We start from the raw sequence: 63,081 nt of genomic DNA on the forward strand, positions 1-63,081 counted from the left end.
AGGAGTCCTTTTTATTTGAATAAAGGGAGAGGCCATGGGAATCTCTCAGTTTTTTGGAGGACACGGCCTCCTTTTTATCTCAATTTCCCAGCCACATTTCCCTTCTCTCTTTCCCCGTTTCTGAGATACCCGAGAGGTTCAGACTTCCCAGAATATCTGATACCAGAGATTCCCCTCTAATGTACAACCCTCCCTTTTCATTTTTAGTTCTTATGGAATTTAGGGGTTTTTCTTCCCCATTGTTTTATCTCCCAGCACTGGTTTTATCTACCAGCAGACCCACAGCTTGTTGCAAAGACAAATCCACGATTCATCTCACCATTGACCCCACACCCTCAACTTCCCTCCTGGCTTTAGGATTTCATAAAGAACCAAGCAATTTGTCCAAGCAGTTGATGGGAAGAGTTGAAACTTCAGTGCCCCCAAGCCCCAGGCCATCCTCTCCTCCCCTAAATCCTCTGATTTCTGCCCTCCCTCCATTGCTGGGGAGGTGCCCAGCAGGCACAGGGTGATGCTGCCAGTGCAAACACCAATAATTACAGCATATTTACACCCCACGGCTTGCACTGAGCTGGATGAACTCATTTAAGTCAGCAAGCACGGGTCAAGCCAACAGCAACTTGTCTCCATCAGACCCTCGGCAGGGCCAGGGGAGCTGCGGGAGGGAGAAACCCTTTTATCCTAATTAAAGCACAACCTGGCAGAGCTCAGCTCCCACCTTTCCAACACCTTCCACCAAACTGCTTAATCACAGGCAAATGAGTTGCTGTAATTACAGCAGGAAGGGATTTATCTCGGGATGCAGAGGTGGAGAAGCACGACCTGCAGAGAAAGGCGGTGTCAGCAAAGAGGCTGCTGGACCTGCAGGGGGATCTCCGAGCTCCTAAATCCCTCCCTGATCCATTCCAGAGCCAGAAAACATCAGTTTCTGTGTGCTCAGACTCCGGGGATTGGCTCTGTGTGCTCTCTGGAACTAAAAAACTTCTCCAGGAGGGAGCAGGAGCATCCCTGGGAAGGGAAGGATCCACACCAGGTGGGCACTCACCTGCTCTCTGCTCAGGGAGTTTTGTTCCTGGCTGAGAAATCAAACCCCAAATCTGGTTTTTTTTCCTCTCAAGACAAATGAAGATGTTTTTCCAAGCTGGAATGATCACTCAACTGGGTTTTTTTTCCTGCAGCACTGTTCCCTCTCCCCTGGAACTTTACCTGCAAAGCCCTTTGGGAACAAGGGACAGCCAGAATGGAGAGGAGAGGAGAGGGGCTGCATGGAGCTGTGGGGATATTTCTTCCTTGGCACAGCTCTGCAACATCATGGGCAATGCTTTGAGGGCTCAGGCTGGGCAGGGAAGCCGCAGGAACCTTTTGGTTGTTGCACTGAAGCAGAAACACCAAGGAGTCACAGCCTGAGAGAGCCAGAGGGGCGACGAGGGCACTGGAAAGGGGCTCCTGCAGCAGCTCCCCCTCCTCTGCACCCAAACCCTGCCCCTGCACACAGCTGGAAAAAGGAATTCCTCAAATCCCTTTTTGAGGAATTCCGGGATCTCATCGCAGCAATTGAGTTTAAGTCAATATTTATTCACTGCGTATGGCAACTTCAGTCAGGGACTCGGGAACACAAACACGGCTCAGTGCCTGGGAAAGGCAGGGTTTGGCTTTGCACCATCCCCATCCTGGTGAAAGCTTTGGAGCTGGAGCTGCCCCTGGAAAGTTCTGGAGCATTCCACTGTCACCAGCAGCATGGGGACCTGCCCGAAGCCACCAGGATCAGCACAATGTGTGTTTTTCTGGCAATTGAACCCAGCAGAAGGGGCTGCAGCCCCGGCCAGCCCGGTCTGATCGATGCTTCTCACATGCAAATAGGCAGCACGGCCTCTCTCTGAAAGCTCAGCAGGATTTTTCCATCTCCGTGGGCTCTCCAAGGAAAACTGCACGGAATTCACTCACGACAGCCATCACCGGCTGCATTGCCCAGAGCCTGGCTGCACGTCCCTCAAAATCAAGAGGAAAAACATTTCCCTCATGCCCTGGATTTGGAATTAAGTGCATGCAAAGCACTCGGAGCAAGGCAAGGAAGGGGCTGAATGCTCCCAGTGCTGCCCATCCAAGGCTGCCCCCAAAGTCCTGCCTGGCAATTGTTTGGGAGCTGCAGATCTCTGCTCGCTTTCTGAGCACATTTCCACAGCAGCACCCTGGCCTTTCCCAGCTCCTTCCCCTTCTTTGGCCACAGATTCTTCCCTTCCCACAGCATTTCCCACCTGAGCAGGGTCTGGGCTGCACCCCCTTGTGCAATCCATGGGCTCGGTGGGGAGCAGCTCCAGCCTTTGGATTAAACAGGCAGGAACATGAATAAAAAAACCAAAAAAACACTCAAAGACCAAAACTGCAACAATAACAACAACAAAAATCAGAAGCTTCTGTTACACCCAGAAGCAGCAGGTTCATGCACTTTTGGAAGCACTTCTGAAAGGCAGATTGGATCAATGCAGAGATGGAAAGCACACAGGCAGCAGTCCCTTGTTTTATTCCACACAGACTCACATTAAAAAAAAAAAAAAGAAAAAAAAAAAAAAAAAGAAAAAATCGCCTGAACCAAAAAAAAAAAAAATTACAGTCAGAAAAGCAGAGCAGGAACAATGATTTTTTGATTTCCCATATTTTATTTTCCCCACCAGCGACTTCCAGATCAAACCCACTCACTTTCCAAGCTCCAGCGAGGGCTCTTTGCCCCCCCAGCTCAGGCTGAGCTCTTTGACTTCACAGCCCGACCCCAGCCGGAGCCTGCGACGGCTCCGTGCCCGAACTGGGCAAAAACAGAACCCAAAACCCAGCCAGGTTCATTTTCCTGCCCTGGGACAGTGCCCCAGGGTGCCGTTCTGGGGGCTCCGGCAGCGCTCGGTGCTTTCCCCATCCATTCACCCCCTCCGTGCCCAGAGCTGGCACCAGCGCGGGACCCGGCGCGTTAATTAAAGGTTAATGAGCGTGCTCAGAGCGCAGACATCAGTGCCCTCTGCTGGGACCAGTCAGAAGGTCTGTGGGGAGCGCTGGGCGCCCTGCGGGGGTGGATGTGCCCTGGCGGGGGTGGATGCCCCGCTGGGTGCGGGGGAGGCGCGGTACCCGCTGGGGGAGTGCTCCTCGCACGGGCTCTTCCATCCCCATCCTCATCCTCATCCTCATCCTCATCCTCATCCTCATCCCCATCCCCATCCCCATATCCATCCCATCCCCATTCCATCCCCATCACCACCCCTGTCCCCATTCCCCTCCTTGTCCCCATCTCCATCCCCATCCCCATTCCATCCCCATCCCCATTCCATCCCCATTCCATCCCCATCACCACCCTTATCCCCTTTCCCCTCCTTGTCCCCATCTCCATCCCATCCCCATTTCCACTCCTATTTCCATCCCCATCTCCATTCCTCTCCTTGTCGCTATTCCCATCCCCATTCCCATCCCCATTCCCTTCCTTGTCCCAGTTCCTGTCCCCAACCCCATCCCTGTCCCCATCCATTCCATCGCCATTCCTCTCCTTGTCCCCATCCCCCTCCCCATCCCTGTCCCCATCCCATCCCCATTTCCATCCCCATTCCCCTCCTTGTCCCCATTCCCTGTCCCCATCCCCATCCCTGTCCCCATTCCTGTCCCAAACCCCATCCCCATCCCATCCCATCCCATCCTCATCCTCATCCCCATCCCATGCCATCCCATCCCATCCCATCCCATCCCCTCCTTGTCCCTATCCCTGTCCCTGTCCCATGCCCGGCTCTGCCGCCCCTCAGGGCTCCCCCAGCCCCAGCACTCCGTGTCCCACCCCCGGGCTGGTGGCATTGTCCCTCGGGGAGCGCAGGGAGGAGCTGTCCCTTGTCCCCAAGCCGGGCTCCTCCAGCGCTGGGAGCGGGATGGGCTCTGACAGCGCTCGGGAAAAGCAAATCCCCAGGGCAGGGAGGGAAGGGGAAGGTGGGCTTTACAATTGCTAAATCCACTCTCAGTTTGACTGCATTAGCTTTGCCTTAGGCTCCAAAACATGACGAAAGCCAAGCAGGGAGGGGGGGAAAGGGATTGGGGGGAGAGCGGGGATGGCAACGAAGGAGAAAGCTGTAATTGCAATTGCTGGAATTCACTTTTAATGCTGGCTGCTGAATACAGTAAACACACTCTCAAGTCCAGGGAATAAGCATTGATTTTTTTTTTTTTTTTTGCAAGTGTTCCAGTGAAAAGCTTCAAATCAATCCTGTTCTGTCAGACACTTTTTTGCCTCTTGGCCTCCAATTACTCACTGCCCACATCCACCCTTCCCAGATCTCACCTTCACAGGCACACCTGATGCTGAAGAACTGTTTGATCCAGAATTCACCCTGCTCAGTGGGGCCAGGGAGGGATTCACAACCTCAGCACAGGAAGGGCTTTGCCTGCAAAGCTCTCTTGGGAACAAGGGACAGCCAGAATGAAGAGGAGAGGAGAAGGGCCGCATGGAGATGTGGGGGTATTTCTTCCTTGGCACAGCTCTGTAACATCATGGGTGATGTTTTGAGGTCCTGTTGTCGCACAGAGAGGGAACACAGTCTCCTATAAACTCAAGGCTTACTCAATGATCTTGGAGGTTCTTTCCAACCTTTTTTTTGTGACGACGAGGCAAAGCTGATTCTTTGTCAGGTTTTACTTTCAGGCAAGGCTTAAACAGCTTCTCTGCTCCTGTGGCAGAGGGAAGCTCCAGCTGCCCACACTCGTGACAGAATCCCACACTGGAAGCACAGTGGGACAGGGCTGTGCCAGGGAAATGCCACCCACGAGGGGGACAGAGCTGTCCTGGTCAAACACATCCTGCCAGGGAGCCAGAGCTGACATTTCCTAGCACAAAACTTCCTCCAGAGCAGACACAGATGGAAGCAGACACATCCCACAGCTCCTGTCACACGTTCTCCCGTTTCCTCCCCATTTCCCCCACATGGATCAAGACCTCCTGGCACAGAGGATTTGCTCTCTTTCCCAACACCCAGCACAAGGAAGAGCTACCACTGCAGTGACATGACCTTCAGCTGCTCACAGCCCAGACACTTCCTTCTGACAGCTCCCACATTCACCCTCAAATTATATGTACTGTATATGACTGTTAAGAATAATCACAGTATTTGCAGTGGTGTGTTAGGCACCAAATTATGTATAGGCAAAGCGATTAGAGAGCAGAACAAAGTGGTTGTTCATGCAGCTAATGGCCAAAGTACCACTATTTTCCATCAAGACAATTTGCAGCCAGCGTAGCATCTTCTCACTCCCCAGCCAGGAGCAGCTTTGCATGAAATCTTCAAAAACAACTCTTGTTATCACAAGTCTCAACAGCAGAGCTCGGAGGGGGTTGTAACAGCCTTGATAGTCTTTAATTCTTCTCACCCCACCGCCTTCCCCTCCTGTCCCAAGTGCCTTCCTCTGGGAGATGTGGCTGAGCCTTGTGGCAGCCAAGTTGTGTATCCAGCACTTAATGGCATTAAAACTTGTGCTGACTCCCATCTTTAGATAAAAACCTGCTCTTTAGGTTTGTTTACTAAAAATCAAAATCAATAACCATCTCAGCTCGCTGTCCTACAAGCCTTCAGTCTCAGCCAAGCATCCAGAGCCCTGGGGATGCAAGAATATGCTCAAACCACACACAAAATCTGTGCCCTTCACTGTCACCAAAGTCTTTCCATGGGTAAAATATCCTGGTCCAGCCCCTCCTGATGTCCTCCCTCCTTTTTTCCATGGGTCTTGACCCAAAGCCAAGCACCTGCTTTATAAAGCCTGTCCAAGCCTAGAAGGAACTGTCCTGTGCCAGGCCCTTGGAAAGAGATCCAGCACAGTAATTACTCCAGCCAGACCAACAGGGAGATTATTTTAACAGCAGATTGTCCCATGGGGTAGGAAGGAAACACCAGAACTTCTAGGGAGAGGAGGAATCTCAGGCTGGGGCTGATGAGAACCTCATACAAAGGGTGGAGAAGGCGCAGGAGCTGCAGGGAAGGAAGGGATGAGGCTTTGGGAGCAGGAGAACAGGAATGCTGGTGCCCTTGATAGCTCTGGCTCCAAGGTTGATGGAGCTGCCAGGAGGTACAGCATGTTCTCTCCTATTGATCTATCAATGTCTGCTCTCCAGAGGAGGGATTACTCACTTCTGATAACACAGCAAGGTTGCCTCTGATGAAAATCAATGGCTCTGACCAGCCAGCCTTCGTTTAATTACATCACGCTGTAAATCCGGCGGGAGCAGAATGGGGACATTCTCCACCACCACCAGCAGCTCTGCCTCGTGCTCCTCTCCCCAGTTTTTCACCAGTATCTTCCTGGGATTATCAGGATAAATGGCCTTGACGAGCAGAGCTTTGCTGTCTGTTCTGCAGCCAAGGAAAGGACGCGGGGATTTCTCCATCACCTTGGCCCACAGCTGGCAAAGCTGGCCAGGAGGAGAAGGACACCAGAGATGTGCAGGCGCATTCCTGGCAATTAGCTTGGTGGGAAGGAGGATTGGATTAAGACCGAGTGCGAGATCAGGCAGCTTTTTACAAGCTAAATAAGCAACAAGCAGTTTGAGAGAGATTTCTCCCCCTGTTTACAAGGCCAACCAAGGCCAGGTTAATTAATCTCTCTTTCCAGCTGCCCTTCTCACTAGGGCTTGTTCTTCACTTTGAGCAAAACACCCGAGACAGCTGCTCAGATCTCTCACATTGCAGGGTGATGAAAACAAAGGCACAGATGAAAATTGCTTTAGAGCTTAGCCTCTCACAGAAAACAAACGTGCCCGTGCTGTAATTAGGAGTAAGCATGCGAAAAAAGCACCAGATCTTTGACCAGTGCTTAACCAGGGATAGCAAATAAAAATAACAACAATCCCTTCCCACACACACAGAGCACACACAGAGGCACTAAACCAGGCAGGCCTGTTTTCCCGGAGCTCACAAAAGAGGCCGGTTCAGTCTCTTGATGTGGCACAAAGGCAGATCCCAGGCTGTGGCTCTGTGCATGCTAAACCCGGCAGCGAGGCCCTATCACAGCAAGGCGTTCAAACACACTCTGCTGCCCCTGGGGAGGGTTTATACCGGCACAGACAGCAGCCAGCAGAGCTTCATGAATGGCTCAGAGCTGCTCAGCCAAGGCTGCAGTGCAGAGCATCATCTGAAGCTGTGCCACAGCCCCAGCCAGCAGCTGGACGTGCCAGCATTGCCATTTGGAACTGCCCTGCTGCCTCCTCCTCCTCCTCTTCCTCCTCCCCCAGACATGGTTTAAGGCATTTAGGGGCAGAGATAAATTCTCCCGTGTTTATTTTAGTGAAAAGGCCCCCACGATGTTTTCTTTCCCTCACCATTAACAGCACAATTAGAGCTGTGAGGCCTCAGCCAGCTCTCCCCACACAAAACCCTCCATCCTCAGCCCATCCCTGCTCCTTTCCCAGCGCTCACGCAGCAAACAGAAGGCAAAGGCACAGCAGGCACCAGCAGCAGACACTTGCACAGCCCTGCAGCCAGCCACCAGCTAAAGCCAGGAGCTGTGGTGCTTTAACACAGCTGGCAAACATCTGTGTGGATCTCCTGTCTGAAACTCCCCCAGCTTATTGGGGTTTGGGTAATGGGGCAGCAAGATCTGTCTGGCTGTCCAGAAATCTCAGTCAGCACCAGGCTTTGCCCTGTCCCAGGCAAACATTTCTGATCTCACCAACCCCACGGACAGCAGCCACAAAAGGCCAAAGAAACAGGTCAGGAAAGTGCAAGAGCTGCCTGGCCGTGGGAGAGCCTGCAGGCTCTGAGCATCCCTCACCAGAGACATCTCCCTTCCTCCTCTGTCAAGGTCTCCTCTCCAAGCTCGTCCTCCCTGCCAGCCGGGCACAGCTCTGCAGCCAGGCTTGGAGCAGGAGGCAGGTGCCAAAGCCTTGAGTCACAGGCTCAGAGCCCTGCCAGAGCCTGGCACGTCCCTGAGAGCTGGGCATGCAGGGAAGGAGCAGTCCCCATGTGTGCTTGCTGCTCCTCAGCATCCAGACGTCATCTGCAGCCCACTTGCTAAGGCTGACGCGTTCCAGGGAGGAATCAGACACCCTTGGGAACAGCTCTTCCTCCTCAGCAAGGGTGTCCTGAAGGAATTTGCCAGAAATATGGTTTTCTTTGGGTTTTTCTGAGGGCTCTGCTGGCAAAAGGACAGGCTGCAACTCCAGGGAGAGGGGCTCTGGAGCCAGGCATTCATCCTCCAAACGCGGGGGTAAAAGGTTTTCTGGTCAGGAGCTGTCAGCAGCTTTGGGTTGGAAGGATTGTGGCAGGGATTCTCTGGAGAGAGCCCTCTAAGAAAAAATACAGGGGGAAACACCCTTAATTTCTAGATTATCTTATTTCTTAGCCCTTTGCTATCAATGGCTTTGAGATGTGGCCATGGATATCAGCAGACAGCTTGCACTCCTTATCCCCGGCTGTGGAACAACTCCAGACCAGGGAAACTGCTCCTGGCCCAGTGACCTCGGAGATCAACTCCCCTTTCTCTGCTGTCAACAGAAGGACCCGGGCTGAGTTACCCACAGCACATTCCCAAGATTCTTTCCTCAATTGTGGCTCAAATTGGCTAATGCATTAGGAGATTACAGGGTGGAAAGGGCAGGGGAGATGGAAGGAATGCAATCACCAGGGCCTCATTGCTCCTGGAAGCTCCATTAATGGACAAGGAGCCTTTTGGCACCCAGATAAACCCCAGGCAGGGGGTAGCAGTGAGGAAGGCAGAAGGAAAATGCCTGCAGGGATTGATGCTTTCCTGTTCCACTGGCACCTTGTCCCAGGCCTTCCCTGCATCAGCATTCAGGGGACAGCTCCCTGTCACACACAGCAGCAGCTGACCGCTAATTAATCCCAATGCCAGCGCTGCCCAACCTTTCCCACTCCTCCCACGTTAATTTATTTAATTTATTGCTGTATTACTGCCAGACCCATGAGTTAACTTCTCTCCAAGCAACTGCAAAGGGGAAAGATCTGGAAGTTATCCCAGGGCCGTGTAAGACAGGAAATCATTTCCCACATCAGGTCCTGAGGCTCATTTTGATCATGTAAACACACACAAATCAATTGGCTGCAGGACGGATGCCAGAGGTGGGAGACAGGTATTCCAGGGAGCCGCAGCCACGGCTGCTGGAGCCTGTGCTCTGGGAAGAACATCCCTTATCCTGTCTGACTTTGATGGAGGGATGCCAGCTGGCATCAGGGAAGATTTATCCCTTGTCACACAGCTCCTCTGCAGAGCTCCACAGCAGCGCTGGGAACGCTCAGGCCCGGGAGCAAAGCCTCGTTAATGGATTCAGCAGACCTGGGCCAGCTCCCAGCTCCAGCAGCCTCTGGCCTGGCCTGGCGTGGCCCAGAGCGTGGCACAGCCCAGCCTGGCTGGATTTAGTTCGGAGCTGCACGCTCGCACCCTCTGCCACGCCGTCCCCTTGCTCCGAGCCCTTCCAGCCCAGCTTGTTAAGCCTCATCACAAACTGTAAAGCTCAACGCTGGGTTCCAGCAGTGCCCCGAGCTCGCCACCCAAGCGTTGGGAGATCTCTGCGGGGCTCCAGCAAAACATTTAATCTCTGTTCCTCGAGCCCTCCAAGGGATCATTGCTCCTCCTCTGTTTCCCAATCCCCAGATAAAAACCAACCCCAGATTTAATGGCTGGCACTGGGGCCCCCGAACCACACAGATGGGGCCCAGCCATTGATGCCTTAGGATTTTAGCTTTTATATTTTTCACATATTTGTAATCCTGTAATTCTTTAGTGTATAACTCCAAACTCCATGTACAGTGTCAGCTGCTGCCTTTCCAATATTATTATTATTATTATTATTTTATTATTATTATTATTATTATTATTGTTATTGTTATTATTATTATTAAAATTAAGTCCACTTAATGAGACTTTGCTCCTGGGCTGTTGAGCTCTGCAGAGGAGCTGTGTGACAAGGGATAAATATATTTATATTTATATTTATATTTATATTTATATTTATATTTATATTTATATTTATATTTATATTTATATGATTAATTATATAAATATTTATATTTATATAATTATGTATGTAATTATTTATGTAATTATATAAAATTATATATAGTTATTATTAGAAATTAATTAATAATGAATAACGAATAATTAATAATATGTAAAAATTATAGCTATTATTAATAATAATTTAAAATAGATATAATAGATACAATAATGATAATAAATTAGCAATATAATAATAAAAATAATGAAATAAAAATAAAAATAGAATAAATTAAAAATAAAAATTAAAATTAAATTAAGAATTAAAATAAAAATAAAAATAAAATAAAATTAAGAATAAAAATAAAAAAATAAAATTAAGAATAAAAATTAAAATAAAATTAAGAATAAAAATAAAAAAATAAAATAAAGATAAAGATAAAAATAAAAATAAAAATAAAAATAAAAATAAAATAAAAATAAAATAAAAATAAAAATAAAAATAAAAATAAAATAATTAAAATATAATAAATATCGCCACTTTTTATTTTCCTAATTTTATCTGGTCTCTGTTTTTAGGTAGACCCCAAAAGGCATCCCCCGATGGAGATGCAGCCGGAGCCCACACGCGCACACACAGACAGACAGACAGACACACTCACACACACGCCCCACACGTGCTGCCGCCGCACGCAGCGCTGACCCCGCCGCTTATCGCCTTCCCCCGGCTCATCACACCTCGGCCGCTTTGTGGCAGCGAGAAAGGAGCGCCGCGAACCCGTCTGGGGCAGGGCCCCAAGAGCAGGGAGCTGAGATAAACACGGGCCCGCATTGTCAGGGGCTCCTTATCAGCGCGGGGCTCTGCGCGGGCAGGGCAGGAGCCCGCTGGTATCGCAGCAGAGCACTCAGGCTCTGTTCTGGCAGCTTTGCGGGAAAAGGAGGCTTTTATTGCCAGGAGAAAAGGCAGGTGTGCAGCAGGAGCGTGAGTGGGGTCAGCAGCCTCTGCCCAGCACCCCCTGGCACGGTGTGCCCGCAGTTTAGGGGAACAGAAGGATTTGGGGGGTGACATTACATCCTCAGCTTCCAGGGAGGTGTGGGAACAAGGGGAGATTCTCCTTACCCTGGAGATCCCAAGGGGAGCATCCCTGAGGGGATGGTGCAGGGCAGCAAAGCTGGGCACAAGGAGAGCATCCCTGAGGGGATGGTGCAGGGCAGCAAGGCTGGGCACAAGGAGAGCATCCCTGAGGGGATGGTGCAGGGGCAGCAAGGCTGGGCACAAAGAGAGAATCCCTGAGGGGATGGTGCAGGGCAGCAAGGCTGGGCACAAAGAGACAATCCCTGAGGGGATGGTGCAGGGCAGCAAGGCTGGGCACAAAGAGAGAATCCCTAAAGGGATGGTGCAGGGCAGCAAGGCTGGGCACAAGGAGACAATCCCTGAGGGGATGGTGCAGGGCAGCAAGGCTGGGCACAAAGAGACAATCCCTGAGGGGATGGTGCAGGGCAGCAAGGCTGGGCACAAGGAGACAATCCCTGAGGGGATGGTGCAGGGGCAGCAAGGCTGGGCACAAAGAGACAATCCCTGAGGGGATGGTGCAGGGGCAGCAAGGCTGGGCACAAAGAGACAATCCCTGAGGGGATATTGCAGGGCAGCAAGGCTGGGCACAAAGAGACAATCCCTGAGGGGATGGTGCAGGGGCAGCAAGGCTGGGCACAAAGAGACAATCCCTGAGGGGATGTTGCAGGGCAGCAAGGCTGGGCACAAAGAGACAATCCCTGAGGGGATGGTGCAGGGCAGCAAGGCTGGGCACAAGGAGAGCATCCCTGAGGGGATGGTGCAGGGGCAGCAAGGCTGGGCACAAAGAGACAATCCCTGAGGGGATGGTGCAGGGCAGCAAGGCTGGGCACAGTGGTTCGGCTCTGACTGCTGAGCAGAGGAGGCAGGAGCAGGCCCCTGTCACCCACAGGGCACAAGGCTGGGCTGTGGCAGCTCCCTCCCTGCTCCCAAACCAGCTCCAGTGCCAGCATGGATCAACCCATGGAAATGAGCTCCAATACGGGCACGGTGTTGGAATATGCTTAGAGATGCAGTTTAAGGAAATCAAGGCATCCTGGAGCCCCAGGCAAGCCCCCTGCAGAGAAAACACCAATGTGGTGTAAAACAGATTTTTCCTTTTATTTTGGACCCCCTTGGGCTGAGGTGAGGGCAGGTGGGCAGTGCCCCACACTGGCATCACCACCACGGCCTCAAACTGCAGATGAGCTGCCATGCCTTGTCAGCAGAGCGTGTAAGGGGAGTGTTTCTAATTAAAAAAAATCAGAAAGCTGCCTCAGAAAGAAATAATTTAAAGAGAAAAAAAACAATTAGGAAAAAAAACCCCCGACCATATCTCAATTGCAAAGTTCCTGCCTGAGCGTTTCATTTCCATTTTGCACCACAATAGGAAGAGAGCAAACAATGGCTGAGAGGAAGCAGCCTGATTGTGGGGAGGCAAAGTGCCACCAGGCTCGTTTTTCATCTAACGTGGGTGAAGTCGATTTAAAAAAAAATTTAAATATAAATATATATATATATATGTATTCCAATCTGAGCACCGATTGGTTTGACCACAACCTCCCAAAAGACTCACTTCCTTATTAAACCAGGACAATTATAAATTATATATATATTATAAACTATATATAAGTTATATATATTAAAAATTTTATATATTATAAATTATATCTAAATATTATATATATATATGTATGTATGAATATGTATATAAAATATGTAAATATTTTCTCACTTCATTGTCTCTCCCCCAAATAACCCCAGACCCGCAGGACAGCTCATTGCAGCTCCTTCCCAGCCTCAGACCTGCTCAGGCTTCTTCTCTCCCCCCTTCCTCCCCAGACTGGGAGGTTTGGGAAGAAAAGGGACATTCCAGTGCCACCATTCCCGGTGCCACCAAAGTGCCGCCTCTGCCAGGCTGGAGCCGGGCGGGACGAGCTCATCCCACCCAAAGAGGAGGAGAAGGAAGAAAATTCTGCCAGCATCACTTGCAGGAGGGCCGTGAGGGCGTCCCTCGGCAGCAGGGCACCTGCTCGGGGTGACAGCTCCGGGTGACAGCGATGGAGAGGCGCCACCAGCGCGGCATCCAGCGTTCCCATGGCGACGGGCGCTGGGTACCGCCGCTGAAACACTCCATCCGCTTATTGATTGAGCCGCCGTCAAATTCAATCACAAGTGAAAATGGATTTTTTAATGCGACTATTAGCTGCTTTTGAAAGGCAAATTGAGTTCAGTTATACCGAGCCAGCCATCAGAAAACAATTTGCCGTCAGCCAGACGGGCCGGAGAGGAGCGCGGCCGGGAGCAGCCCGCGGGTCGGAGATCCGACACGGGAGCCATGGGGAAATCCGGCTTTTCCCCCCCCAAAAATGCCCTGGATCAGGAAGGTGAGGCAGGTGAGGGGCTGGCATGGACATGGCTGCTTGTGGGATCCATGGCTGGAAGGGAGCAGGGGGAGAAAGAGGAGAAATTCAAGGAGAAATTTTAATGGGTTCATGCCAAAAACCCAAGCAGAGCTTATGGGGAAGCACAATGGGTGCTGTCCCCAAATTCTGGGGTGCACAAGGGGAGCCAGGAGAGAAGGACACATGAACCACAGTGCTGTGGTGAAGCCCAGGCAGTGTCACCCCCTCCCTGTGCCACCCCACTGCCACCACAAGCCAACCAAGCTCATTTCCTTCCAGCCGCTGGAAAATAAGATTTTTCCCTCACTGATTAGGGACGCAGATTCTCATTACTATGTTAAGTGAGGATCAATATCACAGCCAAGTTTGAAATCAGCCCTGTCTGGCGAGGTGCTGAGCACACCAGTTTCCCCAGTTTGGGGTTGAGTACCATCTCTGGGAGGCATTCACAGCATTGCTCCAGGATGGGGATGGAGGAGGGAGGTGGGACAGGACAGAGCAGTTTTTCACTTTATCTGAATTTGAAGTTCAGATAAAACTCTGTCAGATGTGGGAGGACTTGCCTGTACACACATATTTATAAATAAAACCCTCTATATATTAAAAAATCCATATAAAAATAAATATATTTTCCCCCCACAGAGCTCAGGGAATGTAATAGACCCTGTTAATTAAAAACCCATCATTTTCACCCCCCTGAGAACCCTCCAATAAAGAATTAAAAATCCAGCTTCACTTTGGGGTGCCAGCTTTCCCAATCCTCCTCTCAATCCCATGAACGAACTCACAGGCCTTATTAAACACTTGCAGGAGCAGTCCAGGAATTTCTATAGCAGCATAATCCAAAGATCTGCTTTCAAAGAGCCTCTGCTTCCCACAAAGCTCCAGCCTCGGCTAATGAGAGCTTAACCACATGTTTGTGGTGGATGAAATAGTATCATTTTGCAATTATTATCATTCAAACATTATTTATTTAACCCGCAGCCACATTATATTGACTGCAGAATTGCTGTCATTTTTACTTTTGATGGCTCTCTCATTGAGCTGAGTGTGAGGAATTGCGTTCTGTGTTCCCAGTGTGGGGGAGGCTCCCCCTGCTCCCTCAGCCTCTCTGCAGGCAGGTCCAACTCTCTGCCCCAGAGCTGGTGGTGTTTGGTACCAGAATCCCCAAAAAAATGGGCACTTTCCCATCTTTTCCTCTGCTTCGCCTTCCCTCACTGGCCATATTTGGGGAGTTAATCCATTCTGACCACCAACACAAAGCCCTGCGCACCAAAGTGCTCCAGGTAAGGACAGAAGGTGGATGTGGTGTCACCTTGCACCCCGCCCCCAGCAGCTCTGAAAGCTCCTTTGTAAGAGCTGGAGAGGGAAGGCAGCAGCTGAGGAGCAATGTGCATCCCACAAAGCCCAAATGTGGGGATAACACACAGCCTTGGGCTCGGAACCCTTCTCCAAGGAAGCAGCAGGGTGAGCCCCAGCCAGCATCCCTGGGGTTTGCAGCAAAATAAACACCAAGGGGTGCACAGCTCGAGATCTGAATGTCAGCAGGGTAAAATAAAAAAAAAAAAAAAAAAAAGTCTGGCCTCCCTCTCCCTCCTGGCCCTGGTTCTTCTCTCACACACGTCACTCTCCCGAAGCCTTGCAAGATGCATTCACACAACAGGAAATCCAACATTCCCCTTCGCCTTCTTCTCTCTTCCTCTCCTTTAATTTTCCCCAAATGTAAATGAGGAAGTCATCTCTCCTCCGGTGATGAAACATCTGCCTGGAGAAGCTTGCAGTGCAATGCAACATATTTTGATCACTGCTCCATCTAATTACAGAGAAGAGAAGAGAAAAATCACAAAGCAGAGTTTGGGACTTTTTATTTTTTCCCCCAAAACACAAGGCATCTGGAAAATAATAGAAAAACAGCAGCACTGACAATGAGAGCAGAGGCAGCTTCCCCATCAGCCTTGAAAAACAGCACTGGAATACAGAGCCTGCTTGGAAGGAGAGGGATCTCAGGGCGAGATAGGGGAAGATTAATTGCTGGTGCCAAGGACACGTGGTAATGGAACTGGAATCTCAGAATCCTCAAAGGCAGAGGCTGCTCCAGCCAGGCCACAGGGATCTGGCTGCACATCCATCCCTTGGGGCTCAGCAGCTGCCTCACACCCACTCCAGAGCAAGGGAAAGGAGGGACGCAGGGGAAGAGCCTCAAAGAGCAACTGATGCTCATCAGGACCCACCAAACACTTGATGTTCAGGAGCCAAGATGCAGAAGGAGAAAGGCTGAAGCTCAAAACAGGGGTGGAATGGCTCAGCCAAGACGGGAACAAGAGTTTTTCTCCAGGAGCAAGCCCAGGTTCTTCCATGGAAGCTCTGGAGATGCTCAGACACAGCTTCAACCTGGCAGCAGCAGGGGCAGAGCCCTCGAATCGGCCTCGGCTCCTGAAGTGACAACGGGAGAGGTCTCAAAGGCACAGCAGGCAGCACCACCCACACCCCTCGGCATTCCAGAGGGGCTGATTGCTTCCCTTGTTCATCTCAGAAAAAAAATCCACCGTGCAGCACCGGTGGGGCCCAGCCTCCAGCCGCTGGAGGAGGTTGTTCGCCGCAGGGAATGGAGCGCTCGGGAGCTCCAAATAAAACCCTAATCATAATCGTTGCTGTTTCCCTGTCTTGCTCTTCAAGCTCCGAGGGAGTCCATGGCTAAGCAGCAGCAAACAGCACCTCTAACGAGATCCTGCATGGCAAGGAACCAAGCCCAGCTCCGGGGGAGCCTGTTCAGCAGCCTCACTGGAGGAACGCTGACAGGTTGTTTATAGCAGCTTAGAGAAAGGCAGTGCAAAACAAACAGGAGGCTACCTGCCTTCCACCCCTCTCCCACCTGGATTTCCAAGGGAAAACTTGATTTCTCCTTTCTGAGCGTTTCAAGTTTCCAGAAGAGGAAAAACAAAACGCTGCCTGTGATGAATGGGGGTTGGCAGCTGGTGGGGACAGGTACGGCACTTCAAGCCGTGGGAAGGCAGCCCAAAACGTTCAGGAAACAAAAAGAGCTGATGGGAAGGATGCCCACAGGCAGGCAGGGGGGTCCCAAGCCCCCGTTTTTCTTCACAGAGATCTGTCAGCAGCGTTCTGCTGGCAAACAGGGCCCGGTCCATCCTGCCTGCCAGCTCTGCTCCAAAACAGCTCCAAGGATTGTCCTCGCCGTTTGTCATCCTGCCTGAGCACAGACACACACAAGTGAGCAGCAGGTGCCTGTCTGGAGCCAGCAGAGCACAAGGGTTTAATCCAAGTCCATCTGCACGTGGAGAACAGGGGGGGAAGAGCTGGAGCCTACAGAACTCGTCACTACCACCAGGAAAACAAATGGATCCACTTCAAAATCCTGCCTGCCACAGACACCCCGAGCTGCTCCTGAAAGGTCACATCTCTCCTCATTGTGGGTTTAATCCAAGTCTTGGCTGTCAGAGAGAGAGAGAGAGAAAAACACAGGCCTGGGGCTCTCCAAGATGGAATTAAAGCTCAGAATTCTCCCCTGTGGGCACAGGCACGTGTGCTCTGAGGGAGTGCTGTTGTCACCTTGGCGAGCGCCGTGTGCTCCTCCGCGGGTACAGCTGGTGCTGACAAGGTCAGCAGCAAGAGGAGAACTCACCCTGGGCTAACGGGAGGCAGAGAGTTGGAAGATTAGTCACCATGCAGAGATCCACGTTTCCTGGCAAATGAACCAGCTGACAGGGAGGACAGCAGAGATGCAGGGCGGTGTGGGACTCTGTGATGGAATTCAGTCCTTGGCTCTGCCCCAAATCCACGCAGCCTCTGCCTCCCTCTCTGCGTGTCCTGATTCACCTCCAGCTCCTCTGGGGCACCCGAAGCTCTCTGGGCTTTGCCAAGGGCGAATTCTTGCCAGCACAACCAAAATCCCCCCAGGGTAAAAGGGAGAAGTGGCCCCAACCCCAGCAGGACAGGCAGAGAGGGGCTCCTCCCCAGATATCCCTGCTGTCTCCCAGGACACAGGAGTGCTCCCAAACGGATCTGCGGGTCTAATTGGAGCACCAGTGTTTGCCTAAGCAAATAGCTCGGAAAGCTCCACAAATAGCAGGAGGGCTGGTTAATTGGGAAGAAGGCAGAGAAGCACAGAGCAAAACTCAGGCAGGCAGCACCAGAGGCAGGGCAGAGCGCGGCTGAGGGGATCTGGCCACCCCAAGGGCGCGTTTGCCCTCCGTCCATTGCTGTCCCGGTCCCAGCACCGCTGTCAACAACACTTTCTGCATATGCAAATAGGACCGTACTCCCGCAATTACACGGCAATCAGAGGCAAATTACATTCTTGCTGTTTACTTTCAGTGTCCTTAATTAATCCGGTTATTAGACGATTAATGAAGCTTGTTGGGTGAAAAACTCATAGCATTTACAGCGTGCGCAGCCGGCTGGCATCTCCAGCGCGTGGGGCTGGGGACAGCGCCTGTCCCCAAGGCCAGCAGGGCAGAGTGACACCGACATGGTCCCCACAGTGCCCAGGGGGTGCTCAGGGTTGGCTTTTCCAGCCGTGCCTCCTCTCAGCGCTCTCCGGGAGCTCAGCCCAGCAGCTCCAGCCGAGCATCCCTTCCCACCTCCCTGTCTGGAGTCACAGCCCCCGCATCCCTGCTCCTCTCCAAAGGCAGCAGGACCCACACCAGCGGCTCCCACCGCTCTGGAAGCTGCTGGAGAAGGTTCCCAGGTCCCTGCGGCTGCTGGACCCCCTGCATCCCTGTCCTCAGCCGGCTCCCAAGGCACCCTGCCCTCCCCAAAGGTCGCCGCAGCTCGTGTTTGGTTAAGCTGCCGATAATGAAGTGGCATGTTCATCTAATGATCGAATTGCCGCACCGCGAGCATGAAAGGCTGAGGAGAACTAATTAAGAAGCTCATTTGCATACTCCGGCGTTTCCGGTGCACGCATGGGGTTCCCATAGCAACCGGTACAAAAGCGGGCGATGGTGTGTGGATTTTAGGGGGGTTTGAAGTGCTGTTCCTTCCCTTTGTCATCACCAAGGCTCTGCCATGAAGGTGCGGGGACAGCGGGCTGGGGAGGGACATTTCGGCACACCAGGGGTGGGGGACAAACGAGCTGCGACAGTGGCAGGGGGCTGAGCCCGCTCCCAGTGCCACCAGCTCAGGTACCGCAGAGGGGAGCAGGGATTTGGGGCTTGAGCAGAAATCCTTGGCCTGGAACTGCTCTATCCAAACTTTCCTGAGTCACTTTGGCCTCAGCTCGGTGAGGAGGGGAGGGAAGTTTTTGCAGGGCACTGCGGCAAATCCCGCAGCATCCCAGAGCCCCGAGGGGACACCGGCTGCTCTGGGTGACACCTGCAGGACGTGGGGACACTGCAGGATGGCACCCCAAATGGAGGAATGCAGGGTGGTCAGGTGAGGGTGGCAGCTCCATCCCGGCGGGTTCCCCGCAGTGCGGCGCAGTCCAGCCCCGGCTCCTTCCATCATGTCACTTTTCCTGTGCACCGAGGTTTCTTTTCTGCTTTGTATTTCTGGCGAGAAACCTTTGCATTTAGATAAGGAATAAAGCCTGGAATCAGATCTGAACTCTGCGGCAGAGATCAACATTTTAATGAATTAAATATATTCCAAACTAAATGTAACCTCTTAGCGCTCGCATTTTCGAGTGAGGCTAACTTAAAGAAAAAGCCAACAATCCAACTCATTCCAGCTCTCCCCGGCTGTGAACTGGCCACAGGCCAATCAATTATCTCGAATTTATTCGTTATTCAACTTCCCTCCGACAGCCAATTTCCAGGCTGTGAATTGCAGGTGAGCGGCTCCTGCGCTCTCCCGCCAGCCCAGTTGGCTGGTTCCACTGGTTCCACTGGGTTCTACTGGTTCCACTGGTTCCACTGGTTCCACTGGGTTCCACTGGTTCCACTGGGTTCCACTGGTTCCACTGGGTTCCACTGGTTCCACTGGGCTGCCCAGGGGCACCGCCTGGCCCGGAGCCACCAGCCAGGCAGGACACTGGGGCTGGCACATTCGGCGTCACACAGCCCCGCAGGGATGGAGGGACAGCGGCTGTTTGACATCCAGGGCGGCGTTGGGAGATGCAAACCGAGCCCGAGCATCCCCCGAGGGCCGCGCAGCGCTGCCAGGCCTGGGAAGAAGAGATGTTTAATTAATAACTGGTGGCTGTGCAGGGAGGGCAGAGCTGCCCCGGCTGGACGGAGCCCCGAGTGCTCCCGATGTTTGCTGCGCCGGGAAGGGCAATTTTGGGAGTGGGGAGGGCAGGGATGAGACCTCGGCTGTGCTGCCCCAGGCTCAGCCAGCAGAGCTGAGCGTTTGGGGGGCAGGTGAGGGATGCCAAGGAGCAGAGGAAGCCCAGCTGGTCCTTCCTGCAGCCCCCACCACGCTCAGAGCTTGAGGAACAGCAGAGTTCTCAGCCCTGCACTGCAAACACCTCACCCAAACCTTTTCCTCTGCCCCCAGCCTACCCAGCGTCCTGGAACGAGCCCCAAACCCATCAAGGTGGAGCCCCAGAGCTCTCAGCCCCCTTCAATTCAAACACTTCACTATTTCCCACTCAAACCAGGAGCTCTTCCTCTGTCCCCAGCCTACCCAGCATCCTGGAATGAGCTCCAAACCCATCAGGCTGCAAGAAGTCCCCTTGCCCGTCCAAAGCTTTCTCCTCCCCTAACATTGTTTTCGTTTCACCCACCCCCCCCCCCGCCATTTTTTATTCTCAATAAAAACATAATTACAGGCTTTTAAAAAAAGCAAATTATAGTGACATACTTTAATTATCTCCAAGCAATGGAGGACTAAATTACACAGTCAGGGAATCGGAGGTTACCTAAAAATAAAAGCAAGAAGCTTCATTAAATGCTAATTGCAGCTTTCACCGCTGAAGTGAGATTTCAACACAGACCACCATTGACTCACTGGGCCCTACAAGAGAACATTGGGGCTGGGGAGAAGCCCTCAGATACACAACTCGTGCCTCCATCCGTGGCTGCAGACGCAGGGATTGCTCCAAAGGGAGCTCCAAAGGCTCCACATCTGCTGGACCTTCCCCAAGGTCATGCCTCCTCCCTCCACTGTCCCCTCAGAGGCATTTCCCACCTTCCAGCAGCACTGAGGGGCTCATCACAGCTCCTGCAATGCTTTGGAGCAGAGAAACCAGCTCCAGTTTGTTCCCAGAGCTGCTTCTGCACCGTGGATGGAGCCACAGCAGCTCTGAGCCTGAGTCCCACCTTGCTCTGAGCATCACTCTGCTCTCCTGGGGTGAAAATGGGTGAAAATGGGTGAAAATCGGTGAAAATCGGTGGAAATGGGTGAAAATGGGTCCTTGGGGCTCTCCTGGTGGGAGAGGAGCTGAATGGATGGAGCCCTGTCCTGTCCAAACCATTCTCTGCTCTAACCCTGCTCTCCCCATCCCTTCCTCCAGGTTTCCTCCCCAGGCAGGACCAGGAGATCTCCCCAAGCCCAGAGGGGCTGATTTCCCCCAAGACACAGGAAGGGAGGCAGGAGGTGGCAGGCAGGCTGGAGAATTCGCAGGGAAATTATCTTGTTTTTCCATTTCCCATCGAGCTGGCCTAATTATGCCACCGAAGTCTGTAATTTGCCTCTCACAGAAGAGAGTTAATGACCGGTTCCAGGCTGCTGCTGCTCCAGGCGGGGGCACAGCTCCCACTGCAGCCCCCAGCTGTGCCCCGGGACCCCGAAAATTCCTGTTTGTCCCTGGAGAAGGGAGCTCAGGAGGAGAGCCGGCCACTGGGAGCAGCAGCCAAGGACAACAGAAAGTTCCAGGAGGGAGGAAGAGACACGGGCAGGGCATGGAGGGAGCTGGCACCAGCCCAGGTTTTTTCCTCACCGCTCCTCAAAGTCCCAGGAAAAAAGTGAAAAAATCTGCAGGTCAAGCACTCAGGGAACTCAGGCAATTATCGTTGTTTAAATTCAACAGCCCTTCACAGAAATAAGAGGAAAATCACACAAGGGCTTTTAAAGCTCTGAGGGAGGTGAGGAGGAGGAGGAGGAACGATGGCAACAATTTCCAGATACCTCATTAAAAAAAAAAAAAAAAATACCCAAAATACCCAAAACTAGGAATGTGATATCCAGGAATCAGTATCCACTCTGCTCTTCTCCCCAAAAACATGAAGCAAAGCAGAAAAGCAGAATGTGGATCCTCACAGGCCCCTCCTGCAGCACCCACGGCGGAGCCTGGCTGGATCCCCATCCACCTCCATGGCTCACAGGCTGCTCCCTTTGAATTAACTCCTTACCATCAAAGAGCTGCTTGGAATTAAACAGGATAAAACCAACCAGCTGTGCTGGGAGGTCACTGGAAAGGCTTGGGAGGGACAGCAGCTCAGGTTTGGGGTGACAAACATGGGGCATTTCCGCAGGGTTTGGAGCACCCCGTCACAGGCACGGCGAGGGGAGGCAGGTGGGGGCTGGAATTCAGTCAGAATCAGCCTTTCCACTCATTATCGGGCAGAATTCAGGGCGAGAGCCGCTGGTGACACCCTGAGAGCAGGATCCTGAGGCAGGAGCTGCAGCAGAGCCATCAGCTCGGGTTTCCTCAGAGCCCTCGGAGCCAGGCAGGGCCTCACATCCCGCCCGACAGTGATGGATGCGCTGGGAGCCGGGCAGTTTTTCCTCCTGAGAAGCTCTTTTGACAAGTATGATCTTATCAAAGTTCCCAGCTTTTCATTACGCTGCTTTATTCCTCCTTTTTTAACTCCTGCCTTCAAGGCAGGCTCTGTCCTCCGTGCGTTTCCCTCTGGCACCAATTCCCGGCTGGGGCTCCTGTGGGGTTCAGGTGCCCCCCAAACAGCCCAGGGGGAGAGCAGGGCTGTGATCAACGCACAAACAGCTCTGGAAATGTGCAAAATACAGGGCTGACATCACACAGGCTCAGAGAGGGGGAAATAGCAGCATTTTGGGGTTGGGGAATAGGCACAAAGGGACAGGGAGCCACCCCAGCACCCCATGCCAGGCCAGGTCCAGCTCCAGCATTTATTGGGCTTTTTATTGAAGCAAAGCCTGTCCAGATGCTTTGGGCTAGATATATTATTGTGGGCTATATATATTATTGGGCTTTTTACTGAAACAAAGCTTCCCACCAAAACTTCCCCTGGCACCTCCTGAAACCAAGTCACCAAGAGACAGCAAACGCCGAGTGCAAAACCAGGGTCTTTTATTAGAAATTCTCCTCGTATAAAAATGATCATGCTCTACACAGTCATCGAATAATTCATAAACATCCAGGCACTGAACTTTGTTTTTTTGTGTGTTTTTGTTTTTTGACTGGTCAGTACATAAAGCAGACATATTTCAATCCATATGGTCATCACATACATTAAGGAACCACCTATAGAAATCAGCACTTTGAACACAGTCTAGGTTTTATTTTATTTTATTTTGCTGTCTGTTTTTTTTTTTTAATGTAAATTTTAAGTATTTTTATTTATTTTTCCTTTTTGCAACATATAGAATTTGGTAGGATATGGGGGGTTGAGAGTGAAGAGGGACGGAGGAAGACAGGAACGAAAGAAAAAGGAGGATTAAAAAAAAAAATAAAAAGAGAAAACAGAAGGCTCTGCACAACCACAAACAATCTCACAAATTCCAGAAAAGGGAAAATGCTGGGGCTCTTATTTTTTTTTTTCCTCTTTTTTGCCAAAATACAGGAAAAAACAAAACCCAAAGACTTGCTGAAGTCCGTGCCCTCTTGCCCGTGCTCCGTCCCCCCTCCGTGGGAGCCATGCATCGCCACCGTGGGCGCTGGAAGAGTTTTTTGTGTTTCTTTATGGATTTTTTTGCTGCTGTTGATGGCGTTTTTTCCCCAGGATTCTGCCCTGGGGGCTGTCCCCTGGCTGCCACCTGCCTGTGCTGTGGTGCTGTCCCTGCCAGGCCCAGCTCGCTCCTGTTTGCTGCTCCTGGAGCTAAATGGCGTGGTTGCTGTAGCTGACGTAGGTCTGCTTGGTGGCCAGTGCTGGAAGGAGACACAGAGCTCGCGTGGGTCATCGGCAGAGCCACCTTCCCCTCCTGGCTCCTGTCCCACCCCCTGACCCAGCGATTGTGCCAGCAGGGATGTGAGAGGGTTTGCTCAGGGATCTGGGCAGTGCTGGCACTTGGGGTCCTTCCCCGAGCCCCACAGCAGCTGCGGGTGCTCCTCAAGGACACTGCACCCCAAAAACAGCCCCCAGGACGTGCTGTGAGCAGGGGGGATGTGGTCTGAGGCTCCTGTCCACCTCCCACAGCCACCTCCTACAGACAGACCCGGAGGTGCTGCACCTTCCCAAAGCTCAGCTCGTCCCAGCCAGCCCTGCCTGGCACAAATCGTGGGGTCCCAGAGGGTTTTGGGGTCCCACACCCCTGTTCCCCACTCCACAGCAGCAGCAGGGCACAAAATCCTCCACCCTGGCTGTCCCCTCAAGCACAGGGTGCCACAGGGACACAACCCTGCTGCCACCCCCAGCTTCCCCAGCCCTCTGACACACCAGGAGAGGAGGCAGCGATGGCTCCAAAGCCACCACATGTCCCAGGGTGGCACTGGGGGCACAGCAAAAGCCACAGAGCAATGAATTCCCCCAATCCCTGCAGAGCTGTGCCACTGCCCTCAGTGGGGACAATGCTCTGCTGATGTCCCCAGGGTCAGCGGGCACAGGGACACCAGCCAAGGGCACGGGCAGGTGCTGGCACAGATGGCACAGCCTGGGACACCCTGAGTAGCACTAAGGGGTGCCCACAGGGAGGGGACACCGGCAGCTCACAGTGCCTGGCTGGCAGTGGAACCTTGCTGCAGGTCTCCAACTGGTGTTCCCAGATAACAATTAGATAGAGCAGAAGGAATTGGAGCTGACAGAGCTATTTGTTAGCCGCGATGTTTTCCTAGCTGATCTGCCCGTATCAAAGCCCCGTGAATTATTTATTCTGTTGTTTATTTAAGGCTACGTGACCCAGCAGTGACAGAGTGAAAAATGTCCCCTCGGTGCCGCGCTGACGTCCCCTGCGCCTCACACCCCCAGCACAAGAAGAGAAAACGAGGAGGGATCAGCCCTTTCCACCCCAAAGCTGCCCCAGTGCCCTGTGCCAGGGAAGTGCCAAGCTCTCCTCTCCCACAGTTTGCAGCTCCCTGCAGTGCCCATTCCTTCCTGACACCACAGGAGCTGCCAGCCCTGCTCAGCGCCAGCTCCCCCAGCCCTCTGGAGCCAGGGGCGTGCAGATGGAGCTCAGCTCTCCCCATTCCCATTTATGATCCTCTCCCTGCTCACTGGGAGCTCCCCCAGCCTTCTGGAGTCTGGGGTGTGCGGATGGAGCTCAGCTCTCCCCATTCCCATTTATGATCCTCTCCCTGCTCACTGGGAGCTCCCCCAGCCCTCTGGAGCCAGGGGTGTGCAGATGGAGCTCAGCTCTCCCCATTCCCATGATCTCTCCCATTCCCATGATCTCTCCCCATTCCCATTTATGATCTCTCTCCATTCCCATTTATGATCTCTCCCCATTCCCATGACCTCTCCCATTCCCATTTATGATCTCTCCCCATTCCCCATTTATGATCTCTCCCCATTCCCATTTATGATCCTCTCCCTGCTCACTGCGAGCTCCCCCAGCCCTCTGGAGCCAGGGGTGTGCAGATGGAGCTCAGCTCTTCCCATCCCCATGATCTCTCCCCATTACCATGATCTCTCCCATTCCCATTTATGATCTCTCCCCATTCCCATGATCTCTCCCATTCCCATTTATGATCTCTCCCCATTCCCCATTTATGATCTCTCCCCACTCCCATTTATGATCTCTCCCCATTCCCCATTTATGATCCCTGCAGGAGCCACCTCACCTTGCGTCTCCAGGTTCTCGCAGAGCTCCGACTTGGCCTCTCCGTTGGGGCGGAACCCTCCCTTCTGGGAGAACTTGTTGGACATGGTGGCCGCTGTCACCACGGCCTTGAGGCTCCTCTTGCGCTTGGGGACGTTCTGCTCCGGGTGGAAGAGGATGATGTACACCTTGGGCATGTAGAGCATGCCCAGGGACACCGAGGCACTCAGACTCACCGAGATGGTCAGCGTCGTGGTCTGGATGTACATCTGCAAGACACAAGGCCAACCAGCTGAGAGCCCAAAGCCTCTGTGGGATCCAAAAGGGAAAGGAGGAGATGGGGAAACGAGGGAAAGTTGGGGTTAAATGAAAGGAGTGGGGAGGCAGTGCTGGAATGGTGTTCAAGGTGAGGTTTGATGCTCCAGCAGCCTCAGGGCAGGAGCTGCAAGGCACAGCAAGGACACCTGGTCCCAGGGCTCGCCCCACTGCCCTTCTCCCTCCAACAGGTAATTCCCATTCCCCAGCTGACTCCTGGGCTCTTGTCATGTCAGTCACATATTACACACCGACGCTGCCTTTTCGCAGTCAAAACTAATTTCACGCTCACTGTCCAGGACTAACAGTGACAGATGTTTTGCAAAATGAAAGCCCATTAATCTGACTGTAGAATAATCCATTTTTCTATGGAGAGCAGTTTGGCAGGCTCCTCTCAAGCCGGGGCATCTGAAGCAGGTGGCAACTGGAAGCAGAGACCCCCTCCCTCTGCCCATCCCACCTCTTGGGGAGGCCAGGAGGACAGGTCCCTGCTCCGTGGGCATCCCTGCTCTGCCAGCATCTGGCTCCTTCCTCTCCAGCATCCCCTTCTCTACCAGGCTCTGGGGATGAGCAGGGAGGGGGCTCGGGGTCTCCAGATGCCTTTGCACACACCTGTGTGCAGGACACCCACAAGGCTTTAAAAGCAGCCTTAAAGCAGTTCCTGAGCTTCAATATCCAGGGGTTCCCCAGGTGGGATTTCATGTCCTCGGAGGAGACAGCACCTGGAGGAGCCAGGGAAGCCTGGGGGCTGCAGCAGCAGCCAGAGCAGGGTCCCCATGTCCCCAGGGGCACACCTGAGGGTTTCTGAAGAGAAAAGGTGATGGAGAGCACCCGCAAGGCAGAGGCTCTGCACAGCTCCCAGGAGTGAGAGCTGGTGGGACACAGCATCTCCAGGACCCACAAGTCCCACTTGTGACCCTGTAATGCCAACCAGCACCTGGCCCAGAGCCCAGAGCGTTCAGACTCAGCCCTGGAGGGAAAATGCCACCAAGCTGGTTCTGAGTCAACTGAAAAACTTCGGTTTGTCCCCAGAATAAAACCTCCTGCTGTCACACGCGCTGGTTTGTTTGTTCCACCTTCTCTCTCTAGGCAGTTTTTGGAAATAAAAATGTCATTTCATCAAGCAAAGTCAAAACACATCTCTGTGCCAGAATATGTGTGCTTTTTTATTTCTTCCTTTTTTTTTCTTTTTTTTTTTTAATCTACTCCAACTCTCCAGACTCTGCCACGGGCGTCCTGGACCAGCCAGGAATGAGGGTAGCACTGAGAGCCCAACTCCAGGCACCCCAAGCCCTGCCTGGGAACCAGCCCAGCGTGACCCTGGTGGGGCACAGCTCAGCTCAGCACCCTCAGCTCCTCGGCCAAGCCAGCCATTTCCATATTTTGTGTCTCTGCAGAGAGTCCCCATCCCTGTGCCTTGGGGGCGTTTCGGCGAGGAGGGAGGGAGCAGCTGAGCCAAGCTGAGCCCAGCCGAGCCGAGCTGAGCCAAGCTCAGATGCCTCCCTGCATGCTCCTCCCTTGCTCCTGGGCCAGTTCTCCCAGTGCTACCAGGGATCCCCTGTGCTGAGACCCCCCGGCCCCAGCTCCCCACCCCACTCTCTGCCTCCTGCAGCGCTTTTGGGGTCTCACAGGGCCACTGTGGCAACCTCTCCCCCATTATCCGTTTGCAGGAAGCGTTTTCTGCCCACTCCAGCCCCCGCAGCCGTGTCTCGCCAAGCAAACCCCTCACCGGCTCAGACAGGAATATTTTTAGCCTGGAGCCTCCACAGCTCTGCTCAGTTAACCTCTTGCCACTGCAAAAAAATGACCATTTCTCACAGTTTCACTTCCCACTCTCTTAATTGGCTTCCAGCCCAGGACCTCGCTTTGCCCCTCCGTTAACGATGCTGGAGCTTCCTCCGGAGCCCTGGGAGTGTGAGCTGTGCTCATTGAGCAAGTTCCAGCTCCTGCTGCCTCCAGGGCTGGATCAAAGAGCACAGGCAGCCCTGGCTCAGGGCAATGACGCTGAGGGACAGCAATAACCCAAAATGACCCCACAGCAGCCCCCAGATCTGTGCTATGTTCAGCTTTGGGTGAGCTCATCCTGCCCAAGGCAGCAGCCCAGGCTTGAGGCACAGCCCAGGCTTGTGCCTGTCCCACAGCAAATCCCTGCATGAATGGGAAGCTTTAAATGGGAATGTGCCTGTCCCACAGCAAATGGGAATGGGATGCATGAATGGGAAGCTGCCCCCACTCTAAATCCACACCTGGCCCCACTCCAAGGGCTTTAGCACCGTGGTGGGTGCTGGGGAAGGGCAAACCTGCTCAGCATTCTGAACACCACAGGACAGTCCCTCTCACTCCTTCCCTTCTCTCTTTTCCCCGGCTAAAAGCGAATGTGATAAACAGGGAAGCAGACAATGACTCCACTGTTCTGCCGCCACCTTATCAGTGCAGGAAATTGTCTCTTTCTTTAGATGCTCTGTTATTGCTATTCCTGTAATCCGCCGGGATCGGCGGGGATGAGAGGCTCTGCTCAGAAAAGGCTTGGGGGACTTGTTACAATAATGTGCCACCTCCATGCAAAGCTGTGGGCACGAGGTAAAGCAAATAAAAGTAAAAATGGGGATTGTAATCCAACTCCTCCACACCACGAGGAAGCCTTTGCTGCAGCCTCAGCTGGGGTCACGGGTGTGGGTTTGCCCTGCGGTATCCTCACGACCTCAGCCATGAGAGAACAGCCCAGATAACATTCCTGGATTTCCTGTTCCCAAGGGTGCAGAAGCTCCACAGAGCCCAGGAGGCCTCAGTCCCAGCAGCAGTGGGGTGAAGGGGATGGGATCCCTCCCCACAGTGAGCTGGGGGTGCCCCTGGAGCATCCCAGAGCACCACGGGGGTGATGCCAACACCAGTGCCCCCAGCTGTCACCCTCAAAGCCATGCCCTCTGTGCAGGCCGTGTAACAGCTCCTTCTCCACCTTTTTCTCCCCAAGAGTGCAAACCAACAACTAAAGCACTGAGGGAGCCCCAGTCACCTGCTGCTCCCTCCAGCCTCATCTGAGCACATCCATCATCTCTCAGCTGTGGCGCAGGGACACTCAGAGCCCATTCCCACAGCCTGGGGACACTCGGAGCCCATTCCCACAGCCTGGGGACACTCAGAGCCCATTCCCACAGCCTGGGGACACTCGGAGCCCATTCCCACATCGGCAGAGCAGAACTCCAGCCCGGAATCCCCAAGCCCCTCGAGGGTTGGCTCAGCAGGCTCGAGGCAGGGCCAGGCTGTGAGACAGAGCTCCGCGTCCGTCCGTCCGAGGGGAGTTGGGAACATCACTTTTTCCGCCTCTAATCAGCTTGTTAGCAGCCTAATAACAGAGCAGGCCTGAGCATTACAACCCCCAACGAGAGGCACAGCCTATTGTGGAGCTGCTGCCTGACAGGCAGCGTTCAGCAGCCCTAAATTATCCCGTGACAAGCTGCAGTGAAGAGGTGAGCAACCTTGCGCATAATCTACAATCATTATCATTTCCATCTTTATTACCCACAGTATGCCAAGCACATTAAGGAGGCTTTCAGGGAGCTTTTGTTTTGCAATAATTTCTTTAAAAACCTGCTTTCTTGTTAGTATCTCCCCTGCCATCTCATCAAAATGGAAATGCTGCAAAAGGCTCCATTTATTTCCTTTAATTCTCCTTCACACTTCCAGCCAGAGAAGGCCTGGTGGGACTTTCTGGTTGAGCCAAGGTCAGAGGTGGCTGGGCAGACTCAGCCTCCTCGAGGGATGTGGATGCTCTGAGAAGAGATGCTCCAGGGCACGACCAGCTCAGCAAAAGCTCCCTCAGCGAACCTTTGCAACAGGTGTGTCCGAAAGCCATGGTGTCAGCAGCTTGGGGACACACTGGGGGGATCCAGAGAGGAATCTGGGTGCTGGGACACCCCAGGGATTTCCAGGGAACAGCAGCTCCAAGGTTTGTTCATCAGAGCAGCGCTGGGCTGGCAGGCGGGAGCTGTTTGCGTTCGACAGAAACGCGATGATTCCTGTTTTGGCTGGCAGGCAAAGGGATTTGGGTCTCATTCATGAGATTTTTATTCTTTGTTCTTAATCCCTCGCACTTGAGCACGGAGCCTCATCCAGGCTGGCCTCGGTCCCATGGGAACTCAGCACTGGGAACAGGGGCCAGCTGGGCAGCACCGGGTCCCTTTCCACGCAGAAATTGTGCCCATGACACCCTGGACCTGCCCTGGGGGCAGTGGGGGCAGTGGGGCCAACAGGGAAAACTTCCCACCCTAATTCCCAAGCTGACCACGCTGCAGGGAAGTTCTCCTCTCGCTCAAGGCACCACAGCCTCTCCCAGCCCTGAACACCAGACACCAGCCAGGCTCTCCCTTCCTCCCTTACCTTTTCCGCCGACTGCGACGTCCCAAAAAATATCGGGATGAAGGCTAACCACACAATGCAAGTCGTGTACATGGTGAACCCAATGGGCTTGGCTTCGTTAAAGGTCTCCGGGACCCCGCGGGTCTTAATGGCGTACACAGTGCAGGTGACCATGAGGAGCATGCTGTACCCGAGCAAACAGATGAGGGACAGGTCCGAAATGTCACATTTGAGGATGCCCCGGGCAAAGTGGGGGTTTGTAGTCCGCTGGTCCTCGTAGTCAATGACAGAGTGGGACGGGTCCACGATGAACCAGATGCAGACGCCGACGAGCTGCAGGGAGATGAGGCTGAAGGTGATGACCAGCTGCGAGGCGGGGCTGATGAAGCGCGGGGCGCTCACCGACTTCTTGCCCTGCTCGAAGATGCGGTAGATGCGGTTGGTCTTGGTGAGCAGCGCGGCGTAGCTGATGCTCATGCCCAGCCCCAGGAAGATGCGGCGCAGCGAGCAGGTGCTGAGGTCGGGCTCGGCGATCATCAGGAAGGTGGTGGCGTAGCACAGGAAGATGCCCGTGAGCAGGACGTAGCTGAGCTCCCGCCCCGACGCCTTGACGATGGGCGTGTCGTTGTAGCGCACGAAGGTGATCACCACGAACAGCGTGGCGATGATGCCCACGATGGCGATGAACACGGGCACCACGGCCCAGGGCGAGCTCCACTCCAGCTTGATGATGGGGATGGGCGTGCAGCTGGTGTGGTTCTCGTTGGGCCGCTCGTTGAAGTGGCAGCGCTTGCAGTGGAACTCGTCCAGCTGGTACTGGTAGCCGTCGCAGCGCTCGCAGTGCCAGCAGCAGGGGATGCCCTTCACCAGCTTCTTCCTCTCTCCTGGCTTGCAGGGCAGGCTGCAGATGGAGCTGGGCTGCTGGCTCCCGCCCCCCGGCCACAGCATGTTCTCCACCTGTGGGGTAGATGGCACCAGCCATGCTGAGGGCACTGTGGGCACCTGCTGGGCACGCCTGGGCACGGGGGATGCCCTGTCCTGCTTGGATGTGGACCCTCAACCCATCAGCACATCCCACAAAGGGTCCCAGCCCAGCCTGGCATGGGGTCAGAGAGGCGGTGAAGCTCTCCATTGGCCTTTTGGTAACATTCAACAACAGGAACCGAAATGAAGCCCCTCTATCCCTGAGGAAACCGCATCTGCTCTGGTCTGGCTCCTGTCTCCTGTCCCACACCCAGAGTCCCTAGGGTGTGGTCACAGGTGTGTACCTGGGGGACACCTTCCCCTCTGCCCCCACACCTTCGGCTGCCTGGCTTTGCTCCCAGACTCTCCGTGGTGAGAAGAGAAACCTGCGGGACCTTCCCCTTGGGCCACGCCCTTACCTTGAGGTGCAGGTGGTCTGTCCACTGCCCGATGACTTTGTACTCAGGGGTGGAGTTCCTGATCTGGTACTGGTAGATGTCATAACGCCCTGGAGCATCTCCGTTCTCATTGAATGTCACAGGAGTCCCAGCAATGCCTGTGGGAAAGGGGGGGCTCAGCACCCACAGCACCCCCAGCATCCCCACCCTGCTCCCTGGGGTCCAGGGGGGCTCTGGATTGATGCTCCCCCCTCGCTGCTGCTTCTAAGAAAGGGGTAAAAGCAGCTTTAAAAGCTAAATCAAGTGAATTCTGGAGATAAACGCTAATGAAAAGAAGGAAGAGAAGAATCAAGAGGGGAAAATAAATAAAAGAGACACTGTGGAGGAGATCAGAGGGTGGAGATAAATAGAAATAATAAGGGGACCAGACAGAAAATGTTTATTAAGGAGAAAGGGCAGAGGAAAAGATGTGATTCCAGAGGAGATCTGAGACAGACAAGGGCAGAGCAGCAGGAGGCAGTGAGACCCCTGTGCCAGCTGGGAGGGAGGAGCTGGCAGGGGGAGAGGCTGGGCAGGACAGAGGGTGAGGGCAGGATTAGGGCAGGGTGAGGGCAGGGCAGCAGGTGAGGGCAGGGTGAGAGCAGGGCAGCAGGTGAGGGCAGGATGAGCACAGGGTGAGGGTAGGGCAGCAGGTGAGGGCAGGGCAGCAGGTGAGGGCAGGGCAGCAGGTGGGGGCAGGATTGCTGCCGGATTCATGCTCCAAAGGCACTCAGGAGCTGTGGAAGCTCAGACCTCCTCACCTGCTGATCTGCCACCCTCCCTCCACGCTGCACTCACAGGGCAGCAGCTGCCAGATGGTACCACCAATAAACTGTGGGTGCTGCTGTGCCACACACACTGGGGACAAGCAGAGACCCCAGGGCACGGCAGACCTGAGAAGTTGACGTTGCGGATGTACTTGAGCAGCTCCGCGCCGTCCACGGGGTCCATGCGGGGGCACAGCCCCACCTTGCCGGGGCACAGGTTCTTGTGCATGTTGTGCAGGGCGTGTCCCATGGCGTAGACGGCGTCGATGACGAACTGCACCTTCCCCTCCTGCTCATACGAGGAGTCCTGGCCGATCCTCTCCCGGTCTGCGGGGACAGGGGAAGGGGGTTCCACCTCCTGTGCCCACCAGGATGTGTCTGCTGCACCCAAAGCCTTGCAAACGATCCCACCCTGGAGTGGAGCAGCTGGAAATTCCAACCCCACTCCCAAACCTGCACATGCAGCCAAGGAACACTCCCTGGGGAATACCCAGCCAACCTCCTCGTTGGGAGGTTCTGGAAATGTGGGTGCTGCAGCCTGCTGTGCCTCCAAGAGCCCTGGGGGTGTCACGTCCCTGTGCCATGGCACATCTCAACTCCCAGATCCCCAACAGGACGCAGGCTGGGCTGTGCCTGACATCCCTCCCTCATCTCCCGGGAGTTTCCACCAGCTCAGGCTCCAGCAGTGGTGTCAAGGACCGCCCAGGACGCATCCATCACTGCCTGCCTGTCCCCATCTCACTCCCAAAGCCTCCTGTCACCGCGCTCCCCTTGTCACCCCTGCCACCCCCCTGCCTTGCTGACCCCACAGCCTCCCCGGCTGGCAGGACCCTGCAGGGATCTGGCAATTACCAGTGACAGCTGCCTTCCCCCCTGTCAGAACCGCCCCTAATGGGACCACAAACATGTTAATCACTTAGCAGAAGACACCGATTAACGCGGCACGCTGTTAATTACAGCTAAGAGAGCGTCTCCCAAGGGGCACCGCTATGGAGAGCCTTGGCCTCTGCCCCTCCATCCCTGCGCCGAGGCATGGCCAGGCATCCTGCCAGGCCTCCAGTGGGAGGGAGGGCTTGTCAGGGAGCCGAGGGCACCACCTCCCTCCTCTGGAGAGGCGGCACATCCTAGAAAGCCACGCCAGGGTGCCCAAAATTAACTCCAGCTCCACCACGCAGGGATGTGCCCTCATGCGAGGTGGGACTCGCAGGGACTGCAGGGGACCAAGCACTGTGTGCTGACAGTCCTTCCCTGCTGTGGGGGACTGGGATGAGTTCCAGTGAGAGGGGACAGCCCTGTGAGCTGTGCTGGAGGTCCCTGTGCCGGGACCTGTGCCACTGACATGACACTAAAGCGAACTGATAAGGAACTGACCGACAGGAAAAGATGATATCGGGGAGGTGAATTCATAGCCCATCCTTCAAAGTTATAAAAACGCTTTTGGAATGTGGAGATTACTCATGCAAAGCCCGGCAGGTGATCCCTCCTTCCACATTATTGACAGGAGCCATTAATCTTCTCCCTCAACTTCAGGCCCTTCCCCATATTCATCTCCAAAGGCGCAGACAGGCCACTCTGTCTTGTCAAGATAATTACCCATTAAAAGAAGAGCTGTAATAGACTGTCCAGGGAGCTGAGCCCACGGGGATGTCACAGCCCTGCCACCATCCCCAGCACTGTGCTGCCCAGGGCACACACAGGACCTGGGGCTTGTCCTTGCAGCTCCTCAGCTTCCCTCAGTCACCTCAATCCTGCGCGCATCCCAAAATCCAACCACCGCAATAGCACAGGCTGTGGAGGCTGCATTTTCATCCCTGTGCCAAGGCTGAGCAGTGCAGATAAGGAGCCATCCCTGGGGCTGTCCCTCTGTCTGTCAGCACCTTGCCCCCGGCCCCAGCTGCTTTTTTCCAGACGGGAATTAGGCCGGTGCACAGAGGGGCAATGTGGAGCAGACAGACGAGGCTTGTTCCCAACCTGGAGACAATAAATCTCTGCCAAGCTCCAATAGACGAGGGCCACGGAAGGGAGGTGACCTGCTGATTATAATAGCAGGGTCGTGCATCGTTTTACAGGGCTGGTAATTAATTTTCAAGAGCGTGACGAGGCTCGGCGGCCCCCTCGGAGGAGGGACGCGGTTCTTGCCCAGCGGCGGATGAGACGGGATCAGAATCAATTCCCAGCACGCCACTGGTGCTGCCTTTTGGTAGGACTTAATCAAAATCACTCCCAGCACATCTGTGGGCAGCTGGGGACGGAGAATCTCCAAATTTTGTGGGTGCTGGTGGCAGCACCCAGCACCCCTTGCCGTGTTTTTGGGCTGGGTGAGCCCATCCAGGAGCAGGGATGGTCCCTCCATATGGGAGGCTTGTGGCAAACATCTGATGGGTGCTAGGGCTGGTCCCAGAGGTAACCATCAGGAATTCCATCAGCTCAGCCTTCCTCCCAGCCCTCCCATCCAGGAAAGGGAGCCAGGAGCTGTCTGGTTCAGAGTGGGATCCTTTGGTTTCGTTTGTGGGGTGGAATAAACTAGCCAAGCTGGCATTTCTTGGCCATGTTGGGCTTTACCCAAGCCTGAGGGAAACAGCCCCAAACTGGGCATTTGCATCAGCCCAGCAAGGCAGGAGCTCATGGATCTGCAGGGGCAGGTGATTTGCTTCACCAGGCGTTAGCTCCCTGCTCTATCTGCCAAGCAATCACTCGGGAGATGGTTTATTTGCTGACAAATTCCGATGATTTACAGACAGCTCCTAGGACATTTGCCACATCGTAGTTTCAGCTGCTTCCACTGACACCGTGGCCCTGAAATATCACCTGTTTAAAAGCTACATCACGGTGGAGATGAGGAGATCAGCGCCCACAGGGCCTGCTCATGCATCTCCTGGGGCCGAGGGTTCCGTGATGCTCTGGAGAAGGATGAGGAGCTCTTGGCTACCCAAGGCCATGGCCACAAGCCAGTTTCCTGGCGTGCCCTTGCTGCTTGCTCAGCTCCCACCCACACAGATCGTCAGCTGAACCCTTGGGGAATGCCTGCAAGGACAGGGGTGTGGAAGCACCATCTCACTCATCCTCAGTGGTGAAAGCAGGGGGAAAAACAAAACCTTCACCACCCAGCTTCACAGGCACAGCCAGGTCCCTCTGTCTGATGGCTTCCCTCCCAAGTCTGATCCCTCCCAAGGGGACGAAGGGACGTGCCAATGTCCCCAAGCCCTGCCACGTCGCAGCCCGCGAGCCACGGCGCCGTCATCTGTCTTCAGGCGGTGCCAGGCAGGCAGTAAATCTCTCCCATCTCTCAGTAAACATGTCACCTCCCCGAGCCTCCAACCATCACCTGACAGCAGTGCTGTCAGCAAGACAGATCCCCGGCTGCCTTGTTTACTGCACCAGTCCCCAAAGCCTCTTTTGGCTGGAAATGACTCAAAATGCACACCGGGGCTTGAGGGAGCAGTTAGGAGCCTGGAATGGGGATCCCCACCAGGATCAGAATAACTCCACGCTCACGAGCAGAACCACGCCCGCCCCGTGAGCCCCCAGCCTCCCAGAGCAGCCCCCCAGCTCTCACTGGTGCATTTCTTGATGCTGCTGCCCTTCCTCAGCGCGTGCCGGCTCAGCTTGCAGTGGAAATTCTCCTCCCAGAACTCGGCAAACCAGATGTTCCTGCGGTTGTTGTCCAGGGTCCTGCTGGAGAAGTAGCGGTCGAAACCTGCCCGGGGAGAAAGGGGATGGAGGGGATAAATCCCAGGGATGACAGAGAGATGCATCCAACACTCCCAAATTCCCCAGGCAGAGGGAAAGGGAGCTTATGTGAGCCATGGAGACACCAAAGTGTGGTGGGATTGTGTCCAAAGTGTCACTTGTGCTGAGATGCAAGTGGAAAGTCCACTCAGGGAAGATCCTCTGCAAAGCAGAGACTTTCTGGGACTCTGAGAGCAGCAGGAAATGCCTCACTAGGTACGTTGGTGGTAAAGGGAGAGTAGGGAAAACACGGCATGTGGAAAATAAGGAGGTGACCGGTGGGCAAATCAGGAGGCCTCTAAAGTCCACAGTGGTTTCATAGCCAAAACCTGCATGCAAGGAGGGCAATCTCACCTCTGACTGAGACCCTTTTGGGCAGGATGGTGACAGAGCCCTCGGCCACCTCCTCCAGGTGCAGGACGGGGGCAATTTTGGAGCCCCAGCTGTCCGAGCCCATCCAGATGAAGTGTCCCGTCTGGTTCGCCCTCTTGGCCGCCTCCAGCACCCTTCTGTGGAGAGAAGCAGCAGAGGCTGGGCCACCAACTCCTTGTCTGGCCCCAGGGCAGCGGGGACACAGCGCTGGTGGCATCTCCTGCTCCAGGCACAACCCGGTGTACACGGACACACAAAATCCAGCGGTGCCACTCAGCTCCCACACCCTCTGTCCTCCCAGCCCAGGCACGCAGGCTGCTTCTCTCACTTCATTTGCATATTTGCTGACTGGTAATTGAATTTCCCCTTAATTACCCAACATTAAGAAAGGAAAAGAATCAGGTTATGCCGCAGCAGGCAGGGAAAGCAGCAGCGTGGAGAGCACGTGCCCCCAGCGTGGCCAGACCTGGGAGAGGAGCAGGCAGTGGTGCCAGTGCCCAGCATGGAGCTAAACTGGGCTCTGCTGAGCTAAACTGGGCTCTGCTGGGCTCAGCTGGGCTCTGCTGAGCTAAACTGGGCTCTGCTGAGCTAAACTGGGAGCAGAGATGCCATCGGTCCTGCTGAGCATCCCTCCTGGTGCCAGACACTCCTGCACACTCCTGCAGTGCCAGCCAGGCCAGGATCTCGTTGTGAGGATGGGAACGGCGCGGTTCCTGCATCTGACCCTGTGGGCTCTGTCTGCCAGGGCTCGCTGTCCCCTCGGGGGCTCCTGTGGGTCCCCAGCCATGTGGGAGCAGGGCCCAGGGCAGCTCCATCTCCCCGTGCAGAGCCAAGGCAGGTTGTGACTCAGCCCCCACGTCGGAGCTGATCATTTCAAGTCCAGATGGTGTTTGAAACGTGTGATGAGGGAAAAAAAGCCCATAGAGATCCAGCAGAGTGCAGAGATGGGAAGAGGCAGGCGCGCAGTGGGAGCCGTGCAGGCTGCTCCACGCTCACCCCAGGCTGCCCTGGGCACATCCATCCCCAGGACAGCCACAGCCCCTGTCCCACTCTGTGACAGCAGCACCTCCGGCTGCCCCTGCTCCCTGTGCAGGGCAGGATCTCCCCAGGGCAAACCCAAGAAATCCCCATGGGAACTGATCCAGGCAAGAATTCCAGCTGGAACCCTCCCAGTCTGTCCTTCCCATCCTCCAGGCTCCACAATGCAGGGTCAGGATCATGGAGAACCTCACTCCTGGGCTAAAGGAGGCTGCAGAACCCCCTGCCCAGAGCTGCAATCCCATCTGGACGTTTCCAGAGCCCTGACATCAGGACCTGCCATTTATCCTGCAAGGTAAACCCCTTTTCCCTCTCACCCCCACCCGATGTCAGCTCCATAGACATTTCTATTAAGGAAGGAAAAAAGAAACTGGGAGAGTTTGCACATCTGATGTAAACTGATTTAAACTTGCAGTTTACCCACATTTACATAATGTTTGCTGATTAATAAATTAGACACTTAGGAAATCAGGGGTAGCTCCATGTGAATCATTCTGCTCCATAAACAACAGAGCTGCAGCCGCCGCTTCGCCTGCAGAGCAGCTCATCACCCTGAGTGCGGCCACCTCCCCGGCCCTGCTGGGCACTGAGTGCTGGGGACGTCCCCACAAGGTCCCTCAAAGGTCCCCCAGATCTGTTCCTCTGCCGGGCTGGGGCTGGGGCTGCTCTGCAAAGCAGAACCAGTGCCTGGGTCCTGCCCTGGCCAGCTGGGAGCAGCCTCTGCGTGGTGTGTGCAGCAGCTCTTGATATCCAGGGCTGCCAAAACCGATGGGAAGAGGGATTTTCCTCTGCTGGCTCTGTGTGGCTGTGGTTGGACAGCAGCCACGCGCCAGGTGTGAGTGGGTCCCCACTGCAGACATTCCCTGCCACGCCACACAGTGCATCCTGTCCCCACTGCAACTGCAGACACATCCCAGTGCATCCCAGTGCATCCTGTCCCACTGCAGACACATCCCAGTACATCCTGTCCCCACTGCAGACACATCCCAGTGCATCCCAGTGCATCCTGTCCCACTGCAGACACATCCCAGTGCATCCCAGTGCATCCTGTCCCACTGCAGGCACATCCCAGTGCATCCCAGTGCATCCTGTCCCCACTGCAACTGCAGGCACATCCCGGTGCATCCCAGTGCATCCTGTCCCACTGAGACACATCCCAGTGCATCCCAGTGCATCCTGTCCCACTGCAGGCACATCCCAGTGCATCCCAGTGCATCCTGTCCCACTGCAACTGCAGGCACATCCCGGTGCATCCCAGTGCATCCTGTCCCCACTGCAACTGCAGACACATCCCAGTGCATCCCAGTGCATCCTGTCCCACTGCAGGCACATCCCGGTGCATCCCAGTGCATCCTGTCCCCACTGCAGGCACATCCCAGTGCATCCCAGTGCATCCCAGTGCATCCTGTCCCCACTGCAGACACATCCCAGTGCATCCTGTCCCACTGCAGACACATCCCAGTGCATCCTGTCCCCACTGCAGACACTTCCCAGTGCATCCCAGTGCATCCCTGCCCAGAGCCCCTGCACACCTGATGTCGTCCTCGTTGGCGAAGATGATGACGGCGCGGGCGTGCGAGGTCTCCAGCAGCCGGCGGATGATCTTGTCAAACTCCCCCGGCTTGGGCTCCCTCGGGATCTTCACGGACTGGGCCACGCAGACCCCGCCTGTGGCAGAGAGAGCCCTGGCACCGAGGCACGCCACGAGTCCCTGCCCCCTGGGCATGGCCCCTCTCACCATCCAGGGCTCCTCAGCCCAGCAGGCCAAGCTGGGTCTCTCCAGCGCTCCCACTGAGGGGCTGAGCACTTCACCACCCCCTGGCCACCACCCAACCCTCTGGGACATGTCCCCCAGCCCTGCCCTGAGCCCTCCTCTCACAGGTCACTGCCTTCACCCCTCCTCTTCCCCCAGCTCAGCCCTTCTGCACCGCATTCCCTCCCACCCTGTATCTCCACAGCTCCTCTCTGCCTCCATCCGCTCCTCTGGTATCTGTCACCTTCAGCCACCACCACATTACACTCCAGATGTCCCCAGGACAGACACACAGTCCATCCCAGCAGCTCAGTGAGGATTTTCCAGCCATTTCCAAGCACCAGCCCCTCCCCAGCCCAGGGTTTGCAAAGGGTTATGCACACAGAATGGTCAAACCCTGGCAGAACCACCCCATGGGAAGAGCAGACAAGCCCTTCACCACCGAGCAGAAGGGTTTGCTCCATCCCTGTGGCACTGGCCAAGTTCCAGACCAGCTTTCCAAGGAGCCAATCCAAAAGCAGGTAATTAAAATTAAAAGAGACAATTGGAAGAGCCCCCACACTTCACTGCTGGGCTCCCAAGCTCCAGCTCCTAAAAGCCAGAGCCCTCCTGCTCCTGCATTTCTGCAGATGCCAATAAAGAGAGAGATGGGAGAGAGAATTAAACATTGTGGGACCTTCTGGATGTAATTGATGGGCTCAATTTGCATAGTAAATGACACGGCTGATGCCTCCTGCCACTAACAGATCGCAGCTCAAGCAAAGGTCAGCATAATTACCACTGTGGCTGGGAGAGACTCCCAGAGCAGGGCCCTGGAGAGGAGCAGGACAGGACAGGGTGGGGACAGGCTCCAGGAGACTTCACTGCCTCCCAGGGCTGCAGGAAAACTGGGAAAATTTGGCAAAACCCAAGAGAAGGGTGATGTGCTGGGTGCTGAGCAGGCAGGGAGAGCTGCAGGGATGGGGCACAGCAACCCCCACCTGGCTGGGGCTTTCCAGGGGTTTTTTGGGGGTTTGTTTTCCTGTGGTAAGAAATTGGGCCAATTTGCTGCTTGTTTCCCATATGGGGAGCCAGATGGATGGAGAGGAGGGAGTTGGATAAACAGACAGATCAGCCAGGCGAGGCGGGCAGCAGCCGGCAGCGCCAGCAGGACAGGAACGTCCCAGCCTGGGGACACTCACCCTGGCCACCACAGAGCCCCCAGCCAGGCCAGGGTGTCACAGCACACTGCCAGGGGCCACCAGGCAGCTTAATTACAGTTTCCATGGCAATCAGTGGAGAAAATCCAACAAAAGCAGCAGTTTGCAAACACCGAGAGCCTTCCAAAAGCCCTGGCACGGCCAGGCAGGAGCGTGCACACAGGAGTGGCAGCTGGGGGCTGGCACAGGGACACACCTGAGTGCCACCAGCCTCTTGTGCTAGGGAACATCTCCCTGCACACGTGGCAGAGGAGATGGGACCATAAATAAACAAGAGGTTAAATCGATGGCAGTTCAGAAATGACCGTGATGTTACTCGGCTGCTTCGTTAAATCAAACTAACGAGGAACACAGCTCCTCCAGGTGACAGCCTGCAGGGCCAGGGAGCCCCTGCTTCCCACAGCAGATGCTGGCAACGTTTTCATCTCCTTAATTAATGAAAATGTAATCACCAACAGCAAGAAGTCCAGGGTGTCAGGGGGGCAGTGGCTGCGTGGTTTGGGAAGGGGATTTGCCCAGTGATGCTCCCACTGTCTTTGCACAAAAATCCATTTAGTCAAAACACTCCTCTAAAGCCAGAAATCAAAGCGAGGGGTGGCAGCAATGGCGAGGAGGTGACCACTCTCCCTTCTCCAGCAGGGTGGCACAGCATTCTCCCTGACTTGGGACAAGGTGTGACGCAGGGCGAAGGCAGCAGGTGAGGCATGGGGACCCCTCTCCTCCTCCCCCAGCTCGGGAAAGGACCAAAGAGGAGCAGGAATATTGGGGATGGGGGGGAACACCCCACAGGCAGCTGCTGGAGGCAGTTTGGGGCCAGGCAGTTGGACGATGCTCAGATGAGATCCCATGGGTTTCACCACTGGTGCCACAGGACACGGGGCAAAAAACAGCCTGCAAAACCCAGCCTGAGGCCACTTCAAACCTCCCCTTCCCACGCTGCCTGCGCCATCCTCAGTCCCTCCAGTCCTCCCCCGGGGCTGCAGGGACTCTCCTGGGAACTCCTGTTGTCAAACACGGGTCAGGGTTTAATCTCCACCATTAAAGCTCGGTGGGAGCGCAGCCACTCCGGCTTCCCCTCTTGATTGCCGGTGCTTAATTAGCTCCTGGCTCAGGGGGCTCTGCCAGCAGAGCCTGCCAAGCTTGCAGCAAGCAGGGACCTGGCTCAGGGGGTAAAGCAGGGATGGGCTCAGCCGTGCAGATGTGGATGTTGGATGTTCCCCCCACCCTGGGCACCTCAGGGAGGGATCAGCCCAGCAGTGATGGCATTCCCACCCCCAGCTCCCCTCCTAATTCCAGCCTTCCCATGAAATTCTGATTCACTGGCAGCGGTTCTCTGCTCCCCTGCCCCAGGACTCGTTGCCTCAAAGCCTCCAGGAAGCAAATGATCACAGAAGAAGCCATCAGGGCCCTCTACTGCAGACCGAAATGCTGAGCTCAAAGCTCCTGCCTCAAGATCTGGGAGTGGCTTTTTGGGGGCGACCTCCTGGTGCAGCCACCGCGAGTAATGAGCCCGGCTGGAACCAGAGAGAGACAGCCAGGGATGTCACATGGGGATGAGCAAACGCATCACAAATGTACAGCAGGCTCCTCACTAGAAATATGGAAAACTTAGTGAAGGATGAAACAATAGAGGGGGGGAAGTGGCAGCAAAATTGATCCAGGTATGTGACTAAGGAGTGGGGCTGGGAATACCCCCCTCTTCCCAGAGCCAAGGTTTGGCACAGGCCAGCTCCATTACACAGCATCCATCCCAGCCCTCATCTCCAAGGGCTTGGAGACAGCAGAGACCTCAACAACGCAGAACCAGAGGGTCCTGGGTGGGCCTGAGCACCAAAGTGATGCCACATGTCAGGGGCATAGGGAAATGCTGGACAGAGGGGCTGGAGGTGAGGACACCAGGGACACCCCAATGCTGTCCCTGCCATCCAGCTGACAGCCACTGCCAGTGCAGCATGCTCTGGGGGAGCAGGATGGATACTGGGAGCAGAATGCACTCAAAACACTTTAAAATGGCCGAAGAAAACACGTCCTTTGCAGACTGAACATCTCTGCAATGCTAAAAACCCGAAAAGCAGCGCTCTGGTGAATAAGGACTCTCCAGCCACCAGCACAGCCACCAGCAACCACCAGGGGCCAACAGCTCCATCACCAGAGCGACCGCAAACACGGCTAAAGATAAAAAGATAAATGAATAAAGATGTAACAGCCACCCAGGTCAGTGTGCTGTGGTAGCCCAGGGCCAGCCCCAGCTGCAAGAACAACCCATCTCCAGGGCGAGTTTCCTCCCCGCATCGCTGTCGGAGGTCGCTTTGTGCCTCAAGCAGAACCGCTTTCCACCGCGCCGCGAAGCTTCAACGCGAGGCTCTGCTAAAAATTGAAACTGAAGGTCAAGTTGATAATGCATCAGAAAGCAAACAGCTTGAGTGCGAGCTGCTAACGACAGCAATGAGCATTATTGCCTGATGGAAATAAAACCCGACTCTGAAGGCTCGGGCTCGGCATGAGAAATGAAGCAGAGCGCTGTGGGGAGGAGAGCGGGAGCTGCTCACCCTGAGCCCAGTGGGTGAGGGACCCCCGGGCACAGCCAGTGTGGGGGGCTGGGAACAGGGCTGGGGTTGTTCCCCTGGCATAAACACCCCCATGGGGAATCTCCAGCACTCGACAGAGCCTGGCACAGGCCAGATCCTCGCTCAGCTGGCAGCCCCGTCCGTCCCTCTGACAGGCCCCTGGGAGCTGTGACAAATCACAGGGTCCTTTAGGCTGCTGGAGAAATGCAACTGAGAGCCAGGAATGTCCCAGAGATCCTTCACCCCCCTCCCAATGGCTCTGTGCTTGTGTAAAAGTGTCTGGTGCCAGCAGAGCCCTTTGCACAGGGGGAGACAGAGAGGTGAAGTGGGCAGAGCCTGCTCTTTCTCCAGCCTGGCATGGCCACCACAGATGGCACGGCTTGGGGGCGTTAAATACATAAAATAAAGGGGAAAAAAAAGAAAAAGCACAGTTTTGGTCCAGCCTCACCATTATTCATGTCTGTGGCTCTATTTCCATGGGCAAAGCAGCGTGGCTGACACCCCACACTCTCTCCCAAGGGAGATGCTCCAGCGAGCAGCTCAGAGCCCACCCAGGGCCCCACAGACAGCTCCCACAAATCTCCACATTCCTGCAGCATGTCAGGGCTGCAGCATCACCACTGGCACCACACGGGCTGCCCTCACACTGCAGGCACCGTGGAAATCTGCTTTTTGATAACTAAATTATCACTAATGCACATAATCGCCAGGTTATGTGGATACCCAAATTACAGGACTGCAGCAGCCCCGGATTAACACGTGGCTGCTCCGGCTCCCTGTGCACTCCTTTACTCTGCAATTACGCTGTCAGATCGTTAACATCTGGCTAGAGGAGCTCGTGGTAACCACAGGTACCTCAAAGGAGAGGAGCTCACACCGCAGCAGGACCACCAGTCACAACCAGCACTCCTTGCTGGTGCTTAGTGGAGGAGGAGCGTGGGTTTGAATCTGTGCAGACCCTCAGCTGTCCCACAGATCCCCTGGGTGGGGGCTGCACCCACGGATGGGGCAGCAGAGCATCCCCAGCGCCTCCCCAAACCTGCCAGCACGGCCCCTTTGCACCTGCAGCCCCACACAACCCCTGCAGCCGCCGCTCCAGAGCATCCCCACACGCTGCTCCTCGAGAAGCCACAGCCCCGTGAAAAATATTCCACTTCTCAAGTGAGAATCCTGAAGAGCAGCTCCCGGGCTGGATCCCCAGATGGGTTCCTCCGCATGCTAAAAGCGCAGCCGGCTCCGGTGCCAGACGGAATTAACGCCGCTCCTATTTATAGGGCTTTGATTAGGAGCTCGTCACCTCCAAGTTTTTATTCCCTTTATCCATTTATAAGGCCATAACGCAGTTTGACTGGCTCTGGATAGGCCGGTGTCCCACCGACTTTGCCAGAACCTAATGTGCCATTCAGACACGCTTAAGCCTGTAATAAGCAGCAGCCTGCGCCCTGCAGGGGTTTAACTGTCTCAAAAAACACCCTTTAGCTCCCATCCCACCCCGTGCTGGGGGGCTGAGGGGATGCCAGAGCCAGGAGGGACCCCAGGGCTGTGCCAGCCCCTCCGTGGGGTCCCTGGGCACCTCTGGTTTGTGGTAGCAGCACCCACAGCAGCCATTCCCAGGGCTCCTCACCCATCCTGGGGTTGGTGTTCAGGTCCCCACAAGCTCCTGCGCTGCTCCCAAGGCTGCTAATCCCCCCTAAGCATCCCAGAGCTCCCGTCAGCAAAACGCTTTCTGCCTCCAGACAAATCCTCCCAAAGAGTTTTGCTGAGCACGGACTTTCTGCCTGTCCAAAGCCCATAGACAAATTAAAGCACCTGTCCTGGGGGATAATTCCACTAAAATTGGGCGCAGCTCGTGCTGGTGCCAACTTGATTTTCTGTTAAAACCTGGGAGTATTTGTAAAAATCTTGTCTTCTGGAAGGCGCCCAGCGCCGTGGCTCAGGCACAGAGGGAGGGGTGAGACCAGCTCGGCAGAGCTGGGGAGCAAAGCGTGGGATCTGGAGATGCTTCCCCAAAGCAGCCTGCAGGGCTGGAGGCAGCCCAGGATTGCTGGTCCCAAGCCTTGCTGGAAAACCTGGACCCTTGTTTGGGCAGCCCCAAAACCCACATTGCTTCGGGGCCATCCCCCAAAGCACAGCACCCATCCCAGCTCAGCCCAAGGAGCCCAACCAGACACATCCTTCCATCCCATCCTTTTCTCCTCCCATCCCGGGAGAGATCCACTCACCATCCTCCCTGGACTTCTGGATGAAGGCCTCCACCCCGCTTTCACCATAGCTGCCCTCAGAGGCCAAGGTGGAGACGTAATTCCACTTGAGGGCTTTGACAATGTCCACCATGGCCTGGGCCTGGTAGGTGTCCGAGGGGACGACGCGCGAGAAGAAGTCGTAGCGGCTGTTGTCGCTCAGGTCCGGTGCCGTGGAGGCGTAGCTGATCTGGGGGATCTGGGAGGGAGGAGGCAAAGGCACAGAATCAGGGCAGGGAGGTGATGATCTCCACCCCACAGCCGTGCCCACGGTCCCAAAGCCTTGCTCTGGGGCAGAGAACTCAGGATGAGCACGGGGTAGGTGGGTATGTGCCACCATCAGGTGCTCCAGGGGCTTGGGGAACACCTGCAGCTCAGGAACACCCAGCAGGACCCCAAAAGGGTTTCTGGAGAATCCAGTGCGGGAGAGACCAAATTAAAAAAACCATAATTCTGCCCTGGCCAGCACTGCCAGGGTCTCCCTTTGGCTTCTTCCCCAGGAGGGACAGATCCAACCCATCCTGCCCCTGCCAGCCCTAAATAAGCCCCTTAAATTAACCAGAGCCCCTGCACCTCTCCCAACACACTGGAATGATTTAGCACCGTGGGATCAGGCAATGTTTAACACTTACACAGCAGTTTCCATTTCCAAAACGCACCACACATCCTCATTTATCTTAAAGATGGAAAAGGCTTATTAAATTATCAAGCCCAGGTTCTCCCCACCAGCTGTTGGAATCAGAGCTGGTGTAATAAGCCCCAGCCACCTCACTGAGAGCCCAGCTGGGAGCTGCAGCCCAGGGATGAGGTGTGCACCAGGGCTGGGTGTCCCAACCCTCCTGGCCCCACTCCATTCCCCTCCAGTCCTGCATCTCCCAGCTTCTCCTTTGTTTCTCTGTGATTTCCCCTCTCCCACTCCTGCCTCTCTCTATTAAATGCGATTCTGGCGTTGTAAACCCACGACTCCACCTGAATGCTAAAAGGCCCCTGGAAAGGAGCAGCCACCCTTCTACCTGCCTGCAAAACAGGAGATGAAAAAAAGGGAGAGATGAAGCAGGAGTGGGAGAGGGAGAGGAAGGAATCTTTATCAAGGCACAAATAGGATTACTCCCCGTGACAATCTGCTTTGTGCTCCGTTCCGAGGGGCTCTGATCCGCTCGTTGGGGATCTCTGGCTGGAGCCGGTGCATGAGACTCCATTAAAATTCTGCTCAGCAGGTGAGGAGCTCGCCTGGCAATGGCTCGTCCCGGGGGGAGCAGGGGGGCTGCTCCCAGCACAGCCCCTTCCCTTCCCTGCCCAGCCTGCAGGAGGGACACAGGCTCGGGATGGAGGCAGTGCCCACGTCAAAGGTGATTTGGGGGCAGGGATGCACCCCTGCCCTTCCAGAGGCTCCTTTCCCAATGATTTTTCCCCTGCCAAGTGTTTTGGTTTCACCTCTTCCACAGAGCACTGTGGAAGGAGGTGGAGAGGTCCCAGCTATTCCCCACGCCACTGCCATCCCACCCAAGCTCCAACAGCCTGGATTAACCCCTGGCCTGCCCATCCTGCTCCAGCCTCAGCTGGAAAGCAAAGCCCAGAAAATACCTGTTGATCCACAGGCTGTGGAGTGGAAGCTGCATTTTAATAAACAAAAGGAAAGGGCTTTTTCCCCTCGCTCCTCTGCCTTGGATGAAAGTGAAAATAAAATACCAGTTCCCAAATGGCCATTTCATAGATTTCTTCTGCCTTTTCCCCCCTCTGCCTTTTTGATAGCCCAACTCCTGGCACCAGCTATTTTCTCAGATAAAAGACAAAAGTCCTTTTAGGTACATAAAAGCAAAATGCAGGCAGGGAATTCAAGGTTCTTAGAAAGAAGGATGCAGTGGAAGAGGGAGCTGGAAACATCTCTCAACTGCAAATTTGCTGCACCGGTGGTCCCTTGTCTGGCTCATCTCCAGCCTGGGACAAACACTCCTGTGTTGAGGAAATTAGTAGGACCAGGTTGAGGAAATTAGTAGGACCAGTTCTCCTGCACCCCAAGAGTTCCTTGTCCCACCAAGAGTAGGGAGCGATCCCAGGGCAGGGGGCAAACCTCCTTTCCTCTATTGTTTTGAATCAAAAATCATCACCCAAAGCGCCCTGAGACTGGAGAAACATCCCTTGGGATGGTGGGAGCTGGGGCTGGAGATGTCATCCTGCTCCTCCAGGGTCAGTGGACTGGTGTGACTGACCTCAAATGCACTGGGAAAGCTGCATTTGGTGCCCTCCATTATCACCCATCATTAATGGGGCTCACGAGCTGCTGTGGTGTTTCCTCCACTGGCAAGAGACAGAATCCCCCCAGGCTGGGAAGAATTAGGCAAAAGTGGTGATTTCAGCACATCCCAGCTCAGGCTTAAACCATTGATGCCAACATCAGCCTGAGCAGGCAGGAAGAACCAAAAACCAACCAAAAACCAACCAAAAACCAACCAAAAAACCAACCAAAAAACCAACCAAAAACCAACCAAAAAACCAACCAAAAAACCAACCAAAAACCAACCAAAAACCAACCAAAAAACCAACCAAAAACCAACCAAAAACCAACCAAAAAACCAACCAAAAACCAACCAAAAAACCAACCAAAAACCACTGCAGAGCCAGAGCTGAGCACACTGGTCAGGAGCACCCCACAAGCAGGGGCTCCTGCGCCAACCCCCCCATGCCAGATACAGGGTCAGGAGCAGCTAATTCCCTCCCCATAATTATTAATTTCATGCATATCTTATGCAAAGCCCTGCTTCGCCGACAAGATGGAATTGATTTAATTAGAATTTCCATCATCGAGCCATTTGGATGGCAGCTTTTAATTAGGGAGAGCGTAAAGCACCGCAGGGGCTGGGGCAGGGAGGGGCTGCTCAGAACTCAGTGCTGGGATGGAAGGAGCTGCAGCCCCATCCTGCTGCCCCTTCCCTGGGCACAGGGTCAGGCCCAGGATGCAGCCCTTGGCATCTCCCCGGAGAGGGAAAAGGCAGCGCTAAAACTCCAGGCAGCACAGCAGGCGCAGGAGGATGCTGTCCCTGATCCCTGACACCACCTGTCCCACCCCTCCTCAACAAGCTGTGCCCAGGGACCCCTCAGGGCTGGGGGCAGCCCAGGGGAGCCAGGCAGCTGCGATTTGTTTCAATAAGCCCAGTGAAGAGCAAGGAAATGAAGTGGCAGCGGCGGGTGATTAATCAGAGCGTCCCCCTTCCCGCTCGGGTGAAGGTTTTTTACCTGCTAAGTGGGGATGTCCTGAATCCCTCCATCCCACTGCCCCACAGCCTCGGGGCGCCCTGCCATGAGCCAGGAGGGGCTCAGCGCTGCCAGGAGGGGCTCAGAGCCAGGGCCTGACCCAGCTCTGCACCTGGCAGCCCAGGCAGCGCAGCCTCGCGGGGCTGCGGGTGCCGAGTGCCCGGCTGCAGCGCGGGCAGCGCCGTGCCCAGGTGAATTATTCATGTTGTACAACAGCCCTGCGCCGCAGAGAGCGCCTGCACTCGCTGCCACGGAGAGGAAACAGCCGCCTCAAAGTGCCTGGCACGTGTCAAAGCCATCCTCTGGCTGCTCACCCCACGCTGAGCGCTCGCGCTCCGACTTGTCACAGCTCTTTCTGGATGGGGAGGAAAAATGCACCTCAGATCCCTTTTAGGGCATCCCATTTGCAGGAGAAGGGGCTGGATTCCTTGACACCACCACCGCTGTGGTGGTTCAGCAGCCAGTGGGTAGAGCTGGGGCTGGAGAGGCAGCAGCAAGGGGTGAGAAGGAGCTGGAAGGTGCCAGAGCGCTCCGGCAGTGACGCCAGGGAGATGCTATCACACAGAGCCCAGAGCACGGATTTGGGGAGAGGATTTTCTGCAGGCAGAGCGACGAGGAGTGATGAAACCAGCTTGGACAGAGGATGCCGCATCTGCAAGTTGTTCCACTGATGTACAGCTTTAATTAGGAGGCGGCAGCTAACGAAGGACCCGTTATTTATTTATGTAGCGCAGGAGCGACAAAAGCCCTGGCAGGGAGGAGCAAGGCCAGCCTAGCAGGGAGGGCTGTGCAGGGGCTGGAGCAGGGAGAGGTGCACAGGAGGGAGTGTGGGATGGGACAACAGCAGGGAGAGCATCATTCTGAGACAGGAACAGCACCTGCAGAGTGCTCATGGCCACAGGAGAGAAGGGGGAAAACTGGGGGGGCTGCTGTGCTGGACTTGTGTGGGCTCCTCACCATGGTGGAGTCTGATTCACTCTATGCTGCTTGCTGGATATCCTGGGGCCCTTCCAGATGTGCCAGAGCCTTCCCAGATGTGCTGAAGCCTTCCCCAAGAACCACCTGAGCTCTCCAGAAACCAGAGCACTCAGAGGGCATTTGCAACACCCCGCAGGGAGGAACCCCCTGTGCCAGCTCCCAGCACTTTCTGTCAATGTCCCCGTCCTGGGGGAGCACCGAGGGGGACAGGAGGGACACAGCAACACAGGCCCAAGCGGGAGCAGAGCTCCAGCAAGTGCCATGCCCCAGAGGCAGCTGCCTGTGCCCGAGGCAGTCAGTGCTTTGCTGAACCTCGGAGCAGAGTCACCCACGCTTAAAGGTCAGCGGCGGCGTGAAATGGAAGTCGCCTTATTCTCATTTTAAGCATGTCCCTGCCATAAAAGCAGTGTTTGAATAACAAAGAGCAGCAGCAGCACTCGGGTCATGGTGGGGGGAAGAGCCTCCAGACCCCCCAAACCCCCAGCCCCTGCCTGCTGCAGGAATGGCTGTGCCCAGACATGACCCCAGTCCCATGGGAATGGTGTCCCTGTGCTGGGACCACCGAGGAGGGCACCAACCCCCCCACTGGGATTCCCTGCTGTCTAGGAAGGGCTGAGATTTTCCTTATTCTCCTCTCCCAAGGGGTTTTGAAGTCTCCATCGTCTACCTGCTCATCCCTTCATTTGCATTTCTTCCCCTGCCCCGTTGGGCTGGGATCAGCTCTGGATTAAAGTTCTCAGTGCTCAGGATGCACCGGCAGCAGCACCAGTGCCAGGGCTGCACCTGAGCTCAGTGACATCCTTCTGAACAGGTCACACCTCTTTGCCCAAAGATCAAAACTGGAGGAGAAGGCTGAGGGAAAAAAACAAAAGAACCTAGAAAGACTTCAGTTGCCCCCAACTATTCTGACTGTCACTCTCCTGCCTCCTTCCCCACTTCCAGCCTCCCTCCTCCTCTCCAGAACAAGTATTCAATCTTTTTTGTCTTGGCAAATAGCTTTTAAGTTCCTCCCACTCCCTCTAATTTATATTATTTTAATTATTGAATAGCCCTCTCACTCGTCGCCTGGAACATTAACACGTTTTAAAAAAAAAAGGGACCCAGAAAAATCAAACTCCATCAGCAATCTGGTTCTTCCGTCTTCACTTAACAGCTCCCAGCCCTCCCAGGAGGGGACCCAGCTCTCAGCACGCTGGGCTGGCAGAGGAAGAGGAGGGGAAAGACAGGGGGAAACAGCACCAATCCTGCAGAACAGAGGGGTTTAAAGGTGCTGGGAGAAGGCCAAGATGGGATGGGGCCCCCATTGCCACTGGAGGTGCAGAATATTTACATTTCTCCCTCATTTCTGCAGAGGGACCCTTGTTCACACACTCTGCAGCCCAGGGACGTGGTTGTGGATAAGTGAATGTACAGCAAGGGGGAAAGGAATTATGAACTCCTCAGCATTCCTGCAGCTGGCACAGAGCAAGAGGAAGAGCCCTACTCATCCCACCACAGCCTGAGCACCTCTGGGGCTGGTGGCGCAGGACAAATGTCCCCAGCCTGGTTGATGTCCCCTTGGACTGGAGCACAGCAGCCCCAGCTGTCCCTTGCCATCAGCCATCGCTGCCTCCAGCCCTCTGGCTCAGGTGGGATTTACATTTTGGGGTATAACCCACACCCCCAAAGGAGCATCCCCCAGAATCAGCTCCACACCCACCCTCAGCCCACCTCCCATCCAGCCCCCACCACAGAGCGGGAGCACCAGCGCCACAAAGCCGGGGGAGATGAGACAAAAATCCTCCTGCTCCGAGTGTCGTCAGCGGAGAGGGATGGAGGAAGGGATCCCCAGGGACCCGGGGGAGGCAGGAGAAGCATTTTAACAGCGCCAGCTCTGCCTCCCCCCAGCTGTGGAGGAAGAGGCACACGTGCAGAAACGCTGCCAAAGCACCCGCGGGGGTTTTGCCGAGGGGTTCCCTTCACCTGGCCCAGCCCTACCTTGAAGAGCCGCAGGATGTTGGCCACCATGATGGACACGGAGCTGCCCGAGGCGCCGATGACGCCCACCACCCGCTCGGGCTTGGTGATGATGGGGGGTCCCCCGCTGACACAGCGCACCTCGGTGCTGTCCTTCTCGATGAGGGCCTGCACGAAGGTCAGCGACTGCTCCAGGGCGTGCGTGTCCCGCGAGCACGTGTCCAGGATGCGCGCGCCCAGCGTGATGTTGGGCAGCAGGTCGGGGTCGTTGTTGATGCGGTCCAGGGCGAAGAGCATGGCCTCCAGGCGGTGGATGCCCTTCTCCTTCTTCAGCTCCCCGCAGGCTTTGCCCTCGGCGCCCCGGCCGTGCACGGGGAAGAGCCCCCCGAGCGTGATGTCGCCGTCGATGCGGATGGAGTTCATGTGCGGGTAGCCCTGGCCTTTGGGCTTGGCAGCGCCGCCGGGCGCCCACCCCCAGCTCCAGGCACTCAGGAGGAGGCAGAAGGACAAACGCTCCATGCAAAAGTGACCCCCGCTCATCGCCAAGGCCGTGCTGGGGCAGAGCTCGGGCCGGGAAGGCGGCGCTCAGGGGGCCGGGCTGGGCTGGGCGGGCGGCATGGCTCCGGAGGGATCCCGCTCCGGCTCCGGCTCCGGCTCCGTCAGCGGCGCCCCACGCTGCTGCCGGCCCCGGGGGAGCAGCGGGAGGTCGGGATGCAGGAGGGTGCTGGGGTCTGCATGGCTACACCGGACAGGAGAGGCAGCAGCAGAGCCACGAGCCCACACAAAGCTTCGGGTCCTTCCTCCGGAGACCTTGGAGGGATGGGGAAAAGGGGAGAGAGAAAATTAGGCAGGAGCGGGAAAAGGACATTGGCTGTTCCAGGCTTTCATCAGAGGAAATAAGCACTGGGGATTATTGCAAAAAATAGATCTGGGGCCTCGGGGACATTGCCCCACAGAGCAGCACAGGTCAGTGACCAGCTCAGAGGGGGGTCTGAGACCCTGTCCCTTCTTAAGGGAACTGAGAGGGTGTCCCAAGACAGCGCTCAGAGTGCAGCAAACCCCACACACACCCCCAGCCCTGGTCCCTGCCTATCCTAAAACACCCCTACTTTTCCCAGCTGGTTTTTCAGTCACCTTCCACAAGCCCACTTGTCCGGAGCCCACAGACTGAGGTCTGCATCCTCAGCTAGAGCCAGGCACTGCCGAAACCCAGCGTTCCAGATCCCAGTCACAACCCAAAGCCCCGCGCTCCTGCCGCTCTCCCTTCAGGGCACTGATTCCTGCACCAGCAGCTGCTTCCCTTATCCACGGCTTCCAGCAGCAGATATCGACAGTACCTGAGCTGTCCCTGCCCCAGCAGCACAGCCCCTGCCTCAGTTTCCCCCCCGAGGCCGGCTCGCCCTCATGCCCATCCCCGCCGTCGTCTCCCAGCAGCCGCTGATGGATGCTGAGGGCAGCGCATGATTAATGCAGGCTCCAAAAGCAGCGAGGAGCCGAGCAGGCAAATGCATTCCCCAGGCAGGACGAGCAGCAACAGTGAGACCAAGGAAACAGCTTAAATTAATCTCAGCTCAAGCCCAGAGTCGGCACCCAAGCTGGACAGAGTCTCACCAGCCCCAAGGAGCTCCCGCTCCGCAGCCATCCCAGCCAGCAGGACCCAGGCTTCAACTCACCTCCATAAATTATGCACCTCCCCACCCGCCGCAGCCGCTTGAAGGCCCATCTCCAAAGCGATTCTGACAGCCGGGGCTTTTAAGGAACCAGAATTACCCGGTGCCCAGCTCCGTGCTTCCAAAGGCAGGAGGTTGGGAATGCTGCAGCAAAACCCCCGCCCCAGCCTGCCGGGAGAGCCCAGCTCGGATGGGGATCACGGACAGGGATCAGACCTCTGCATGGTCCTGCTCCCCTGCAAGCACCACCCCACGCATCGCCAGTGGGCACGGAGCAGGGGAATGTGGCTCCTGCACGGTCTGGGAGCGGGTCAGGCTCTGCCCGTGCTGAGGAGGAGGATGGGGAGATGAAGGGATGCTCAGACACCACAGCTGCCTTCAGAGCCCCGCACCAGGCAAAAGCAGGTCAGCTCTCCCACCCTCCTCCCTGGAGCTGCAACACTTGTGCCCATCAAAGGTGGGATGCTCACACCATGGAGCTGCTCCCAGGAAAACCCTCAGAGCCCACGGCAGCTCCCGCAGAGCTGGCAGTGCCCCCAGAGCCCACTGCCTCTCCCTTTCTTCTTTTAAGCTTTTTCCCTCTCTGTTCTCTCCCCTTTGTGGCTCCTTTGATCATATAATCTGAACGAACTGAAGGTAAAAATATCACGGCAGGCAAGAAGAAAGCACAAATAATGGGGAGAGGAGGAGGGAGCTGGTTCGGATCCCTCACGGGGGAGATGGAGCCGGAGTTACCCGATGAGCCCCTGCTCCAAGGGGTGACAGATGAGCCCCCCTGTCCCCCCCACCTGTCCCCAGCAGCTCCTCAGCCACACACAGCTCACTGCTCCCACACAGCCCAGACCTTGGTTCCACCGTGCCTGAGCCTCCCCAAAGCAGCTGCTCCACCAGGGGCACATCTGGAGGGAGGTGCACATCTGGAGGAAGACACCTGCCCACAGCAGGTGCTCACGGAGCGGGGAACATCCTTACCCACACACACTGGGCGGCGAGGGGCCACAGCCACCCTCCTGTTCCACCTGCACGGCTCCACAGGGGCACCACGAGGGTGGCAATAACAGGGTGGGATCACCACTCAGCATGGTGCTTACCCCAGCCTGAAGGAAGGAGAAATTCTGTTTTCTCCCACTTCCACCAGCACAGCATCGGGGAGGACAGAGCCCTCCCATCACCCTCATCCCGGCTGTGCCACAGCCCGACCTGGGAGGCGGCACAAGCACCAAGCAAACCGAGATCTCCCGGGTGTGGGTCATCCCCTGCCCGTGCCAGGGCGGGCTGGGCAGTGCCAGGGCGGAGGGAGCCGGTGCTGCTGCCCCAGGACAGGCAGAGCCCGGCGGGTCCCGGCGCCCCGGACACGGGCCGGGTGGCACGGTGGCATCCTGCTCCCCTCTAGTGGTGGCCACCGGGCCACCGGCACCGTCAGCCTCGGAGGGCCCTGCAAGGAACAGGAGAGGGCTCAGCTGGGCAGGCGAGCCCCTCTTGGGCCACCTGGTCTAGTGGAAAGTGTCCGTGCCCATTTCAAGGGCTGGAACTGGGTGAGCGTTAAGGTCCCTTCCAGCCCGAACCATTCTGTGGTTCCATTAAATCAAACTCTGATTAAAAATTCCCCCACGTCACAGAGATCTCCTGCTGCAAAACCCTCTCCAGTGCCTGGAGGAGCAGCCAGCCACCCCAGGCATCCCCTCCGTGGCTCCTTCCCGCAGCTCCTCCTGCACGTCCCGGCAAGCACTGCCCGGGCTGGACTGAGGGGGACACACTCCGGGCAGACCCCGCTCCCCAGAGCTCTGCCTGCAGCAGGATCCATCATCTTTAGTTCAAAGCCAGAGCATTTCCTGGGGCTCGTTAAACCCAGCAGAAGCTGAGCTGGGCACAGCCCAGGAGATGCAGCAATAATCGGCCAAGAGCACCCAGCGCTCACCTGCACCCATCCCCAGCTGCCAACGAGCCCAGCTCCACCAGCACCAGAGATTCCAGCCCAGCCCTGGCACTGGGAGGGCTGTGCCAGCTTAAGCCACGCTGGTTCCTACCAGCTCCACAGCATCTTTTTGAAAATCAAGGCTATTTCTTTCCCCACCTGCTCTTCCTCCAGCAAGCAGGGCCAGCCAGCAGGCAGCACAATATCCCAATTAGTGTACACTCACTCTTCCCGCTTGCAAGCAGCTACAGGGTACTTTGCTTGGCTCCTGGTCTTTTTAATTGCAAAAGCTCCATGAAGTAGAGCAGAATTGAGACGTGGACAGAGGGAGGGGATGCCAGGTTAAGTTCTCTCCCGACAGGCAAAACCTTAAGTATTCAGGTCCAGTACCTCGGCGTCCGCTCGGAGAAGCAAGGCCACGGCTCAGCAGGCAGCAGAGAGCAGAGACCCCAGATTGTGCCCTCCAAACAGCCCCAGTGAGCTCCAAAACACAGCCCCAGCCCCAGCAACCCCTCAATCGATGCATGAACCGATAGCACAATGCTCGCACAAGCCTGAGCTCATCATCAAAGTGCCAAACTCGTCCTCTCTGCAACCAGGTCCTGCCAGCACCTGTGGTGGGGAAAAGCTGGGTATGACCACCCACCTCAGTGCCCCGGAGCATCTCCTGAAGGATGCTGAAGTCCAACCAAAAGTGCTCCCGTAGGGCGCAGACGAGACCCAGGGAACATGCATCACCCCATACTTCTACATGTCCTTAACTGCAGCAAGCCCTCTCCTTCCGCCTCCCTCCCGCTGCCAAGCAGGTCAGGGCTAATCCCTCACTTTGAAGGATGGGCTGGCGCGGCAGGGGGGGAAGGCGAGCAGGATCCAGCCCCGGAGCAAGCGGAGAAGGAGCAGCAGCAGCTCACAGCTCACCTTGCGGGCAGGAGCGCGAGGTGTCCGCGGGCAGCCAGCGCAGAGCTCCAGCTGGCAGGGAAGGAGGGAGGGAGGGAGGGAGGGAAGGAGCCGCCGCTGGTCCCCGCTCCTGCCACGTGCAGCAGAATCCCGCAATTAATTTTTTATCGCCATCTGCAATTTGGGACGGCGCTGGCTCTGAGCGAGAGCGCGGCCCGAGTGCCCGGCAGTGCCCGCGGCAGCGCGCGGGGTCCCCGCTCCCCATCACGCCCACGCCCCGACACTGCGGCCTGGCAGTGCCAGCCCCTGCCCACACCCCCCCGGCGGTGACTCCTGAGACCCCCATCCTCAGCCGGGCTCTGTGCGGGGCCATCCAGGGAACTGCAGGGAGGAGAACCCTCCGTGAGATGCAGTGCCCAGGAGGAAGAGCCGGTGCCCGCAGCGGGCACGCAGCCGGGGAGGGCGGCGGGCGCGGGTTCACCTATGTTATAATTAGGACCTGCCACTTCTTCAAGCCGTTGCCTTTCTGGGAAGAGCTGGAAGGGGGTGGCTGAGCTGACAAATCCATCCTCCTCCTGCCTGATGCCAAAGTTGAAGCACGTGATGCTCTTTTTCGGGGAGCCGTTAGGCCGCTCCGCAGGGCGATGCTGGCCCCTGGCATGTGGGGCCAGGCCACGGTTCCAGTCGAGCTTGGATTCCCATGGGAAAATGCCCTGGATGCTGCTCTGACACTCCGGGGTGCAGCTCAGCACCACTAAACCAGTGCCTGATGGCATCCTCAGAAGGGCTCTGCCTGCAGCCCCCCAGCCTGGGGCAGCTGGAGCCACCACTGCCCATGGGGACCCTCTGCCATCACCGAGGGACCACCCCCAGCAGGAGCACTGTCCCTCCAGCCCGGCCAGGCTGGCCACGGTCAGGAGGGATCTCTGCACATCCCATCGGACCGAGCCCCCCAGCACAGAGGGGGGAAAGGGTCTTGTCCCAGCTCTCCCCCTCGCAGCCTAGCCCGGCACATCCCCAGAGCATCCCCCGCTGCTGATGCAGATAAACGCCGCTTACAGGGCACAAACGCGGCGAAGGAAACGAGCTTTTTCTTTTGGCAGTTCTCGTGGTGTTTTCCCGAGCTCCTCGCTGCATTCAACAGATCAGCTCTGCTCCTTCTGTTCCATCCTTCCATCCCTCCGCCCCTCCCCGAGCCCTGCCCGGGGCACACGGCCACTGCCCGTGGGCTCCTGCGGTGACCGCCAGCCCTGCCCGGTGCCACCCCCGCCGAGCCCCGAGCCACAGGTCACCTGCAGCGCGATGGCGATGGCAAAGGCGGTGACTCACCCGCAGCCTCTCCGTCGCAGCCGCCGCCGAAGGCAGCGGGCATCCCCCAGCGCCGGAGCAGCCCACGGAAAATCACCCGGCTGGCAGAGCACGGCAAAACTCATCACACCGAGGGGAGGAGGAGGAGGAGGAGGAGGTGGAGGAGGAGGACGGCTGGCGGGGCTGCACCCGGGCACGCAGTGGGAGAGTTCTCCGCTTTTTTCGCACGGTTGCCAACTTCCCCAGCGGCTCCCGACGCCTCAGATCCGCTCGCCCGGAGAGCGCCAAGGAGCGGGAGAACGCTCGGGAGAGGAACCGGCCCCGGGCCGGAGCGGGGCTCTGCCCGGCCAAGGGGGGCTCCGAGGGGTCGCTCCGGTACCGAGGAAGGGTCGTACCCCCACAGCCCCTCCGAGCTGGCAGGGGAAGCGCCCTCGGCCCCTCGCCGCTCTGCTGTCCCCCCTGCCCTGCCCTGCGGCGGCTCTGCGGGCGCTGCCCGCTGCGGCGAGGCGAGGGCAGCCCCCGGTCACGGCCACCCCCCCTGCCCGCTGCTCCTGCCCCGACCCCTGCCAGCTCCCTCCGGCCGGACCAGCCCCCCGGCTCCCCTCGCGGGGCCCTCGCCGGGCAGCGGGCACCTCTGGGGACAAAGGTGGCGGGTTGGGGACCGGGGCAGGGGGTGCCCTCCGTGCCCCTGGCGGGGGGAGCGGCGGGGCGAGGAGGGGGCAGCGCTCCGCAGTGCCCAGCGATGAAAAACGCGATGAGTGGGAGCGGGGGGAGCGCTGGGGGTTCCGGGCTGCAGCCCCCGCTGTCGCAGCCCCCCCAGCCCAAAAATAGAAGGAAAGGCGGAAAATTCTCCGGAGCGTTGTGGAGGGGGGCAGCGGCGAGGCTGCGGGGAGGGGGAGCGGGGGGCACTCCAGCCGCGGGGGAAGGTGCGGGGACACCGGGACGCGCCCCCCGCGCCGCCCGCACTTACCCGCGGGCAGTGCCAAGTTGGCGGCGCCGCCGGCCCCGTCTCCGCCCGGTGCCCGGTGCCCGGTGCCCGGTGCCCGGTGCCCGGTGCCCGGTGCCGCGATCCGCCCCCGGCCCGGGGGCGCGGGCAGCCCGGGGGGGCCCTGCGGCGTGCGGCGGGGGCGGCCCCGGCCCCCCCAGCCCCGGCCCGGCCCGGGAGCCGAGCGAGCCGCAGCCGGGCGGGACCCGCCGCGCTCCGCGCACCGCAGCCGCGGCGAGGAGGAGGAGGAGGAGGAAGAGGTGGAGAAGGGGGAGGAGGAGGGGGAAAAGGGGGAGGAGGAGGAGAGCCGAGGCCGGGGAAGTTTTGCATGAAGAGGAGCTGGGAAGCCCGCCGCCGGCTTTGCCAGCCTCTTAAAGCACTAGCGCAGCGCGGGGACCCCCGGCTGCTGGGGGAAGGGTCTCCCCGCCAGGCTGCTCCCTGCAGCGCCAGCCATCCTCCGGTTCCCTTCTCCAGGTGGGAGCATCTCCCGCAAGCAGCGACAGGGAGGATGCTGTCACCCCAAGCGTTGCCCTTCTCTTCCCCCTCCCACCAAACGCTGCCAACCCCCCGCCCGCTTTCCCCGTCTGTCCCCCCCGCTTGGCCCCGCGGCCCCGAGGAGCCCGGCGTGCGGTGTCGATTCATTAATCCAGCGAAAACACGAGCCCCCGGTAATGGCCATTGACACGTTAACTGCTGCCATCCATCACGGTAATGACACGGCGGCGATCGCTCGGTCACCGGAGCAATTAGGGCACACCTGCGGGCACGCGGGGCTGCCGGAGCTCCCAGCCCCTCCTGGGGGACCCACCCGCAGGGTCTGGCTCTGGGGAGGGGGCTCTGCCCTCTCCCAGCACCAAAGAACCGAGCACGGACCACAAACGCGCAATTCCAGCCCCATCTTCCCCGAGGGGTGACTTGTGTTGCTCGTTTGTAACAGAGAAATCGCAGCCCTGGTGAGGGTCAGCCAGGGCCCAGGCGGGCCGGCTGCCCTCGGAAAAGGCTCCTTTTCACCCAAGTCCTGGTTAGGAGGGTGGGGAGGAGCCCGTTTTGCCGAAGCACTGGGGATTGCCCGGCGCCGGTGCTGGGATTTGAAAGAGCCCTGGCCTCCCCAGGGAGATGCAGCACCTGAAAAGCTGCCCAGCCACGCTCCTGCCACTGGAACATTCCCGTGGATCCAGGTGCTCAGAGCTGCAGAGCCACCAGGCTGTTGCAGTGGTTTTGTTTACAGCGGGAGCAAGACAAGAGTGGTGTTTGTGTTACTCTGCCTCAGTGGGACAGAGGAGGGGCACAGCCCCACGACCCCCGTGTGAGCACCCCCAGCCACGGCAGTGCTGAACCCAAAGGAAATCTGCACTGTGCTCACTGGGGAGGGGACACAGAGACCAAGCCCCTGGGAGGACAGGACCCCCTGCCTGGCCCAGGCCAGGGCTGAGGGGACTCCAGACACCACCGGATAAGCCAGGCACAAATCCCTTGCCAAAAGTAGCTTTTAGAGGCACCCTAAGGTCAAAGACCCTGCTCCAAATCGGGTGAAGCCCTCAGCCTCTGGGGATTTCTAGGACACGTGTTTGCCTTCAAGGAGAAACAAGGGTGCTCTGCTCACAGCCTGGGGTCACGAGGACTCCAGGCCACCCTGCTCTCACCTTCCCAGTCCCAAAGAATCCCTGGGGGAAGGTGTTTGGGATAAATTGTGGAGGATTTTGGCTGAAGCACCACCTGAGCTGCTCTGGCAGCTGGCTAATTCAGGAGTGCCTCACTGCTGCCCTGGCTCCAGTGGAAAATCATAACCCAGCCCTGCCAAGGATTCAACCCCCTGAATCCCAGGGACTGCAGGGTGCTCGTCCCACCACGGCCGAGCTGGCAGTGCCTCTCTTCTCCTCTCCAAACCTCACGGCCTGCACGTCTCCCCTGCTCACAGCCCCTGCCAGCCAGAACCCAAAATACCAGCGCAGCCTCGTGTCACCACCGAGCCCAATTAACATTTGGAAATCCAGCCGAGGCCGACGATTCCCCCGGCACAACGGGAAAGGCCACGGCGTGGGGCTGAGAGCAGGGGAGACACCCCGGCGATTGCAGGGCTGGGGTTACCCCAGAGCAGCTCTGCAAACCCCACAGAGTCTCTGCCAGGGCTCCTGCTCAGCGCCGGGGTCAGAGCTGACCGAAGCCTCCAGGAGAGTCCGATGCCATCAGCAAATGGACTCGGAGAATTCCGCCAGGATCGATGTCAGCTCCGCGGGCACGGAGCCAGGGGAGCTGAGCGAGTTCCTCGTCCCGAGGGCAGGGCTGGGGCCCCGGCCTGTTCCAGCTCCGTGCTCCGGTCCATCCAGGCTGCCCCAGCACCTCCGGGGCCCCCAGCAGCCTCTCCCTGCACTCCCGGGCTCCGTGCAGGACGCTCTGGGTGCCCTGACCCCGCTCATCCCATAGCAGGCACAGCTCTGGGCTCACAGCCCCAGCCTCTCACTGCCCTGGCCCCCAGCCAGCCAGGAAGGTCACCCTGTCCACTGCTGAGGCCACCAAGCGCCATCCAGGAGACACAACTGCTTGCAATTTGATGATTTTTTTTTTTTTTTTTTTTTTTATAATATAGGAAAACTTGAAACCGCATCTTATGGACTGGACATTCCGGCTCAGCTCTGAAAAAGGGCTCTGAATAATTTATGGCCGAGCCACCACCTCCTCCTTCCTCCTCGTGGGTCACTCCTGTCAAAGAGATGGAGGCTCAGGAATCACACCCAGCCCTTTTCATCTGGGGGCCCGCATTGCCAGTGCCTGCAATTGCCTGGGGTGTGAATTCCCTCCTGGATAGAAGGGTGCGGAAAATAAATCTTTAATTCAAAGTGAAATATTAATAGAACTGTAATTAGCTGTAATATCTACACAATTAAAAAGCAGGAGGCCTGGCAAGAGCTATTTTCGTGTGTATTTAAGGAAAAATAAGTTTGCAGGGTAATAAGGGGTGGGGGTGGCTGGGGATGCTTTTCCAGTGTCCCAATTGTCTGAGGGAGAAACGTGGCCGGGAGCAGCAGCAGCAGCACAGGGACACAGGTCCTGCAGTGCTGGTGGGACAGGAAGAAATAAAAGGAGAGGTCAGAAGGAAAGAAAAGAGCAGAGGAAGGATTTGAGGAGGAAAAGAAAGAAAGAAGAGCCATGATGACAGTTTTGTCCTGCTCCTCGGGGATTTTGTAGCAAAGGGAAGATTTTCACTGACGTCAGGCAGAGCCGAGCCGTAGCAAGAGGACAGGGATGGGAAAAGTGTCTGTGGAAGTTGGCAGGGAATGAGGGGGGTGACCCTGGCTCAGCCCCCACGTTTTCCAGCAGGAATTGCATGAGCTGCTTGCAAAAAAGCCATCAGCTCACCCTGAGCTGGGCAGCCACCGAAGGGACAAACAAAACCGCAAAACAAAACCAGCAGAATAACTCAGCTCAGCCCCTCCAAAAACACCTCAATAATAGGCCAAGGAGGGGGAAAAAAAAAAAAAAAAAAAAAAAAAAAAAGCAGCCTTGGTTTTCTTTCCTGAAGAAAGAGACTCCCACACAGCCTCAGCACATGAAGGTGGGTAATGGATCTGGATCTTTCGGGAGCAGCACTGCCTGTGCTCGCATGGGCTTGACATTCACACATCGGGTCCGTGCCTCTCTCGAGGAGTGGGGATAATGGCATGCCGAATGTCAGACCACTTAAATATATATAAAACTCATTATACGCCTCATGACTAACAGATCTTGATGGGAAAAGTTGCATTTTAAAGAAATGCGGGGAAAAAAAAAAGAAAAAAAAAGAAAAAAAGAAAAAAAGAAAAAAAAAAAACCCATCCGGGCTTGCGGGGAGGAATTAGCAATGAACGAGGGATGATTCGGCTGCAGGCTGGGAGTGATGACAACTCCTCCTCCTCCTCCTCGTGAGGAAAGCTCCTGCACCTGTGCCAGCTCCCTGGCAGCCTTTCACCTGCTTTGGGGGCTGTCGAGCTCCCACCAGAGGCTTTCCTTTAGCCCGGGGTCCTGCCAGGCACCCACAGCCCCCAGCTGATGTGGGACCCCCAGAGAAACCCCAAGGTGGCACCAAGGAACCAGCCCGGCCTCTTGGAGGCCACCAAGGGGACATTCCTGGGCTCCTGGGCTTTTCCCCCATGGCAGCAAGGAGGGGATGGAGCGCACTGAGGAGCTGGGCAATGCCTCTCTCTCCAAAGCTCCTCTTGCTGCAGGCTCTTCTCGGGGGGTTATTCCCCTTTCTTGGCTGTCTCCAGCCTAAAAATGCCCCTCTGTGCCTCCCTGCTGCCGTGACACGAGGACAAAGAGCCCGTGCCTGGCTGTGGGAGCCCGAAGTCGGGCAGCTCCATCGCTCTTCTGCTCTACAACAGTTCCACCTAATGGTGAGAGAGCTGCTGAGGAGACAGCCAGCCCAGGGCAGACCCGCAGGGGACACCCCAGGAGCAGAGCAGAGGCAGCTCAGCTCAGCACAGCCATGGGCCCTGCCAGCCTCAGCCCCCAGGAAGGAAAAGCTGCTGCTTTGCCCCTGCACTGACCCATGAGGTGGTTCCAGCATCTCCAAAAACGGGGAGTTCTGTCAGCATGTCCTGCATCCCTCCTGCAGCTGCTGCTCCAGCATGGGGCAGGAACAGGGGATTTGGGAGCCTTGGAGCCCAGCCCTGCACCCCACTTTGCTGCTCACAGGAAAACACGGGGGCTCCCTCCTGCTGGATGTGCCCCCAGCCTGATCCACTCAGTGCAGCAGGTGAGCTGCTCCCATCCCAGCTGGAAGCTGTCACTTTATAGAAAAGGAGGGAAGGGCTCAGGCCCAGGGCCTGCTGAGCGGCCAGAGGTTATTTTGGGCAGTGATTACTCCAAATTTGGGGTTTGAACAATACAGAAACATGAAAAGCTGAGGCACAATGTTCTCCTGGAAATCCCTTGTCCTGCTCCATCAGCAGCTTTTTGTGCTGATGCTTCAGAGAGAGCAGGACGTGCCCCCAAACCAGCATCAGGGTCCCAGTGGTGCCACCCTGCTCCTATGAACCAACCTTCCTGTTCTGCCACCAGTTTTGTTTTTAAAGCCAGAGGTGTCCCCCTGTCCCCAGTGCAACACGCCAAAGGCACAACCCTGTCCCTCAAACCCAGCACTGGGAAAGGAAACAAGGACAGACAGCTCTGTCTGCATTTCCATTTCGGTGCAGGAGGGGT

General features: G+C 56.2%; 1 protein-coding gene across 3 annotated transcripts; it reads right to left on the reverse strand.

Annotated features, from left to right (window-relative positions):
• Nucleotides 1-22,560: 22,560 nt before the first annotated feature.
• GRM4 (glutamate metabotropic receptor 4) lies at nucleotides 22,561-57,970 on the reverse strand. 3 transcript variants are annotated; one of them, XM_063178142.1, is made up of 12 exons: nucleotides 57,889-57,970; nucleotides 51,150-51,938; nucleotides 44,925-45,141; nucleotides 38,716-38,851; nucleotides 36,128-36,282; nucleotides 35,601-35,741; nucleotides 32,171-32,371; nucleotides 31,260-31,396; nucleotides 29,899-30,834; nucleotides 25,443-25,475; nucleotides 25,229-25,364; nucleotides 22,561-23,380 (listed from the first exon to the last, which is right to left on the reverse strand). In XM_063178142.1, the coding sequence occupies exons 2-12, from the start codon at nucleotides 51,666-51,668 to the stop codon at nucleotides 23,331-23,333; spliced, it is 2,661 nt and encodes an 886-aa protein (XP_063034212.1). In that variant the 5' UTR covers nucleotides 51,669-51,938; nucleotides 57,889-57,970; the 3' UTR covers nucleotides 22,561-23,330. The 3 variants fall into 3 exon arrangements, with proteins under 3 accessions (XP_063034212.1, XP_063034210.1, XP_063034211.1); XM_063178140.1 differs by having other exon boundaries at nucleotides 25,229-25,475; XM_063178141.1 differs by lacking the exon at nucleotides 57,889-57,970 and adding an exon at nucleotides 56,940-57,024 and having other exon boundaries at nucleotides 25,229-25,475.
• Nucleotides 57,971-63,081: the final 5,111 nt, after the last annotated feature.

The sequence above is a fragment of the Melospiza melodia genome, chromosome 28, assembly GCF_035770615.1.
Source record: "Melospiza melodia melodia isolate bMelMel2 chromosome 28, bMelMel2.pri, whole genome shotgun sequence".
NCBI lineage: Eukaryota > Metazoa > Chordata > Aves > Passeriformes > Passerellidae > Melospiza > Melospiza melodia.

What these genes read in the sequence shown, in the direction of transcription:
- GRM4 (XM_063178140.1), bottom strand. Translation starts at nt 51,668, where the DNA reads ATGAGCGGGGGTCACTTTTGCATGGAGCGTTTGTCCTTCTGCCTCCTC. An exon ending in CAGACCACCTGCACCTCAAG is followed by an intron (nt 30,835 to 31,259) that starts GTAAGGGCGTGG and finishes TCTACCCCACAG; the next exon opens with GTGGAGAACATGCTGTGGCC. An exon ending in CGTCGCAGTCGGCGGAAAAG is followed by an intron (nt 25,476 to 29,898) that starts GTAAGGGAGGAA and finishes TGTGTCTTGCAG; the next exon opens with ATGTACATCCAGACCACGAC.